The sequence below is a fragment of the Helianthus annuus genome, chromosome 9 (genome assembly GCF_002127325.2).
Source record: "Helianthus annuus cultivar XRQ/B chromosome 9, HanXRQr2.0-SUNRISE, whole genome shotgun sequence".
Classification (NCBI taxonomy): domain Eukaryota; kingdom Viridiplantae; phylum Streptophyta; class Magnoliopsida; order Asterales; family Asteraceae; genus Helianthus; species Helianthus annuus.
The window spans coordinates 33,565,555-33,637,643 of NC_035441.2; the positions used below are offsets into that span (position 1 = coordinate 33,565,555).

The 72,089-nt window shown below is 39.8% G+C and overlaps 1 protein-coding gene across 1 annotated transcript; it reads right to left on the minus strand.

The window, feature by feature from the left end:
* Positions 1-7,516: 7,516 nt before the first annotated feature.
* Positions 7,517-35,574, minus strand: LOC110875479 (disease resistance protein RUN1-like). Its single transcript, XM_035976901.1, has 9 exons — positions 35,367-35,574; positions 33,843-33,972; positions 32,227-33,334; positions 32,057-32,125; positions 9,177-9,483; positions 8,757-8,863; positions 8,091-8,664; positions 7,887-7,987; positions 7,517-7,687 (listed from the first exon to the last, which is right to left on the minus strand). The coding sequence occupies exons 1-9, from the start codon at positions 35,572-35,574 to the stop codon at positions 7,517-7,519; spliced, it is 2,775 nt and encodes a 924-aa protein (XP_035832794.1).
* Between the last annotated feature and the right edge of the window lie 36,515 nt (positions 35,575-72,089).

Sequence of the window (72,089 nt, forward strand, 5' to 3'; positions counted from 1 at the left end):
TGAAGGGAAATATAAAATAAGTGGTCGTCGTCATCATCATACTCAGTAAATCCCATAAATAGCAAAGCTGAGGTAGGGTCTGAGGAGTGTAAGATGTAGACAGCCTTACCTCTACCCCGTAGGAATAGAGAGAGACTGCTTCCAGTGAGACCCCCGACTCGATTTTAGTTTTTGTATGATTAAATATATTACGTATTAATATTTAATCTGTAGCCATCTTAATCATTTACATTATAGAGATCAAAATATATAATAACCTATTATTTAATTAGTTGGTAATTGTTGATGGACCATATTACCCTTAGTAACTAATTAGGTTTCCTCCTGGGTGCTTATATAAGGAGAGTTATGTGGAGGTTTAGGGGTTACTCAGTTACACAATTACACCACCCCATTAGCCATAAACATCATCACGAAACCTCCTCTCCTAACCGATACCCTTTTCGGTTTCTAAGTCCCCATCATCAGCTAGCACCCTAAGGAGGAACCAGATCACCTTGACAAAGATGTCGAACTCCATGTCGTCTTCTCTCACTGGATTCTCCTCTGCACTGTCTGCGGTGACAGGTATGTTTATATTGTTTTACTTCATGCACAAACAGAACTGAACCAACATGTGGTATCAGAGCATATGTTGATTAGTCAGTTCTGTTTTCGTATCCATAATTCTGGGATTGAAACTTGGAAAACGGAATTTTGAAACCTTATGAACATAACAGCCGATTTCGAGTCATGGAGATCGACTCGAGATCTCTGTTTTCGGGAAAAAGATTAATTATTTGTTCACCGAATTAACTGGATTATGTTTTTTAACCGAAATCTATTTAGAAAAACTAATAAAATTCAGGTTTCGGGTTCCAGAATTTATGTTTTATGTTTTAGGGTTCATCATGTTCTTGAGAAAATTCGAAGTATTCTGTTATGTTTTGGAATGATTTAGGATTAATGGGTGTTTTTTCCATGTTTGATCTAATTTTATCTTTTAATTTTTATTCGAAACAGTTATTAGATAAACAGTTATTATTTTCGAAATATGTTGATAAAATTAGATCACTTTAAAACAGGAAATAATATCCCATAATCCCTTAATTTCGAACTTTCGGTTATGATATCACAATTAACAGCTGTAACAGGAAGTTTCGAAGATCATCAGGTTGCGACTCGAGACCGTGGTTGCGACTCGCAACCATAGCGTCATTACTCGAGACCGTAGTTGCGACTCGCAACCATAACGTCATTACTCGAGACCGTAGTTGCGACTCGCAACCATAACGTCATTACTCGAGACCGTGGTTGCGACTCGCAACCATAACGTCATTACTCGAGACCGTGGTTGCGACTCGCAACCATAACGTCATTACTCGAGACCGTGGTTGCGACTCGCAACCATAACGTCATTACTCGAGATCGTCGTTGCGACTCGATCCGCGCTAACGGGTGGTTTGCTATTAAATAAATGGTTTTGTAATTTACTTAGTTAACAAATCAGAATCAGATAATGTTTTTGCAAAACCAGAATAGCTTAACTTGAATGAGCTTTTGATATATCATTTCTGGCCAAAGCTGACTTGATACATCTACTTATCATTCAAGTATTACGAAAGCTATGCTAAGTGTGCATCATAAGCATGAATGTTTTAATATCTGGCCAAAGCTGATTTAATTCTTTCATAGATGGCATACTTAGCAAGTGCATAACTAAAGTGATTGTTTCAATTTCTGGCCAAAGCTGATTTGTTACAACCACTTTGCACATATGCTTAAATGATTACACTTCTGGCCAAAGTTGTTTTGTCTTCGTTTAAGTAGAATTTTTAGTTAAGTCTATTATTTTGATGTTAGTAATAGACATTATCACAGCTTCATTATGTAAAATGGTCATTATTTTGCCTGCCTTAGTTTAACGTGCCCTTAGATCACATTAGGATTTCTTCCTTAGTATCATAATTTGCTCATCTTATTTCCACTAACAGCACCCAACTGCGGGATTCCACCTTTGACTGGTGATAACTTTGCTACTTGGAAGGATGCTCTCATGCTTACTCTCGGATTGCTTGATTTTGATTATGGTCTAAGAGAGAAAAAGCCAGCGGACCTTACCACTCAAAGTACTGCTGCTGAGCAGTTAACTCATGAAAAGTGGACTAGGTGTAACCGCATGTCTCTCATGTTTATGAAGCAATCCATAAGCAATGCAATCAGGGGAGCTATTCCTGATTCTGAAGATGCTAAAACCTACTTGGAACATGTGGAGGCGCAGTTCAAAGGGACGTCTAAGGCGCACGCTAATACTCTTATTCTCAAGTTGGTGACAACTAAGTATGATGGGAGGAGCGGCATTCGCGAGCACATCATGATGATGAATGACATGGCCAATAAGCTGAAGGGGCTGGAAATGGAAATCAGTGATGGTTTCCTTGTTCATTTCATCATTACTTCGCTTCCTTCATCCTTTGAAGCATTTAAGATCAACTACAACACTCAGAAGGAAAAATGGACGATGAGTGAGCTGGTCGCCATGTGCGTACAGGAGGAAGAGCGCATGAGGATGGATCGCACTACTGATGTTGCCAACTTCACCACCTCCAACTCTAAGAAAAGGAAGAACAATTATCATAGGAAGGATGCTTCAAAAGTCCAAAGGCCTAATCCTAACTCTAATACAAGTGCACCTTCCAGCTCTAAGAACTCCTTAGGCAGTATCCGCTGCAAGTTCTGTAAAAAGACAGGACATATGCAGAAGGAATGCCCTGACTTTAAGGAGTGGCTGGCTAAGAAAGGTAACGATTATTTTATGATACTTGAGTCCTATAATTTAAGTGTTCCTGCTAATTCTTGGTGGTTTGATTCTGGTTCTATGGTTCATGTTACCAATTCTACTCAGGGATTCCTTTCAATCCGGAAGCTGGAAAGAAACCAAAGAACGCTTAAGGTTGGGGATGATCGAGAATTAGAAGTGAAGGCCATTGGAACATTACAATTAGTTATGAAAACTGGTTTATGTATTAAACTTTATGATACCTTATATGTTCCTGAGGTAACTCGGAACCTTGTATCAGGACCAAAGTTAGACATGGACGGTTTTATTGTTTCCCATGGTCATCGCCAACTCTCAATCCATTATGATTCTGTTCTTTATGGTTCTGGTGTTCTGGATGGAGGTCTCTATAGATTAGAACTAGATGATGGCTTTTCCAAATCTTTGTTGTCATATAACATTAATGAATCACTCACAAAGATGGAAGAGAAACGAGACTTAGAGACTTCATCCATGTTGTGGCATCAGCGTTTAGGCCACATTTCAAAAGAGCGATTAAATCGTCTCGTAAAGGATGAAGTCTTACCTCCTCTCGATTTCTCTGACTTTGGAACATGTGTCAAATGTCTTAAAGGTAAAATGACATTAGCGAATAAGAAAGGTGCCACTAGGAGCTCTAATTTATTAGAACTCATTCACACTGACATTAGTGGTCCCTACCAAATCGCTGGCATAACAGGACATACTTCATTTATCACTTTTATTGATGATTATTCTCGTTACATGTACTTGTATCTTATTAAGGAGAAATCTGAATCTCTAACAACTTTTAAAGATTATAAGGCTGAAGTTGAAAAGCAATTAGATCGTCAGATTAAAGTTGTGAGATCAGATAGAGGCGGTGAGTATTATGGAAGACATACTGATGTGGGTCAAGCTCCTGGTCCATTTTATGAGTTTTGTAAGGGCCAGGGGATTGTGAACCAATACACCATGCCTGGTACACCTCAGCAGAACGGTGTCGCTGAAAGAAGAAACCGTACCCTTATGAACATGGTGCGCAGTATGTTAGCCAACACTAACTTACCATTATTCCTCTGGACTGAAGCGTTAAAAGCAGCTGTTCATATACTCAATAGAGTTCCTTCTAAGTCTGTCCCTAAAACTCCTTATGAACTTTGGACAGGAAGGAAACCGAGTCTTAAATATATGAAAGTATGGGGCTGCATTGCTGAAGCAAAACTTTACAATCCTTTCTTAAGGAAACTTGACCCTAAGACAGTTACCTGTTTCTTTATCGGGTACCCTGAGAACTCGAAGGGTTATCGTTTCTATTGTCCTTCCCATGTCACCCGTATTGTTGAAACCAAGCGTGCTGCGTTCCTGGAGGATTTCAAGGTCAGTGGGAGCAGTACCAACCCTTACGAAGAATTGCAAGAAGTACAAGACGCGGGGGGGAGAGACTCGTCGCTTACCATTACTCCGATTACTCCTCTTGTACCCAATGCAACTATTGTTCCTGAAGCTACTGCACCAACTCCAAATCACCTCTACAATCAGAACCCATTATACCTCATGACGAAGGCACATCAAACGCAAACCAAGACAACGCTGAACCCGATAATCCACTCAGGAGGTCATCCAGGCAAAGAAGGCCTCCTAACTGGGATGATTATGTTACCTACCTGACTGAAATGGATCCCGGAAAGCTCAATGATCCTATCTCTTACAATGAAGCCATTAGCAGTGATCAGTCTTCTGAATGGAATAAGGCAATGATTGATGAGCTTGATTCCATGAAGAAAAATGACGTTTGGGATTTGGTAGAGTTACCCAACGGAGTCAAACCCGTAGGATGCAAATGGGTGTTCAAAACAAAACTGGATCCGAATGGTAACGTTGAACACTACAAAGCGAGATTGGTTGCAAAGGGCTACACTCAGAAAGAGGGAATTGATTATCAAGAGACGTTTTCACCTGTTTCTCGTAAAGATTCATTAAGGATCGTCATGGCCCTAGTAGCTCATTTCGACTTAGAGTTGCATCAGATGGACGTTAAAACCGCTTTCCTTAACGGAGACTTGGACGAAGATGTTTACATGAAGCAACCTGAAGGCTTTAAGCCTGAAGGTCAGGAGCATCTAGTCTGTAAGCTGAAGAAATCCATTTACGGGTTAAAACAAGCATCACGTCAGTGGTACCTCAAGTTTGATGAAGTCATGAAGAAGCAAGGTTTTATGAAGAATCAAGTGGATCAATGCACCTACCTCAAGATGAGTGGGAGCGACTTTACTATACTTGTCCTTTACGTAGATGACATTCTATTGGCAAGTAATAGTTTTGACATGTTGCGTGAGTCGAAGCGTTTACTCTCGCATAACTTCGACATGAAGGATCTCGGAGATGCTTCTTACGTCATTGGCATCGAAATTCACCGAGATAGAAACAAAGGGATCTTAGGATTGTCCCAAAGGGCTTACATAGATCGTGTCCTCACACGGTATAACATGCAACACTGCAAACCCTCCGTCGCTCCAGTAGTTAAGGGAGATGTTTTCGGTTCATTCCAGTGTCCGACAACAGAGATTGAGAAGGAGCAAATGAGCCAGATACCTTACGCGTCAGTAGTCGGGAGCTTGTTGTATGCTCAAGTCTGTACTCGTCCAGATATCGCTTATATTGCTGGAATGCTAGGCCGTTATCAGACTAATCCTGGCTTAGATAATTGGAAAGCAGCTAAGAAGGTACTTCGATATCTGCAAGGGACGAAAGACAATAAACTGACTTATAGAAGAAGTGATCATTTAGAAGTGGTGGGCTATTCTGATTCTGACTTTGCCAAATGCAAAGATGACAAGAAATCCACTTCGGGCTATATCTTTATGTTAGCAGGCGGCCCTATCTCTTGGAAGAGTCATAAACAACAGTTGACCACAACTTCCACAATGATGGCAGAATACATTGCTGTCTATAACGCAACCTGTCATGGAATGTTGATTAGAAACCTGGTCACTGGACTCAAAATCGTTAATTCCATTTCTAGACCATTGAAGCTTTACTATGATAATTCAACTGCCGTTAGTTTCTCGAACAGTAACAGTTCGACTGGAGCTGGTTTATATCTCGATACGAAATATCTATTTGTACGTGAACGTGTTGAGGAAAATAATCTTTGTATCGAGTATATTAGTACTAAGGATATGCTTGCGGATCCGATGACTAAAGGTCTCCCTCCTAAGGTTTATGAAGAACATGTTCGAAATATGGGATTTAGTAAAGACCTTATTTGAGCATATTGTACTAGCTTATGTTTTATGTTTAATGAAATTTCCTCAAAGTTTGATTTTGTATGTCTGTTAGAATATGTTCAACCGGTATAATGGCATATAGACAAATAAAAGTTACAAATCAAACAAAGGGCTTACGCGTATTTTGATCATGATGATTAGGTTTTAAATTAAGGCTATAGTATGATTAATGGGGGTCCTGAGTCGCATAATGATTCAACGGCTGTATTTTTCTGCTATAGTACTTGTTTAAGGCTAAAATGAGTGTTAACTCCTGATCAGGCTTATCTAATACTCATAGTAAATGATTACTCGGCTAAGTGGGAGAATGTAAGATTAAATATATTACGTATTAATATTTAATCTGTAGCCATCTTAATCATTTACATTATAGAGATCAAAATATATAATAACCTATTATTTAATTAGTTGGTAATTGTTGATGGACCATATTACCCTTAGTAACTAATTAGGTTTCCTCCTGGGTGCTTATATAAGGAGAGTTATGTGGAGGTTTAGGGGTTACTCAGTTACACAATTACACCACCCCATTAGCCATAAACATCATCACGAAACCTCCTCTCCTAACCGATACCCTTTTCGGTTTCTAAGTCCCCATCATCAGTTAGCACCCTAAGGAGGAACCAGATCACCTTGACAAAGATGTCGAACTCCATGTCGTCTTCTCTCACTGGATTCTCCTCTGCACTGTCTGCGGTGACAGGTATGTTTAGATTGTTTTCCTTCATGCACAAACAGAACTGAACCAACAGTTTTGCATCAAGCCTTAGACATAAGACACATAACACTCAGCAATTGAGACAAATGCAGATTAGTGTATGTACCCTCTTGTCTTTCGGCTGTCAACGCCACCACATGATGCGTGATTAACCATCTGCCTCTTTTAACGTTATTTTCACGAAATTAATAAAATAATGTTAGAATTAGTGACTTTCACTTTTGCCCCCCAGCGCCCACACATATATACATTATATGCGCATACTGCAAGCGGGGCCGAAAATAAGTATAAAATAAGTATTTAAGTAAAAGTTTTTCCAACTTTCCATCATTTTCCGTTAAAGAAAAAAGAAACAATTGAGAAAGGGTATATATTAGACAAGTTTAATATTTGTCTAAAATTGACTAATTGAATCTCAATATCTTCTTGTTCAGTATAACGATAACAGGTATAGTTTGGTCACCAGGTTTAGCATTCTGCTTTATATCAAATTTTGGTGGATCTTCCCAAACGCTACCACACCACCACATAAGATTCACCTCGACTCCCCAAATTGGAGGGAATCCACCATAAACAACCAAAATTCACCAAATGCAAAGATACGTGTGCATGTGTGATTTTGAGAAACAATTGGGGAAACTATCCTGATTTTGGTGAAAATTGTCGGAGGAGCCATCGAAGACAGGGCGATGTTCCCTATCCGGGTCGCCCATCCCAAATCTTTCCCATGAACTATACCGTGTAGCCTGAGGCCTTTTTGTTGAAAAATATCAAACTTACATGTAAGTAAGGATCAGATTTAGTTCCTGATTTCATGCCGCCCTCAAGCAAGCTTGACGTCGACGCCACAGTTTTATACCCCAAGGATGACTTCGACATCTCTGCGATGTTGTAAATGTCCTCCTGTTTGTTTATCATAAACACCAAGCCCGGATTAGCAAAACTCAAACTTTTACTAAATGAAACAAGATTAACATCATGTACCAAAGGTTCAACCCCAACCTCTTGAGTTTGTAACGGTTATATCACAACCATTTGGCCCTTCATCTTATTCATTCAACAAGTTATGCAATACAAAATAAATATTGCACAGAAAACTTACTAATTGAGGACCACGGATGATACATCGAACGGTTTTTAACTCTGTAAATGACGGATGATTCACCTGTTTGGGTCGACCTGTCTTTCTCCATCCTCTTACCTCTATAACATATGAAAAGGAAAAGAAAAGAGAATGACCTCTATAATTGTAACTTAGATTTAATCCAAAAATAAAGAATTAGCTTGTTACAATCAAAGGACATACCAGTGGAGTTAATAGTATCACCAACTAAATTCCTAAACCAATCTGGAGTTAATCTACCAACCTCCATTTGCTCAAAGAAATCACGCCGACAAAGATAGTAAGCTCCTGTGCTTAGTTCAAATTCATACAAATATTTTCCCAGAACTTCTTCCCATTCCATGTTATTTTCCAAAGTTTCCTGATCAGAGTACACAAGGCTCACACCACATTCATGTACCTCCAATCCACTCAGCCCAACAATAGAGACATTAACTGTATCTCCATTGTTCAAAGCGTTTCCAATTGGCCAATAGCTTAACCATATGCATAATTCACCAGATTCAGGTTTTCCAAAGACTTTAGGGTTGTACATCAAATCAACTCCATTGGTCGTATTGATTTTACAAAACCATGCCCAATATTCACCTGATAATGCATACTTAAAAGTTACATTGATTCCTTTCAGCCTCTTATTTATGGGACACGAAGGTATATCAAAGGATAACGAAGTTGATTTTGATATATACTCAGGTGTCATGTTTGGATCCTTTATATCTGGTAGTGACGTGCTCGTAATATCAAATTCGTACAACATCTGTACCACACAAACTAAATGGATTAATCCTTCAATATGATGATTTTGCAGATGAAATATATATAAATGTATTTTAGAGAGAAACAATGTACCTGGATAAGCCTACTTCTGCCTATTGTGAGCTCATCATCACCAACAAGGCATACCTCATGGTATTGATATTCTTCTAGCCACTTCATGTGTCCCAAATAAGTTTCCCCTATTGGTACCAATTTAAAAAAAGCCTTGAACTTCATACAGATTCTTACAACCTTCATAACCTAACTCTTGCAAAGTGAATAGAGGTGATCGGAAAGTTATTCTCTCCAGTGACACACAGTAATATATATACAATTCTGAAAGTGTATTAGGGAGACACAGAAGGCATTTGAGTCTGGAGCATAAACTCAGGTGAAGAACCCGAAGCATTCTAAGATGAGTATAGCAAGGCAAGTACTCAAATAGACTATAGCCTAAGTTCAAGTATTGCAATGAATGTTGAGCATTGAAACTGAAAGGGAAAGAATGAGTACATTCAAGTTCGCAATCTTTGAGGAATAACTGATCTAACGAATGTGGGAAGGAAAAAGTAGGCTGTTTTGAAACTCCTGCGGAAGTAGAGGCTGCTGCTAACACACTTATACGCGTGAATAGCTTTTTACATCCTGTCATGTTTAATAATTGAAGATGTGAAAGGTCTCCAAGGTGTTCACAAACATTAACCAAACTGTAACAGTTCCAAACAATTAATGTCTCAAGACGAGGGATATTGAATGTGTTGCGGATTACAGATAAGTTGTGTGAGTCTTTAAGATTTAGAATCTTCAATGACCAAAGAACCTGTTGCATAAGTTATAGAATTATTTTAGTATTCTGTAGTTTCAAAAGGATTATTAAAAGACAATTAGCGATAAAAGTGAAGATACATATTGAATTCACTACCGTAGGGGGTTCAAAAGCTTCCAAGTTGCTGTTGCTCATATCTATAGCCACCAAGTTTCCCATGTATAACTCTGAGGGTATGGTTTTAAGAGAGAATCCAAGCCAACAGAGCCATCTTAGATCATCAGAAAAATTCTTGTAGGTCCCTCGGAGGATGAGGTCAAACCTTAACCTTGTTATTTGAAACACACTAGCAAGTGCGGAATCCAAGCTAGAGTGCAAACCGAGATGAAACAAGCACAAACACAAGACACACAATATTCACCGATTAACACCACTTGTATTAATACGAATGAAAGGTTCGGTTACAAGCTCAATGTCTACAAATCTGTTTTGCAAACTCTCTAAGTGTGTGTGTGTTCACTGTGAAGTGTCTCTCCAAGTCTATCTTATCTCTGTGTCTCATAAATGAAGTGAACACACTACATGGGTATATATACCCGTAACAGATTGTCTGTCCGAAGGATCATGTAGATTGATCGAAGGATCATCTATCGATGTTAAACCTGTCGAAGGATCTAAATATATCTCGAAGGATGATCTATCGAGGTCCATCATCATCCATCGAAGGTTTATCTTTCGAGCTCATCGAAGGATCCAAACTATCCTTCGATGAGTCATCCTTCGACACAGACATGTTATAATCATGTACCAACTGTTCGGCCAAGTCAAACCAGGAGGATGGTTGACTTGGTCAAACTTACAGGACTAACAAAGGACATCGTTTTATATACAGACAAAGTACAGACACAAGTGCACCAACAAACTCCCCCTTGGCTGTAGCTTTGTCTCGATTTTTGTGTCTTCAAGTCTTTGACGTCCTTTCAAGTCTTCAATGTCGGAGGATCTTCAAAGTCTTCACGTCTTGTAAGCAGAAAGTGTATCAACAAACTACCCGTATCATGTAGGAAGTGTGTTGACAAACTCCCCCTTAACATAAGCTCCCCCTTGAGTTATGCTCGTGAATGACTTGATCTTCAACGCTTAAGATCCTTGTGGTGTTGATGATGGTCAGCGGTAACTCGATCATCTTCATCATTTGAGTGCCTTCACGTCGTGCCTTCATTCCGAAGCTTGTCATCGACCATGTTCTCCTTGCCTTTAGAATCTGCACATGCAAGAAATCTAAACGCATAATGAGAACAACTGCTTGGAATATAGTTAGTATAAACAAATGACACACGAATGACCACGTTTCAATCAAACACCGTCCGACAGTTTGAAAGTTTAATAAATTTGTCAGTTTTAGTTTTAACTTTCAAAAACTTGCAAATTTCGACCGTTTATGAAGATTTAGTCAATTCGGTTTTCGTTCAGGTTTCAGGTAACGAAGACTCGAGCTCCAACATCGTACGATCGAAAATAAAGTAGAAATAAAATCTTTTTGGCTTTTATAAAGTTTATATTAAAACACATTTTAGGTGTGTTTTAATATTTGAAATGTAAGGACTGATAGCAGTAAATAAATATTTACAGACATTCTTTTTGCGAGTTTCGAGGGTAAGAGAATCATATCAGTGTACGGTCATGCCAAAACGCTCTTGTTGTTCAGTTAGTTAACATTAAGATAAGCATCCTATAACAATTATCGGTATTGTTGTCCACTTAAGCTCAACTTATCAGATGTAATCATGGCGAGGGGATACGTTAAGGTATGATTTATACTTACCGACCGGTGTTCATCCACATCACGACACATTCCCGTATCAAGGTATGCACGAGGGTTCATCTTACCGGTGAGTATACCGATTATCATCTGTTTGACCGTATATGATGTGAGATTTTCACTTATTTTGATTTGAAAACAAGCCCTATGTGATAGAATCACTTATTTATGAGGAACTTGATTTTCATATGCATGAGGGCACATGAGGAAGTCCGTGAACAGGTCAGTACTTTCGTACAGCAGAGAGACGAACTTGACTCCCGGAAAAATGTGATATATTATCACTTATTTGTTTGGACATGTGATTGTTTATCACTTATTGAGGTCGTATGCAGTATGTACACGTATGTATAGTATCACGGAAGATCTAGACTTGCGTCCCCGTTATTTTTCGGTAAAAGATACAACCATGATACCCAGATGATAAGCAGCATAAAGACCGAATATCTCAGAACCTCGGCAATCTATCAAACGAAATTTCGGTACTAAGACCATATGCCAATGAATGGTTCCCACCTGATCTTCAGTCGATTTAAGATTTATATCACCCTGCACACTTTAAAATGATTGTGAGCCTACCGATACATCTTATATAGAGCTGCTTATCGTTTTTCAGTTTAGGTTTAAAGAGGTTTGGATAGACCACTGATGTACTATCATTTTCTCTTTTGCTCGCCAGGAAACTCATTTTTGATTTTCTATTGTTTTTGTGTTTTTAAATTTTTCGATGTTTTTGGATTTTCAAATTTTGATTTACTCCCCCTAAAATCAACAAACTAAGACAACTTTAAAAACACAAAGATATCTACAAAAATGATTTTCCGATGTTGATGTTACTTTTGCTTGACCTTAATGCCGTTTACCAATAATAAAAAGTCAAATCTTGATTTGTCAAATGCTTTAGTAAAAAGGTCGGCACGTTGGTCATCGGTGTGGACCTTAACAACATCGATTAGCCTTTTCTCAAAGCAATCACGTATGAAGTGATATTTGATTTCGATGTGTTTGGTCTTTGAGTGCTGCACAGGATTTCTAGTGATCTGTAATGCAGCAGAATTATCAACGTAAATAGGAGTAGTTAGGAATTCAAAACCGTAGTCGCGTAATTGTTGTTGGATCCAGAGAACTTGGGAGCAACAACTTGAGGCAGCAATGTATTCAGCTTCACATGTTGATGTAGCGACGCACGTCTGCTTCTTGCACTGCCATGTGACTAGGCGATTTCCTAAAAACTGACATCCAGCCGTTGTGGATTTGCCGTCGATTTTGCATCCGCCAAAATCAGAATCACTGAAAGCGACCAATTCAAAGTTATTATCCCTAGGGTACCATAGACCGGTGTCAGGGTAACCCTTCAAATAACGAAAATCCTTTTGACAGCTGCAAGATGTGAGGCCTTCGGGTTGACTTGATATCTGGCAAGCAGGCACATTGGGTACATTATATCTGGCCTTGATGCTGTGAGATACATAAGAGATCCGATCATTGCGCGGTAGTATGAGGGACTAACAGCTTCACCCTTCAAGTCTGGAGTAATTCCGTGATTTAGTGGCAGTGGGGTACCAATGGGCGTTGCATCAGACATCTGGAACCGGCTCAAGATGTCACCAACATATTTAGTCTGATGGATGAATATCCCAGACTCAGTTTGTTGCACTTGTAGGCCCAAAAAGTAGGTCATTTCCCCCATAGCACTCATCTCGAATTTATCCTGCATAATGCGCTCGAAATTCCTACACAAGACATCATTAGTAGAACCAAAAATAATATCATCAACGTATACCTGTACCAGAAGAAGATCTCCATCTTGTTCTTTGATGAAAAGAGTACAGTCAATAAGACCTCTTCGAAAACCGTTCTCCAGCAGATAGTTAGATAAGGTTGCATACCAAGCTCATGGTGCTTGATGTAGACCATAGAGAGCTTTGTTGAGCAACCAAACCCGATCGGGATGGATAGGATCTTCAAAACCTGGAGGCTGTTCGACGTACACCTCTTCTTCAACCACACCATGTAAGAATGCACTTTTGACGTCCATCTGGTAAACCTTGAATCCGTTGAATGAGGCATAAGCCAGAAAGATCCGAATTGCTTCCAGACGTGCAACAGGTGCATAGACTTCGTGGTAGTCGATCCCTTCTATCTGACAAAAACCTTGAACGACTAAACGTGCTTTGTTCCGGATAACAACTCCGCGGTCATCCTTTTTGCATTTGAAAACCCAACGGGTACCAATCTTCTTGTAGCCAGCAGGTTTCTCTACGAGTTTCCAGACACCAAGCTTCTGGAATTGTTGCAGTTCTTCCTGCATTGCTTCAACCCAAGAGTTATCTTTCATGGCTTCTTTCCAAGTTCTTGGCTCTTCCTGTGAGACATAACACGCGAAAGACCAATCGTTTTGTTGCCCGGATTCTCGAATAGCTGCATACAGGCCTGCATTGTTGTTGTTTCGCAACATGTTTCTTGTTTGAATGCCACTTTGCACATTTCCGATGATGTTTTGTTGAGGATGGGTATTATGAATCCTTGTTTCTGGATTATCTGGAACTGGAATATTTATACCCAGATTGTTGAAATTGAGATCAACAACTAAATCAGTGCCCGGAATTGACGAAGAGGATGATGCAGTAGCTTCAGCTGTTCTAGGGGCATCCACTGGAGGAGTACCCTCTGAAGTGCCATGAACTGCTGTTGTTGGAGCTTCTTGATCTGCATCTAGAAATTCATCATCCTCTGAAGATTCGTTCAATTCGGTTGCATCATGAAAATCCTCATTGTCGAGAGCATTATTGTTCACCGAAGATGGTTCTTGATTGACAAGAATTGGACGAACCACCGGTGAAACTGCTGCGTTGTCACTCTCGAAAAACATCCTTGCCGCAACACTTTCTTCAACGGCTTCAACATTGATCGAATTGAAAAAGTCATCGTACTCAAACATCCAAGGCTGACCAGGACATTTGACTGGCAAAGTGTGCCTTGTCACACCCCGACCACGTAGAACATACAAAACGTGGCGGAAACGTCGGGGAGTGTTGTAACAGAATCAATTGTTTCAAATCCATGGCGAATGAAGTTTCGTTTTATAAATCAAACATGAAGGTTTACATTGTCTAAACAAGAATCAAAGTGTACATAACATAAATTAACTAGTTCTTGTCTCGTTTTAAGTCACTAAGGCACAGGTCCGCCTAAGTATGTCTTGATAAGTCCTATGCATCATCTCCTGAAAACACATGTGAAAATAGGTATGTCAGCATAAAAATGCCTGTGAGATACATTGGTTTTGTGAAAACGGAATTCATGACTTGAGTTTGAGAAAATGTTTAGTCATGAACCTCGTATTTTGCTTTGTCTTGTAAATCATTTGAAAACGGTAAGATCAAATGATATGTATAAATAAGAGAACAATGCATGGTTAACTGAATAACCATGTAAAAAGAGTTTGTATAAGATTTGTTGTTTGTAAATCAATGTCTTGTAAAAAGCGTGTTATTTGTATAAAATGTTCTATGTTTCAAATTGAAATGATTCAAATAACGCTACGATATGTAATACCATACAAACACTTATATATAGGAAGTACCAGCGGCGTATCCACCATGCTTGTATCATATTACACATGCCTCGTTACTTAAATCACTTACTCAAACCAAACCATCAAGATGAAATGTTTAACAACGGTAGAAATGTTCATGTATAGTCAAATGTCTATTGTCAAATGTAATCCATGTCAACGGATACAACTGGTTTACACGGTTCAATGGTTACAGACGGTTCATGAAATTGAAGGGTTAAGACGGTTCACATAGTCAAATGGTTACAACGGTTCAAAATGTAGTGTAATGTGTTCATATGCTGGATGAGCATATGCAACAGTAATGCAATGTGAAACAATGTACTACGTATGCACACAATGGGCGTACGTAGCATGAAATGTATTGTAGAGTACAACGGTTCAAAATGTAGTGTGATGTGTTCATATGCTGGATGAGCATATGCAACAGTAATGCAATGTGCAACAATGTACTAAGTATGCACACAATGGGCATACATAGCATGTAATGTAAAACAATGTACTAAGTACGCACACAATGGGCATACATAGCATGTGATGTAAAACGATGTACTAAGTACGCACAAAATGGGCATACATAGCATGAAAATGTAATGTAAAGTGTTGTGCTAAGTATGCACACGATGGACATACATAGCATAAACACAATGAAATCATGTACTATATATGTACTATTGAACATAGCAAGTATATGATGTGAAAAGAGGAAAGCATGAAAGTAACAGATAGGCACATGTGTTTCACCCCAAAACAGTTTAGAAAACAGTAAAAGAGGGGTTCAATGTACTCACCTGAGATTGCTTTGGAGTTCTTGTATAATAACCAGATAATGCTAAAGATCACGGGATATCAAACGACACCTAATAGGTAGCTATGTTAATATACCAGACCAAATCGGAAGGATCGGACAGTACGCGGGTTCGAAAACCAAACGAGTATGGAGACTCGTGTAATATGGTTTAACAAAGCCTACATACTAAAATGAAACTTAACCTAAGTGCTTACGGTCCATCACGACCCGTTTAGGTAGCTTATGCTACCTTACGCGTCGTTCGCGTAGAACGCGTCTGGAACGCCTAACATCGTGACCACAAGGTATAACCTCGGAAGGTTATAGCTATGGTCACCTAATGTGTTTGGTCAGGTCCTAATGACCGACCAAATGGGTCGGGTTCGAAAGTATAAGCGATGGTTTAGATCGCTTACCTTACGACCCTATATAAGCACTAAACTAAAAGTGACGAGCTAAGCATGTTAGAACATGCTTAACTAAGTTTGAAAACAGGTTTGACATCAAAACAAACGGCTTTGATGCTCACGAGTAGTTTGGTTACAAAATATGCAAGAATGCACATTCTGGCCGAAACTACGACTCGTCACTGAGCCTAGATAACGGGGTAATCAGTAGGTATGGTCACTACGGACCATAACCATCGTGATCACGCTCACGTTATGAAGTTCCATGAACTTCGCATCGACCATAAGCTGGTCAATGCAGAAAGTCAACAAAACGTTGACTTTCGAACTCGAAAAGCGAATAAAAGAGCGAAAGAAGACTTACGGAGGGTCCCCGAGTGCTAATCTAGATCAAATAGCTCAGGTATGAAACAATGGTTTCAACTTAGAGCTTCAAGATCAGATTGTTGTGATTTTTACACTAAGGGGGGGTATTTATAGGAAAAGTGGAACCGTTAGGATCGTTTTATCGAATATCGTACCTTGATCTCGTGCGTACATGTGTCCAGGGGTTAAATTCACTGAACTTGGCTCTTGGCCCTTCATTGGGTGAAAAAGGCATCGCCTCTTAATCGAACGAAAGGCCAGATTCTGCATTTAATGCAAAATCTTTCTGTCAGACATCCTCACGCGGCCCGCATCAGGATATGCAAAAACTCAGGCGGGCCGCCTGAGCCCGTCTGATCTGCACATACTTTGAAAAATGACAGTTTTGGTCCCTGTTGCGTGTTTAAGCCATTTCCGACACTTCTAAGGCCCGTAAAGCCAACTTTAAGGCCCTAAAATGATGCCTAAACATTGTGGACATGAAACATGCTCAAAAATGTGTCGGATGTTGGTCCTTTTGGCCGTACGATCGCGGTGTTCGCTTAATTACGACGGAATGCGCATAAGTGTGAAAGACGATCCAAATGACGCGACGAATGGATTTTTCTCATGCCAAACACTAAGGCATAATATAAGGATACTTACATAAATTTTTGGATGTCCGGATGTATTCAGAACGTAAGTTATGCGCGAAAGTGCAAACTTGTGCACTTTTTGACACTTTTAGTCCCTGAATGACCCAGAAGTTTATTTTAGCATACCAAACCCCTCAAAGCCTATTTCTAAGCCATGTAAAGGATATTTATGGTATGTTTAACTTATGGACATGTTCCGGAATGTTCGTTATAGTTCAGATTGGCATACTTTCACAGTTTGTCAAGTTTAGTCCCTGTAAGCGAATTAACTTGTTTTTGCTATACCAAAGCCTTCAAAACTTATTTCTAAGTTATGTAAAGGTTATTTAAGGTATGTTGAGTGTATGTTGATGTTCCGGAGTATTTGTCGCAATAAACTGAGTACGTTTACGCACCAGTTTGCGTATAATGCTCCAGAAAGCGATGTAGAGTTTGAATTTGAACAATAATTGATATGTGCAAAACATACACATATTTATACAAGATCCCAAGTATGAAATACAATATTTCATCGGCTTGGTATTTGTTTGATGGTCGCGGTGACACAGGTGTCACAGTCTCCCCTACTTTAGGAAATTTCGTTCCGAAATTTATTCGTAGGAGTCTATTTGTGAATTTGCCAAATAACCACCAATGATATGTAAGGCAATATCTTGTCATTTCCTTAACGGTCATTCTTCCGAAACGAAAATGAACATACGGGTCATTTTCAACGGTTGCTTCATCAGAATTGGAAATGAAGGATTACACAACGGATATTCATTTCCTCAACGGAAAATCTTCAGAAACGAAAATGAACAAACGGGGTCATCTTCAACGGTTGCTTCCTCAGAGTTGGAAATGAAGTATTACACAACGGATATTCATTTCCTCAACGGATAATCTTCATAAACGAAAATGAACAGACGGGTCATTTTCAACGGTTGCTTCATCAGAATTGGAAATGAAGGATTACACAACGGATATTCATTTCCTCAACGGAAAATCTTCAGAAACGAAAATGAACAAACGGGGTCATCTTCAACGGTTGCTTCCTCAGAGTTGGAAATGAAGTATTACACAACGGATATTCATTTCCTCAACGGATAATCTTCAGAAACGAAAATGAACAGACGGGGTCATCTTCAACGGTTGCTTCCTCAGAGTTGGAAATGAAGTATTACACAACGGATATTCATTTCCTCAACGGATAATCTTCAGAAACGAAAATGAACTAACGGAGTCATCTTCAACGGTTGCTTCCTCAGAGTTGGAAATGAAGGATTACACAACGGATATTCATTTCCTCAACGGATAAATCTTCAGAAACGAAAATGAGCTAACGGAGTCATCTTCAACGGTTGCTTCCTCAGAGTTGGAAATGAAGGATTACACAACGGATATTCATTTCCTCAACGGATAATCTTCAGAAACGAAAATGAGCTAACGGAGTCATCTTCAACGGTTGCTTCCTCAGAGTTGGAAATGAAGGATTACACAACGGATATTCATTTCCTCAACGGATAATCTTCAGAAACGAAAATGAACAAACGGGGTCATCTTCAACGGGTATTCTTCAGATTTGGAAATGAAGGATAAACGGATATTCATTTCCTCAACGGATAAATCTTCAGAACGAAAATGAACAAACGGGGTCATTTTCCTCGACGGGTATTCTTCAGATTTGGAAATGAAGGATAAACGGATATTCATTTCCTCAACGGATAAATCTTCAGAACGAAAATGAACAAACGGGGTCATTTTCCTCGACGGGTATTCTTCATATTTGGAAATGAAGGATAAACGGATATTCATTTCCTCAACGGATAAATCTTCAGAACGAAAATGAACAAACGGGGTCATTTTCCTCGACGGGTATTCTTCAGATTTGGAAATGAAGGATAAACGCATATTCATTTCCTCAACGGATATTCTTCAGAAGCGAAAAATGAATAGCTAGTTCATTTTTCCTCAACGGATGCTTCATCAGAATTGGAAATGAATAGGGTTATCTCTAGACACATGACAGAACTTGCTGTGATTTCTGTGCACTAAATTCCATAATTATGTATGCATCCATAATTACGTAATCCCTTGCACAGTCCGCACAGTTTGTTTTGTAATGTTTTGGGGAAGGATATCAAACTTGTGACGAGGGTGACTAGACTTCCATCGGTTCCTTTTAATTAGATCGACAGGGGATCCTCTTGGCTAGGCCACCAAGGAGTCCTTTCAGCTATATCATCACATGATATCCCTAACCAGATTTTTGGATGAATCTGTTTAGCTAGACCACTGAAGGGGTCTAATTATGAAGTAGTACTTTATAATCCGAGGGACTTAACTATAACATAGAAGTCCATTGAGGATTTTAAGTAATACCTTTGGGCATCCTACTATGAATCTCTTGTACACGGATATGTAAGATTCTACGAAGATTTGGATAACATAATTTGGATCACACAACAATACATAAGGAAACACATAAGCACATGGTCACATAATTGTTTAATTTGATCATAATTTGTTATTAACTTGTTATCGATTGAATACGGATATGGAAACCTGTCGACGGATCTCAAGGTTCACTGGAATCTATCTGAGAAGATAGAAAGATCTCCCAAAATTCGATTTTTGATTACAAGGAATCACCACATTCGAATGAAGGTATACAACAATTAAAGACTTACGGGAAATTCCTAGGTACCCTATTAAGGATTTATAGTGGTACCTTGGGTATTCGTCTTGTGTTGTAACCTGCGCCTTGTACTTCGTTTCCTTAGAATAAACGGGTACTTAGGAATTCCGTGGAAGACGCAAGCGATTATAGAATGGGAGAATTTTGGGGGTAGTTTGTTCTTCAAGGAATACGGTTCCTTGATTGTCGGTATTGCAAGGGATATGTCGTTTATACATGCAACCATAGAAATACATTGCAATGTAAATGAAAGATTTATTTATAAACAACGATATCAACTGTTCCTTGGATCTTGACAACAAAAGAAACTTAATACATAAGACATGATTATTTCTAAACAATGTTGTCTTCTAGTCAGTCGGGTGATCATCCTTGTGCTGGATTTGCATTAGCAAGCTTTGGGCAATTTCTTCGGAAATGACCCATCTCGCCACAGTTGAAACAAGAACCTGGTAGGAAACGACCTTGAGCGGGATTGTTGCCAGCTTGGTTTGGTGCAGCTGCAGCTGGGCAGATTCTTGTTGTATGGCCTATGAGTCCACAAGTTTGGCATTTGCGGCACTGTACATTAGCGTGATGATGGAGGCTACATTGGTGGCACAAGGGTGCAGCTCCATTGTATGGTTTTCTAGCAGGGGGTTGAGCTGGTTGGTTGGGGACGGCTTGACCATTGTGAGCGACCACGGCGAAGTTCTGAGAAGCCTTTCGCTTCCTTGACTTCTTAGGAGATTCAGTCTGTTCATCCATGGTCTTTGGTTCCTCGATTGGGTTCGATTCCCCGGCCGATTTCTTGTCACCTTTTCGAAAAAGTTTATGCTTTCTGATCTGCGATTCAGTCAAGGTTGCAGATAGCTCAATGGCCTGACGGAGTGTGGTAGGGTTGCTACCAGTGACAATGTCTTGTACCGAGTCAGGCAGGCCGTTGATGTACCTTTCGATAGCCTTGTCGAGTGGGGCGACCATAGTCGGGCAAAGTAGACTCAACTCCTCAAACCTATCAGTATATGCCCTGTGTTCGCCACTATCTTGTTTCAAATCATCAAACTCCTTCTCCAACGCTCGTTGTTCATGACGAGGACAAAACTCTCTCATCATAAGTGCTCTCAGTTCAGCCCATGTTTGTGCTAGAGCAACATCTGCACCACGGTCTCTCATTACCCCGTTCCACCATGTAAGAGCCCTCTTCTGAAACACACTCGAAGAAAACTCGACCTTGCGATTTTCCGGACACTGCACGTGGCGAAAGGTATTCTCGATGCTCTCGAACCATTGGCGAAGCCCAGTTGCTCCCTCAGAACCACTTAACTTGAGTGGTTTAGCCGAGTTAAAGTTCTTGAAATTGCATGTACCATTGTTGTTGTTGTTGGCTTGGTTCCATTGAGCAAAGAGATTTGGGAATTGAGCAGCCATCTGCTGCGCAATAATTTCTGCCAGCTCGGCAGTTGCTATCTGGTGTTCGCGTCGAGGAGGCATTCTAAAAGAGGAAAACATGAAAGGAAACAAATAAAATGGTATTGGGTAAGAATAGGATGTTACAATCACTGACCATAATCACGGTTGATGGTCACTTGTTTGAATCATGAAGCAAACAAACAACACCAGGGCTGAATCAAAGCAAATAGATCCTCATAGTGTATCGCGAAGACATGCTCGCCCATAAGTGGACACTCACCCCAAGAGTTCCCAGGTAAGAGTGACTGGTCCGATTATGCGGATTTGTACGAACACTCTAACCTTAGACAGAAAACCCAGGGTACAGGCATTCACCCTTCCAGTTCGCACGTGTTCACACTATTTAGGACCCAAAACTTTGACGGGAGTTTTGAAAATTCAAAGGGGTTCAAAACCTTATAACAAAGGGTTCAAAACCTTACAATAGAGGGTTCAAAACCTAGTAATCAATCATCCTAGAACAGATGATTAGCTTTCAAGGCGGTTTTGAAATTTATGTTCTTGTTGTGGTCGTCGCCTAAGGGTAGGTGACGGTATTGTTTTGTGACTAAACGCAAGTAAACTCGCGTTAGGTTCCTAGGAAGGTTATAGACTAGGTCAAAGCATTACTAATAACCTAATTCCCTATAACCATTGGCTCTGATACCATCTTTTCTGTCACACCCCGACCACGTAGAACATACAAAACGTGGCGGAAACGTCGGGGAGTGTTGTAACAGAATCAATTGTTTCAAATCCATGGCGAATGAAGTTTCGTTTTATAAATCAAACATGAAGGTTTACATTGTCTAAACAAGAATCAAAGTGTACATAACATAAATTAACTAGTTCTTGTCTCGTTTTAAGTCACTAAGGCACAGGTCCGCCTAAGTATGTCTTGATAAGTCCTATGCATCATCTCCTGAAAACACATGTGAAAATAGGTACGTCAGCATAAAAATGCCTGTGAGATACATTGGTTTTGTGAAAACGGAATTCATGACTTGAGTTTGAGAAAATGTTTAGTCATGAACCTCGTATTTTGCTTTGTCTTGTAAATCATTTGAAAAACGATAAGATCAAATGATATGTATAAATAAGAGAACAATGCATGGTTAACTGAATAACCATGTAAAAAGAGTTTGTATAAGATTTGTTGTTTGTAAATCAATGTCTTGTGAAAAGCGTGTTATTTGTATAAAATGTTCTATGTTTCAAATTGAAATGATTCAAATAACGCTACGATATGTAATACCATACAAACACTTATATATAGGAAGTACCATCGGCGTATCCACCATGCTTGTATCATATTACACATGCCTCGTTACTTAAATCACTTACTCAAACCAAACCATCAAGATGAAATGTTTAACAACGGTAGAAATGTTCATGTATAGTCAAATGTCTATTGTCAAATGTAATCCATGTCAACGGATACAACTGGTTTACACGATTCAATGGTTACAGACGGTTCATGAAATTGAAGGGTTAAGACGGTTCACATAGTCAAATGGTTACAACGGTTCAAAATGTAGTGTAATGTGTTCATATGCTGGATGAGCTTATGCAACAGTAATGCAATGTGAAACAATGTACTACGTATGCACACAATGGGCGTACGTAGCATGAAATGTATTGTAGAGTACAACGGTTCAAAATGTAGTGTGATGTGTTCATATGCTGGATGAGCATATGCAACAGTAATGCAATGTGCAACAATGTACTAAGTATGCACACAATGGGCATACATAGCATGTAATGTAAAACAATGTACTAAGTACGCACACAATGGGCATACATAGCATGTGATGTAAAACGATGTACTAAGTACGCACAAAATGGGCATACATAGCATGAAAATGTAATGTAAAGTGTTGTGCTAAGTATGCACACGATGGACATACATAGCATAAACACAATGAAATCATGTACTATATATGTACTATTGAACATAGCAAGTATATGATGTGAAAACAGGAAAGCATGAAAGTAACAGATAGGCACATGTGTTTCACCCCAAAACAGTTTAGAAAACAGTAAAAGAGGGGTTCAATGTACTCACCTGAGATTGCTTTGGAGTTCTTGTATAATAACCAGATAATGCTAAAGATCACGGGATATCAAACGGCACCTAATAGGTAGCTATGTTAATATACCGGACCAAATCGGAAGGATCGGACAGTACGCGGGTTCGAAAACCAAACGAGTATGGAGACTCGTGTAATATGGTTTAACAAAGCCTACATACTAAAATGAAACTTAACCTAAGTGCTTACGGTCCATCACGACCCGTTTAGGTATCTTATGCTACCTTACGCGTCGTTCGCGTAGAACGCGTCTGGAACGCCTAACATCGTGACCACAAGGTATAACCTCGGAAGGTTATAGCTATGGTCACCTAATGTGTTTGGTCAGGTCCTAATGACCGACCAAATGGGTCGGGTTCGAAAGTATAAGCGATGGTTTAGATCGCTTACCTTACGACCCTATATAAGCACTAAACTAAAAGTGACGAGCTAAGCATGTTAGAACATGCTTAACTAAGTTTGAAAACAGGTTTGACATCAAAACAAACGGCTTTGATGCTCACGAGTAGTTTGGTTACAAAATATGCAAGAATGCACATTCTTGCCGAAACTACGACTCGTCACTGAGCCTAGATAACGGGGTAATCAGTAGGTATGGTCACTACGGACCATAACCATCGTGATCACGCTCACGTTATGAAGTTCCATGAACTTCGCATCGACCATAAGCTGGTCAATGCAGAAAGTCAACAAAACGTTGACTTTCGGACTCGAAAAGCGAATAAAAGAGCGAAAGAAGACTTACGGAGGGTCCCCGAGTGCTAATCTAGATCAAATAGCTCAGGTATGAAACAATGGTTTCAACTTAGAGCTTCAAGATCAGATTGTTGTGATTTTTACACTAAGGGGGGGGGTATTTATAGGAAAAGTGGAACCGTTAGGATCGTTTTATCGAATATCGTGCCTTGATCTCGTGCGTACATGTGTCCAGGGGTTAAATTCACTGAACTTGGCTCTTGGCCCTTCATTGGGTGAAAAAGGCATCGCCTCTTGATCGAACGAAAGGCCAGATTCTGCATTTAATGCAAAATCTTTCTGTCAGACATCCTCACGCGGCCCGCATCAGGATATGCAAAAACTCAGGCGGGCCGCCTGAGCCCGTCTGATCTGCACATACTTTGAAAAATGACAGTTTTGGTCCCTGTTGCGTGTTTAAGCCATTTCCGACACTTCTAAGGCCCGTAAAGCCAACTTTATGGCCCTAAAATGATGCCTAAACATTGTGGACATGAAACATGCTCAAAAATGTGTCGGATGTTGGTTCTTTTGGCCGTACGATCGCGGTGTTCGCTTAATTACGACGGAATGCGCATAAGTGTGAAAGACGATCCAAATGACGCGACGAATGGATTTTTCTCATGCCAAACACTAAGGCATAATATAAGGATGCTTACATAAATTTTTGGATGTCCGGATGTATTCAGAACGTAAGTTATGCGCGAAAGTGCAAACTTGTGCACTTTTTGACACTTTTAGTCCCTGAATGACCCAGAAGTTTATTTTAGCATACCAAACCCCTCAAAGCCTATTTCTAAGCCATGTAAAGGATATTTATGGTATGTTTAACTTATGGACATGTTCCGGAATGTTCGTTATAGTTCAGATTGGCATACTTTCGCAGTTTGTCAAGTTTAGTCCCTGTAAGCGAATTAACTTGTTTTTGCTATACCAAAGCCTTCAAAACTTATTTCTAAGTTATGTAAAGGTTATTTAAGGTACGTTGAGTGTATGTTGATGTTCCGGAGTATTTGTCGCAATAAACTGAGTACGTTTACGCACCAGTTTGCGTATAATGCTCCAGAAAGCGATGTAGAGTTTGAATTTGAACAATAATTGATATGTGCAAAACATACACATATTTATACAAGATCCCAAGTATGAAATACAATATTTCATCGGCTTGGTATTTGTTTGATGGTCGCGGTGACACAGGTGTCACATGCCTTTGTACTCTGACCTCAGACCATTCCTCGACCCTTTTAGTCTCTAGATTCCAGACTCGTAAGTTAGGGGTGGCATGCCCAAGAAAGTATCCGTCAATTGCTTTAGCCCCAAACTTTCCATTAGGATCGATGATTGTACATGGAGCTCCAAACGGTTCAAGATAAGACAAATCTGGTTTCCGTTTTTGAAGAAGCTCAAAGCAGGTCTTATTGTGCCTTTTGACTGTAAGGACTCGGTTCAACGTATAACATGCAGAGGCCACAGCTTCAGTCCAGAATGGAATGGGCAGCTGCGACTCTACCAACATAGTCCTAGCAGTCTCGATCAATGTGCGGTTCTTACGTTCAGCGACGCCATTCTGTTGAGGAGTATAAGCTGCACTAAACTCATGAAGAATACCCTTTGAAGTGCAAAACTCCGCCATGGCATGATTTTTCAATTCAGTACCATTGTCGCTACGTATCCGCCTAACCTTCAACTTATACAAATTCTCAATCTGAATGATCAAGTTTTTGATAATGCCAAAGGTTTCACTCTTGTGTGCCATGAACGCCACCCAAGAAAATCTTGAATAATCATCAGTAATCACGAGACAGTATTGATCATTCCGAATACTCTTGTGCTTGACAGGACCGAACAAATCCATGTGCAAACGTTCAAGAGGAACTGCCACCATGTTGATCTTCTTAGTAGTGTGCTTCTTCTTTGTTTGCTTTCCTTTCTGGCATGAAACACAGACGTCTTGAAGATGAAAATTTTTAAGAGGAACACCATTCACCAATTCATTTGAAACCAAATGATTCATTTTGCGTAAGTGAATGTGACCCATTCGTCTGTGCCAAGAGATAGAGTCTTTTTCTGTGGCTTTGGAAACGAAACAAGTTGCTTGTGCAGACGTAGTAATAGCTTGGCTCATATCAAGGACGTACAAATCATTTATCCTTGGAGCTGACAAGAGAATCCATTCTTTTGGAATTTTGAAGCCGGGTTTCAGCACATAACATCCATTAGCATCAAAGTGTACTGAGAATTGCTTGTCACAAATTTGAGAAACACTAAGAAGATTGTGATCAAGTTGTTGCACAAAATTGATCTTGTCAAAGCTGACAATCCCGTTGGATATCATTCCTTCACCCGTAATATAACCACCCTTATCTCCAGCAAAAGCAACATAACCTCCTCTAATAGATTTGACGTTGTAGAGAAGCTTCATGTCGCCTGTCATGTGCCTGGATGCCCCACTATCAACAATCCAATGACTACTGATAGTTCCTCCTGGAACACCCTGCACATGAACTCAATCAATTAGTTGGAGATGGGGACCCAAGCCATTGTGGTCTTGGGTCTTCCATTTTCATCAATAACAATAACTTCTTGTCTTTGATGATTGGTAAATTGTGATGGTCCCCCTGATTCATTAACCATTTTTGGTTTCCAGGTCTGTTTTGTTTTACCAGTGTTATTCTTTAAAATTTTAACTTCATGATTGTCTGAAGTTTTTGAATTTTCTGGTTTGACAGAAACAGATGTTTTGTTAACCACATCAGTTTTAATTGCCTTTTCAATTTTCTTGACCTGTTGGCGTTTCTGTTTCTTTTCCCTTTCTTTTACAAGGCGGGGATCTTGTTTTACCGAAACAGTTTGCCTGCGGTCAGTTTGGTCACGGGGAACATCAACTTTTCCTTTTTGTTTATGAAGATATGGACAATTTCGAATTATATGTCCAATTGTTCCACACTCAAAACATGATCTTCGTTCAACAAACCCCGAAGTATCATGTGATTGTCGTGCCGATGATGATGAACTTTGTGATCCCGAGGTACTAGGTTTTGAACTACTTGGTTCATTTCTTTTCTGTACATTTGCTTTCTTAACAAAATCTAAGTTAGATTTGTTTTCAAACGTTTCAATTTTGTCCGTTCCCGTCGATTTCACAAAGTTTACATTTTTGTTCTTCTTTTGATTCAGCTTATTTTGTAATTGAGCCGGTGTTTTACCTTTTGGCTTGGTGTGATTTTGCTGTTTTTGCACTCTTGGTAGTTTCTTGTTGCCATATTGTTTTCAAATTTCGTCCTTTGGAATAGAAGGACACTGTGTAACTGTAACACGTGGTCCAGTCTTTCCCAAAAACTTACTTGTCGAATTTTCAAAGACTTTACTGATTAAGGATTGATTAACATTCTTAATAGGAAAATCTTTATCTGAATAAATTTTATCGTCACCAACAAGAGTGTACAGCAAATTCACACTCTCCGACTCTTTTGTAGACGAGGACTCGATTGCAACAGTCTTAGCGGGTTTTGCAGAAGGCTCACATAGAATGTGATTCTCGAGAGGTATGTCCTCATTTTTGACTACCGCATCAGACTTTGCTGGGACAGCATCATCAGATTCATCATCAGAAGAATCAGCATCCTCAGTAATGACTGGAGAATCCTGATTCAGTTCTGTAGAAGACACACATGTATCTGCTGATACATCTGAATCTGATGATACTTCTTTCTTGTATCCGAGCCCTGTAGCAAACTCTTTTACATCTAGAGGAACAGATGGTTCAAAGAACACTCTATCCTCCTCGTCAGGCATTGCATCATAATTGTGTCTCACTGGTGGTGGACATTTCTTGTATCCTATGCATGTGACATCCCGTTTCTCTTTCTGAACGTCAATGATGTGATCCAACACATAGCTAGAGCTCAAATAACTGTCTAACTTAATTTGGATCGCCTCACTTTCGGTTTTCACACAAGTCATCTCTTTTTGCATAATCTCAAGGCGAGATATATACAAATTAATGTCAGTTTGTTTTCTGGAAACCATTTTAGTTAGCTCGGTTTTATCTTTCTTTAACTTTTCAATTACCGATTTAAACTCCTTTTCATGGTTTTCATAAAACATATTGGCTTCAGTGCATTTTGAAAGATCCACGGTCAACTTTTGATTGTGGATGAATGTCACATCATACTTCTCTTGCAAAGCTTCGTGTTTGCTTTGCAATTCACACCGCTTGGCATTCAAAGAAACATGTTTGTCTTGCAAGTCAAACAAACTAGCTTGTAAAGCATCATGTTTGCCTTGCAACTCAGACATGTTTGCTTCCAACTCAGCACATTTAACACTTAAACTATCACAATTATCACAATTAATAGCAGTGGGTTCATTGACACATACCTGACTTGATGAACTGTCGACATTAGCCATAAAGGCTGAATGGAGAGAAGACGAAGAATAAGCAGCTTGATCCACCAAGATAGATCTTCTTTGAGTTTCTGCTGCAGCTTCCTCCAAAAGTTCATCAATATCAGCATCAACCGAAGCACTAGATGTCTCACCCACATGATCATCGCCTGAACTCGAGGATTCTTCATCTGAACTCCTGCTGTAACCCGAAGAGTCTTCATCCTCAGAAGATTCACCACCATTGGCGGAAGATTCTCCACCACTGGTGTGAACTAAATCCTTAACCACGTCAGCAAAACATGTTGTTCCATCTGGAGCATCACCACTCAACTGGATTGACCAGTCACAACCTTCATCCACTTGAACCACAAGTGCCCGGTTGGCATTTGATGTTCCAGCTTGGCTCTGGTTGTTGACAGGTATCAATGTACGCTCATTGTTCCTGTTCTGGTTCTGCTGGTTGCCTTGGTTTCTGAAGGGGTTCTGGTTCCCATGCTGTGCTGGCTTTGTACATTCCCTTTTAAAGTGACCCCGTTCACCACAGTTGAAGCACTTTACTGCCTGTTTATCGAACCCATACTTGGTGTCTTTCTTGCTTTCCAAGCTGGTTCTGCCAGTACTTTCCATGAAATCCTTTGCCCTTCTTACAGCACTAGCAAAGGCCCACTTGATATCCATCTCTTCCTTATCAATCTGCCGATAGTCTTCTTGTGTCAAATTAATGTTGCCAATCTGACCTTCCACTAACCCACAGTACGCGCTCACAATAGTGTTAAGCAGCTCCACGTGTTCCCTTGCTACTTCTACACTGACCTTAGAAAAACTTGAAGTGTCGAGCTGTACTGTATTTGGTTTTGATTGCTGACCAGCAGATGATGTTCCTCCATAACACGCTTGTTGTTGAGCAGGAGGAGGAGGAGGTGGTTGTATTGGATTTCCATACATGTATGTGGTGGGAGCTGGCTTAACAGGAACTTGTACTGGATTGCCATACATATCCGTGCTTGTGACAAACGCCGTTTGAAGTGGAGCATGTGGACCGGTTCTTGCAGACGAAGAACTGGAAGTTCCATAATACATTTCTGGATTTTGTGGCAATGGAACTCTTTTTGCCTTTAATGTTTCCTCCTGATCCTTGTTTTCTAAAAGCTGCACGAAGTCGTTGATGTTTGTAGTTCTCAAAACTCCGTTATACTTCAAGATTTCCAAGAAACTATTCCATTGTGGAGGCAATGCATCAGCAAACTTCTTCACCACCTCTGCTGTAGTTGTCGCTACTCCAAAATTGTTCAGCTCTGTAAGCAAGTGATAAAACCGGCTTGTCATGTCTCCCAAAGACTCCTTATCCATGCACGTGAAACAGTCAAATTCTTTCTTGAGAAGATCATGACGCAATTGGCGTGTTGCTTCATTCCCTACTCCTCTGGTTTTCAACCCGTCCCACAACTTCTTCGTCGTCTTGAAATTGACAAACTGGTGGTAGATATCTTTGCTTAACGCCTGAGTGAGAATGGCGTATGCTTTCTTTTCCAGATCATACGTTTTCTTTTGATCTTCAGGAAGATCGGCAAACGTAGCAGTATCTGAAGCAGCAACCTCTATAGCTTGATCGAAATCTGTAGTGAAACGTATCCACAGTTCGGTATTTTGACCAAGAACGTATGTACGAAATCTATCAACCCAGCCCGGATATTCGTTTAAGTGCATCAACTTTGGAGGTCGATTCAAACTTCCGGTTTCGCTTTCGCTCAATAAGATACTTTGAATGCTCGGAGTTTGATTCGATACTAATGCCCATTGACCTGTCGATATGGCATTTGCTTGCGAAGATGTCGACACCGGAGATTCGGCCCATGAAGGAGATAGACTTGTATTTGTGTACTTTCCACTATCTGGAGCCGGTGTACCCCACCATGAGGGAGTTGAACCCGTAATTGTATATTTTCCACTATCTGGAGCCGGAGTTCCCCACCAACTCGGATTCATGTTGGATAAGAAAAATGAAGTCTATATGAATATCTAGAAAGGTGACAGCCAGCCGAAGGATCCCTTGATCGAAAGACAAGACAACACAAACTTGTTACATTTAAACAGACAAGAATCGAAAGATAATGCTTGTTCGAAGGATCAACAGTGTTCGAAAGATCACTGTTGAATTTCGAACAATGACTTCGAAAGATTCTCCAAGACGAAGGATCCTGATCTTTCGAATAATAACTGTAGCTCGAACAATATATCCTTCGGAAAGATTCCTTGGCTCGAAAGATAAGTCACAGACTTCGAAGGATGTTCGAAGGATGATTATCTGTCGAACCTCCTCTGATCGAAAGATGATCTTTCGACTTCGAAGGATATCCTTCGATCTACTGACACAGCTGACACGAAAGATGACAGGTTGGTGAAAAGGTGATGGGTTGGTAGAGATCTTTCGGCAGAAAGGTATGGTCAGACCATACTTTTTCACCAAACCCGATTTGACCAATAAAATATGCTTAAAATAGAAGGTCCTTATCCAGAAACCGGTCACCGGAGTAAGCCGGAATTTGGCCGGAAATGACCAAAACTCTTAAAAACAAGTTTTTAAGTTACCCAACCCGTCCTTTAACACACCCGATTAGTTTAGAACACGTTTTTACGTCAAGAAATGCGAGAAAAACACTAAAAACGGGTGCTAAACCATGTGTCCAAACACTCCAAAGTCTTGTAAAAACTCGGTTTTAACAAGGAAAAGAGCCAAAGCTCTGATACCACTTGTAGGTCCCTCGGAGGATGAGGTCAAACCTTAACCTTGTTATGTGAAACACACTAGCAAGTGCGGAATCCAAGCTAGAGTGCAAACCGAGATGAAACAAGCACAAACACAAGACACACAATATTCACCGATTAACACCACTTGTATTAATACGAATGAAAGGTTCGGTTACAAGCTCAATGTCTACAAATCTGTTTTGCAAACTCTCTAAGTGTGTGTGTGTTCACTGTGAAGTGTCTCTCCAAGTCTATCTTATCTCTGTGTCTCATAAATGAAGTGAACACACTACATGGGTATATATACCCGTAACAGATTGTCTGTCCGAAGGATCATGTAGATTGATCGAAGGATCATCTATCGATGTTAAACCTGTCGAAGGATCTAAATATATCTCGAAGGATGATCTATCGAGGTCCATCATCATCCATCGAAGGTTTATCTTTCGAGCTCATCGAAGGATCCAAACTATCCTTCGATGAGTCATCCTTCGACACAGACATGTTATAATCATGTACCAACTGTTCGGCCAAGTCAAACCAGGAGGATGGTTGACTTGGTCAAACTTACAGGACTAACAAAGGACATCGTTTTATATACAGACAAAGTACAGACACAAGTGCACCAACAATTCTCATAGGATCCCATGAGTTTCACGAAATTTAGTTGAAGCAATTTTAGATGACCATCTTTTTAAGTGCCTTTGTTTTAAGGCCCACTGACTGCAAATTTAGCATGAAAAGACTTAGTAAGGTCTGATGCACGCCTGTCATGTGTCCTTGAGGACATATCCAAGAAACATATTTTGTAACTATGAAACACTAGATTTCTCATAACTGGAGCACATACATATCATTTGATGCTTATCTAACATTTTACTTGTTATAAAAAAATCCATAAACACAGAACTTGCGAAAAGTCAAAAGCTGAACTTAACATTTTTACTAATTCAATATTACCTTGAATGGAAACTTCTTTTTCATCAACATACGCATATCAAGTGCTAAACCTTCAACATTTTTCGAACCCTAAAAGAAAAAGATATGAAACCTTTGAAGTAAGATACCATAGGAGATATAAAAGTGAAACTAAAAAACGCTTAAACATAAATGTATGAAGCATCTTATACCTCTGCTTTGCTCAATATCATATAAGAGTCACTACTAAGCCAAACTCTACTACGCTCTTCAGGGCACTTTGTGGATTCTTGACGGACTATGTTTTTCCCCATCTCTTGAACCAATCTATGCATCAGGAGAACTTTGTTAGATGAAACATAAATAAGACATCTGCTAATAAGGGTTTTGATCCCAGATGTTGCTAAGTAATCAGGCTCCAATATCTTTACCACATAATCTATGTCTTTGCCAACAAAGAAACAAGCAATATGCAAAAATAACTCTTTGTCGGAGTTATATGGCAAAGATGTGTAGCTTCTTTGGAGTACACCTTGAATTCCAGAATGCATATCGTTTTTCAATAATTTCAATTGGCTTTCCCAATATTGGATGGTATTGTTCTGGGAGAAACAGGAGCCCAACACTTCTAGAGCTAGTGGATTTCCTTCACAATATTGTATTGCCTTTTCGACAAGCCCCTTAAATCCCGGCATAGGAATTCTGGATCCAAATGCATGACGACTTAAAAGCTTAGACGATTCATCATCATTTAATAATCTCATTTTATACTTCCAACACCTCCAATATGGAAAGTCAAACCATTTATCGGCATATACTTCCCTGGTTGTGATTATAATCTTGCTTTGGGCATTAATCTTCGAGGTTCCTAGTAAAGCAACTAACTGGCTACGTTCAGCAATGTCATCAAGAACAATGAGAGTCCTTTTCGTTTCCAAGGCTTCTTCAATCATACACGTACCACGAGAAACACCAGGTATTTTTCTCTTTTTACCCCCTAAAACAACTTTAAGGAGTTGGCTCTGTAGTTGAATTAAATCATTGGGTCCTTTACATCTTCTACCAATGTCTTCAACAAAACTCACATATTCAAAACTTTTCCAATTTGAATTGTATATGTATTTGGCCAGTGTTGTCTTGCCACTTCCACCAATACCGTAAATTAATAAAAACTGAAGATTAGAACCATGTAACCAGGAATTAATCTCCTTATAACGAGTGGTCATCCCTATTATATTCAGTGGAAGATGAACTTCTTTTTGCTCTAAATTATTGTAAATTGTATCAACAATTTCCTCCATAAAGCTTGTTTCAGGGTTGCTACAACACAAAAAAAAAAAAAAAAAGAAGCTCGAAAGGATGACATTTAGAGATTAGAATAAAGTTCCCGTACAAATAACTTTAACGTACTAAACGTACGAATAGCATGAAAAAGACAAAAACACGCGGTGACATTTTTGTAATTATCTGCTTGTAGGGTAATTATTAAAATTACTCTACAAATGATAGTGTACAGTAATTTTAATCTTGTAGAGTAATTTTGTAAGATGTTCTTGTAAAGTAATTTTGATTTTATTGAGTAATTTTATAAAACGTTCTTGTTGAGTAATTTTATAAAATGTTCTTGTAGATTCAGTTCGTACGTTATGTACGTTAAATTTATTTGTATTTGATCTTTTGTCTGAGAGATTAACATGCTTTTGATTACAATTAATGTTTTCCAAAAAAAATATAAAAAAATGTTCAGTACGTTAAAATATGTCAAAATATTACAAGGTACAATAATATAGAATATTATTACATAAGAAGAAGAGGGAAAAAACTTCACCCAGAGAGCTCCAAGCCTGCCAAATCAGCAACCTGCTTAAGAGCTGTCTTCCACTTGTTTACGTTCTCATCTGTCCACCTGTATGAACGTTTGACTTCTATGGCGAAACTTCCTTTTTGATTCCTAACATCTGTAGGCTCAACATGATAAAAAACAGGTAGAACAAAATGGTTGCACTCCCTCCTTTGCTTGAGGATGAGCAGAAGCTCATCAAGGCACCAAGTGGAAGTTGCATAGTTCTTTGACAATACAACTATTGAAGCCCTGGATCAGGGCCGGCTTTGGGCCTGTGCAGGAGGTGCCATCACACAGGGCCCAAAGCATCTAAGGGCCCAAAATTGTTTAAAAATATATATGTTTTTAATATATAAAGTTGATGCAGAAAAAAAAACACAAATCTCTCCTTTGGCTTACTGGATGCGGCAATCATGTAATGAGTTGGCCATTCGGGGTTCGAGTCCCACCATATCTTTTTTGTTTTCTAGTCTCTCCAAATTTTCTTTTCTTTTCTAAGAATCTAAGCTTGTTTTATCAACTGTTGAAACTCATACCAATTGCAACTTTGCAATCACTTTTCAGTTTTAGTTTTGATTTTTACATTTAAATTTTAGCCTTAAGTTCTTTGATTTTTTTTTCTTCTATTTAACCATTTACATAACAAACCTTACATGTTTACTTGTTTAAATTTGTAGGTATTTTATTTCTCATTTAACCATTTACAATATAAACTTAGAAAAACTCAATATCTAGTTCTATTTATTTTATTTGTATGATAAGGTTCGTGTTGCTAAACTAATTTTGATATGTTACACAACTAATTTTGATATGTTACACATATATTACAGTTCTTTTTAGTGTTAGTTATTTTTGCTTATCCGGAGGGGGTTGAAACTAATATTAGGTGTATCAATTTATTTGTAAGATAAAACTAGGATTTATTGTTTTTAATCAATGCTAATTTGAGTTCTTGGAACCGTTTCCCTCTCGACGATGAAGCTTATCCCCCATCGTGTTGGTTCATATTATCGTCTTTGATTATAAATAGTTTCTTGAGTCGTTTGATTGCGTGAGAAACTGCATCAGTTGGTATCAGAGGTTTGGTTTGTCAAATGGCTCAAGAAACTATTGATAATCAAAGACGATAATATGAACCAAAGGTTCCAATAACAATGTTCTTTTCAATAAAATTCAATAAAAAACTAACTAAATAATAAACCATAGATGCCCTACTTATTCTAAATAATTAAAAGATAAACATGATAAAGATAATTCAAATATTAAATAAAAGATAAACTTGATCTTCTCCATTTAAAAGATAATCTTGATCTTTTCCATTTAGATTCTCCTGCATCAGTTTGATCATTTTGCTACACTATTTTTGTTTTGTTTTGTTTATTTTATCAGAATTGGTGTCGTATTATAGTTTTTTGATATATAATTGATGAGTTTATAATATAGGGAGGGGGCCCAATTTTTTTGTCTCGCACGAGGCCCAAAAATTTTATATCATTTTCAGGGACGGGCCTGCCCTGGATAATTTGATTGCTGCCTCAATTTCAGGTTTCAGTTCTTTGCCTCTGTTGATATCGTTATCATCCCTAAAAGTACGAATCCCTGCTGATTGTAATCTATTGTATAGATGATCGGTAAAAGAATGCCGAGTGTCTTCGCCTCTAAAGCTTAGAAACACATCATAGGAGAAAGCATTACTACCAGCAGCAGAGGAAGCCATTAAAATTAGATTCAGAGATATAACTAAAATTGGGAGGTGAAGGGAGGAAGAGGGTTGATCTTCTTATATTGCCAGGAACGGTAAAAACGATAGGCATATCATTAACATTATCTCCGCCCTACAACCTGCATTTCAATTTTTAGCGATCGAGGTAAATTTCTAAGTATCATCGACATTTTCTTTTTATTATTCACTTTAGTTTTATATTACTCGGTTAGTATATATTAAAAAAAGCCCTTCTAGTGGGTATTATCCGATATGTGGTGTCTTAGTTAACAAAAGGGCATTATGGGGCTTGAAATTAAAAAGGGGTGTAGTAGTATAATGCCCCATAATGACCCAACAATGATTACTCAATTTGTATGTTTTTAAAGAATAAAACAAATAATATTATTGTAAATGAGTTGGAAAATTCTTTAATGGAAATCACAAAGTTCAGGATGCCATCCTATGGAAACGCCCAAACCCTTAAAACCCAAAAAAAGGCCCATGGGGGTGGTGTTTTCATGTGAATGGGGCTTTTTTTGCCACTCGACGCCCAATCCCCAAGTCACTACAGGTGGTCTTAGATCTAAAATAGATAGCTAAGATTAAAGAGTTGGAATTCAACGAAAAAAGGAGGCGTGTGGGTTTGCTTAAGGGTATTCAAATCTATCCAACCAAATAGCTAGTTTTTCTTTCCTCTAATTTCCCCCGTTATTAAACGTTAATAACTCCTTTATACGGCATCAATTTTTTTTATAAAAACTGTACCATAAAACAAGTGTTTTTTATCCTTAGAAAGACTATACTATTGCTATACTTTTGAAAAAAAATTCGAAAACACATATGCGTAAACGCAATGAACAAAAAACACACAAAATGATTTTTTTTTCCTAAACGCAATGAACTAAAGACACAAAATATTTTTTTTTCTAAAACGCAATGAATTAAAAACATAAAACAAAGTGTTCTTACTAAAACGTAAGGAACTAAAAACACAAAAGAAAATGTTATTTTTAAAATTCAATAGATTAAAAAACAAAAAAGAAAGTGTTATTCTAAAATCCAATGGACTAAAAACACAAAAGAAAATGTTTATTTCAAAATGCAATGGACAAAAAACAAAAAAAAAAAGTTTTTTTCCTAAAATGCAATTGATAAAAAAGCATAAAAAATTGTTTTTCTAAAAAGCAACGGAACAAAAACAAAAATAAAATTTGTTTTTCTAAAACGCAATGAACGAAAATTGAAAAAAAATACTTTTTCCTAAAACGCAATTAACTAAAAGCATAAAAAATGTGTTTTTCTAAAACACAATTGACTAAAAACACAAAAATATGTTTTTCTCTAAAACGCAATAGACCAAAAATAAAAAAAAATGTGTTTTTTTTTTCTAAAAAAATGGAACAAAAACACAAAAAATGTGTTTTTCTAAAACGCAATTCTAAAACCCAGATCTTAAAAATCAATAATTGATAAAATTATTTAGATTTCTTGCACAGATCAGTGCCGACTTTTTTGGATTTCTTCAACGATTGACGAAATCTGAATGACGGAAACACTGATCAACAATCAAATCTAACAAGTCGAGTGATTCACTTCAAAATCACTAGAAAAAGATGAGAAATTGTATAAAATTAAACTGGATTTCTTCAAAAAAGTTGAAGAAGACGTTGATTTAGTTTTTGAATCATTCATATTCATTGATGAAGAAAATTGCAATATGATGTAATGATTTTAGAGAGAGAAGTGAAGAAAATGTTTAAGATAATGGGTTTTGAAAATAATGGGTTTTGTTGATGTAGGGAGAGAGTAAGAAAGAAGATGATATGAGATTGACTAAAATGTCCCTACGTATGCTTTTTGTTATTTGTCACATGTCCTTCTATCATTGCTTCCTACACTTTCTATCAAAACAAACTTGCAAATTGATCCTCAATCTTGTATTACTATCAATTATAAATTCAAATGTCTTTTAGTTATAAATAATTCTTATATTATAATAAATGTATTTGATCTCAAAAAGAAAACATATATTAATTTTAAATTGATCTCCAAAGACAACATATTTTACACACTAAGCTATAAACGTTTGTGTTATACATCATTTTATAATAAACATGGTATAATTATATAATATGTAAAATACTTCATATAGCTGAATTATTTTTATTATAATATATGACACTTTACATAATAAACCTTGAATTTTCAAAAAGATCGGCTTATGTTAATTAGTAAAATTGAAATATCAAAATAGCCCTGGTATTACACGGGTTGAATACTTAACAAATATATTTATTATTGAAATTATTATTACATAATAATGTATATAAGGGAGAGGTTCCTCTACAAAGTGTCTCTTTCCTACAAAGTGTAGGAAGTGTTTTGGACCTCTGTATAAGTGTTTTTAATGGTTGAGATTATTTTGGTGACATTTTTGTCACACCCTCAAATTCCACATGTGGAGAACTACCGCGAGACGGGTGACTGAGCCGGATCTAGCCACCAATCGTATTGAACTATTATAATAATAGTAAAATAGTTTCAACAAACCAACACGATTAGTGACAATTAAAGTTTAAGTCCAAATGGTTCGAACATAAGTTCACAGTTCATATTTATTAAAAGAACCCAACACAGGTTAAGACGACCACTACACTTCCCCAAGATGCAAGCTTCTAAGTGACTGTGTACCTTCAAAGCATGTGGTAGGATATCAACATAAAGTTGGCGAGTTCACGAGTTGTCGAGTTTTAATTCCATAATACTTGTTGAAGTAGTTAAGTTACTCATTTATATCATGTCATGGGGAGCTACCCCATATGTAAGCTTGTGAACTGCGTAATACCGAACACTTAGCGTCCCACACACGGGGACAATGTACCCGTATCCTACACAAGGAGATAACGTTACCCGTATCCCACACAAGGAGAAAACGTAGTTTGTATCCCGCACAAGGAGATAGTGTTTTTCGTTCCGTTTCCCAACCACCGGGAACACATGCTTTTTAGAAAAAGTTGTGAACTCACCTCAGTTTGCTCGGCTGATAGTTTACTTGGTTTACTTTGTTGGTTAACCACGTTGTGACAACTTGGAATTTCAAGAGTCCTTTACTTGTTTACGTTGTAATTACATGTGTACATGAATGAATGAATGAATGAATGAATGAATGAATGAATGAATGAATGAATGAATGAATGAATGAATGAATGAATTTGATTAGATGTTTTAAATGTGTGATCCGGATGTGTGAATTATTAAAAATTAGAATGTTGTTTCGATTAATAAGAACTTGGTCGCACAAAGCTTTTGGGCCACACACCTCACTCGTGACCGCACACCCCTCTAAATGTTGTATTAACTTGTTCTCGGCCCAATCTACTCAAAGCCCAAAGCTGGTTCTGGCTCGTCTTCTTGTGCGCATACACACACAGTTTTGTGTATGGTTTTTCATAACTTATAAAACACACAAGATAATACCAAACCCTAATTCTCCTTTCTCCCTTACTCGAACCGACGACAGCCCCACTTCCTTCAAAGTCGACGGCAGCCCTCCCCACTCCCTTTCGAAGCTTTATCGTTCCCAAGCAACCCTTGTTCATCATTCAATCCGGTTAGTGTACTACCATTATTTAACTATATATGTCAATGACTTGATGATCCATACATGGTTATAATGTTTGAATGTGTTCTTGCATGATACGTGTATGATTATATGGTTGCATGAGGATATGTGAAACGTAATTATGATTTAGGAATTTTGATAATCAATATGTGATTGAATCAGATTGTATGTGAAGAATGTATTTAGTAGTTGATGAACTTGAATTTGCATATTGTGAGCATACTGAATTATGATATTAATACCGAGTTATGATAATAAAGTTATATGGTTATTCGATCTAGTTGGAACGATGATTGTGATGAAAGATAGGTTTATGTTTAAGCTATGATTAGGGTTACGCGATAAATGAAACAGGTATGTGTTTGACATGATTGAATGGTTTAATCCGATGTGAATGTTGATCAATGTTAATTGTTAATTGATGTGTAGTTGGTAATTAGGGATCATGTAATTATTTGATGATTGCTTGATTTGATCGAGTGGATGTAAAATAGGAAACTGTTTGAATTCATTGTGCACATGTAACTGATTCCCTGATTCATGGCAACGCACAACTGATCGCACACCAAGGTGACCGCACACTTCCTGATCGCACAATGGCACACCGTACACCTTGGACACTGCATGTTGTCCAAGCTTGTGATGTACCTCACACACCTACTTGATCGCACACCGTGTAGTTTATACGCTTGATCAGCATATTGTACAGACTAATAATGCATGACCGCACACTATCGTGTGGTCGCACACTCTCATGTGAGTCGCACACCATAGTGGGCCGCACACTTTGTTTGGATTATTGAGCTGGGTAAAGGACTTGGGCCACCTAAACATGGAACTGGGCCACTGGGTCGCACACTCTTAGGTCGCACAACCCAGTGGTGGTCGCACACTCTGGTTTGTGGGCCAGAGACTTGAGCCGCGCATCTTTTGGACTCACACACTTACATAAAGGTCGCACACTGGTTAACGGGCCCCTCTAGTGGGCCGCACACTCAAACTGAAAACAATTGGGCCTTTGATGTGGATGTATGTTGGACTATTATGTGATACGTGCTATGCCATGATCATTGCTTGTGTGCAACTTGTAGAATACGTGTAGAACAATATGTGTGTTAGTTGAACATGAACCTCACATGTATGATAACCATAATAGGACGTTGTTGACCACATTAGCACAAATGACCATTATCTGCCGAGCTAATCTAAGGCGAGTTCACACTTTTCTTAAAATCATGCAAATTCCTGGTGGTTTAGGAATGGAACATACAACAACTATCCCCCTTGGGTGGGATACAACCAATGTATTTTCCTTGAGTAGAATACGTACAACCTCGTCCCCCTGGTGAGGGACGGAAACCGATATTTATATTACATGTCTTAAGCATACTAGACGGAAAAACTCTCTGAAAGTCCTACACATTTTATACCGATTAATCTTCGGGCCAATGGCGAACGGGGTATTAGTTAAATAGCGCTATTAGATTTGACAACCCTCACACCATGCCGCAGAGGGCGGGAGTGGACTAATATGCATGGGCACATAGTCATTGATGATAAACATTGACTCGGGACACTCAACATAACTACAGTCAGTAGTCGGTATAGTAACGGGTCTAGTAGTTTAAAACAGTGGGGTAGCTCCCCATGACATGTTTTTATATAGAGTAAAGTAACTTAACAAACTTATGGTTTTTGGTATAACACTAAACAAAACAACTGTGAACTCGCCAACTTTATGCTGACATACTACTGCATGCTTTGCAGGTCGTTAGGTACATGGCTCGAGCTTGCACGAGGAGTGGACATTGTGGCATGGAAACAATTGTTGGGTTCCTAGTATTAAACATTATGCTTATGAACTGTTAATGGGTTTTTAACTTTATGCTTCCGCTGAAACTTAAACTTGGTTTTGAATATTTGTTTTCGTAAACACTAATCATATTGGTTGTGGGGGTTTTTTACTTTACTTTACTTATTGTTCAATATGATTGGTGGCATGATCCTGGTCAGTCGCACGCCTCCCGGTAATAATCCGCATGTGGTTTTTGATGGTGTGACAGATTGATATCAGAGCCATTGGTTATAGTGAACTTGGTTTTAAAAAGGGAAAGTCTTTTTGACAAAAACCAGACTATAACCTACTCAGTGCTCAACGATCCACAACGACACTTCGCTCCTCGTGCAAGGCTCAACACCTAAGGTGGTATGATTTATGTTTATATTGCCTACTTGATAGTTACTTTTGCATGATGTGTTGCTTGTGGTATGTTTAGTTAGGGTAGTAGTATGGTGCCTATTAGCCTTAATGTGCTCTTTTTGACACTCACTTGTTTATTTGGAACCTTGTGTGCTTTGGTCTACACTCTCCCCTGTCATTCTTTTTACTCTCCACGTCATCGTTCCCACTTGTGTTTTCTGGCTGTGAAGATCATGAGTGGATGCAACGGAGGACGGGGTGGTGGTATCAACTTGACTCAGGCTCAACTGACGGCTTTAATCAATGAGCAGATTGCTGAAGCTTTAGTAGCACAACCAGGAGGTAAAACCTACGATTTTGGACTATCCTATGATGTATAGATCCTACTCTCATGACATTCTGTCATTCCTAACCCACCCCTTCTTTTCCACGTGACAGGTCAACATGCTCAGCCTCGAGCATGTACGTTCAAGACCTTTATGGATTGCCGACCCAGTTCCTTCAGAAGCACCGAGGGAGCTGTGGGCCTACTTCACTGGTTTGAGAAGATTGAGTCGGTTTTTGAAATGTGTGAATGACCTGTCAATAATCGAGTGAAGTTTGCAACTAGAACACTCGAAGGAAGTGCGCTCTCCTGGTGGAACGCACAAGTGCAAATGCTAGGGTTGGCAGCTGCGAACGCCACCCCATGGAACGACTTCAAAGAGCTAATTAAAGAAGAGTATTGTCATCGGGATGATATCCACAAGCTGGAGATGGATTTCAATAACCTAAAGATGGTAGGGTCTAAGATTGAAGCCTAGACGAAAAGATCGAACGATTTGGCAGCGCTTTGCTCCAACATGGCGAATCCTGCTTACAAGAGCATTGAGCTCTACATCAAGGGTTTAGTACCTGAGATCCAGAGCATGGTAACTACAGCAAACCTCCCAACGATCTAGCAGATCATGCGACTAGCACACCGCCTCACTGACCAGGCAGTCGAGCAGAACAAGCTGCCTAAGAGGGTTAGTGCTGCTACTGAAGCACCCAACAACAACAAACGTAAACGGGATAGCAATTCAACCAAGGGTTCAAGCTCTACGCAGTCTCATTCTCAGCAGAGAAGGACGACAACAACAGAAGCCCCAATCAGTAGCCTGCGACTAATCAAAGTCAGGGTGGGTACAAGGGAAATCACCCTAAGTGCAACCATTGTAACTTGCACCACAGCAGGCCATGTAACAAGAACTACTGTCAAAGGTGCAACAAGCCAGGGCATGTAGAAAAGGATTGTAGGAGTCCGTATCCTGCAAGTCAGAACCGACAACAGCAACAAGCCCCACAGAACCAGAATCAGCAGTAACATCAGGGTAACAATAGGGGATATTACCAGTGTGGAGCAGAAGGCCACTTTAAAAGAAACTTCCCACAGTTGAACCAGAACCGCAACAATAACAACAACCTGGGCAATGGGAACAACAATCGAAACAACGACGACAATGGTGCCAAAGGGCGTGTTTTTGTGATTGGACAAGCAGAGGCAAGGAACGATCCCAATGTCGTGACAGGTAAGTTTCTTCTGGACGACTACTCTGTTTCTGTTTTATTTGATTCAGCAGCCGATACTAGTTATGTGTCCTTAAGGGTTAGTCAGATGCTTAGGCGTACTCCGTCTCCTCTGAATTTCAAGCATGTTGTGGAACTAGCAAATGGTAAAAACCTTGAGGCCACGCACATTGTCAAGGGCTGTAAACTCTCTCTAGCTGGTCAGACTTTTTCTATCGATCTCATCCCCATCGTTCTTTGTAGTTTCGACGTCGTTATCGGGATGGACTGGTTATCCCAACATCGAGCGGAAATACTCTGTAAGGAGAAGATTGTCCGCATCCCATGTCCTAGCAATGAACCTCTCACTATTCATGGTGACAAAAGTGGTGGTGTTGTGGGCATCATCTCATTCCTTAAGGTCCAGAAATGATTGCAAAAAAGCCACACTGCCATTTTAGCTCTTGTTACCGACACCCAAGTTAAAGAGAAAAAGATTGAAGTCATCCCGATTGTACGCGACTTTCCTGGGGTGGTTCCTGAGGAGTTACCTGGTCTACCGCCTCATCGCCAAGTCGAGTTTCAAATCGAGCTAACTCCTATAGCTCGTGCACCTTATCGTTTAGCCCCAACTGAATTGGAAGAATTGTCCTCGCAATTACAGGAACTATTGGACAAGGGCTTCATTCGTCTTAGCTTCTCACCCTGCGGAGCCCCTGTCTTGTTTGTCAAGAAGAAAGACTGTACCTTCCATAAGTGCATAGACTACCGTGAACCTAACAAGGTGACCGTGAAGAATCGTTATCCACTTCCACGCATCGACAACCTATTCGACCAATTGCAAGGGTCGAGCTTCTATTCCAAAATTGATCTGCGTTCGGGCTATCATCAATTGAGAGTCAGAGACGAAGACATCTCCAAAACAGCATTCAAGACTCGTTACGGACACTACGAGTTTTTGGTTATGCCTTTCAGTTGACGAACGCACCTGCGGTTTTCATGGACCTCATGAACCGAGTGTGCAAACCTTACTTGGATAAATTCGTTATTGTTTTCATCGACGACATCCTGATTTATCCTAAGGGTCAGGAGGAACACGAGCAACATCTATGGCTTATTCTTGAACTTCTTCGAACAGAGCAACTCTATGCTAAGTTTTCGAAATGAGATTTTGGCTTCGTGAAGTCCATTTCTTAGACCACGTAGTCAATGAAGATAGGATTCACGATGATCCATCCAAGATTGACTCGATCAAGAACTGGTCTGCACCTCGAACTCCAACTGAAATCCGTCAATTCTTGGGTTTGGCGGGTTACTATCGAAGGTTTATCAAGGATTTCTCAAAGATAGCGCAGCCCTTACTACTCTAACTCAGAAGGGTGTCACGTACTGGTGGGGTGATGCTTAGGAATCCGCGTTTCAACAGTTGAAGGTGAAACTCTGTAGTGCACCTATTCTTTCGCTACTAGAAGGCACAGACGGTTTTGTTGTTTATTGTGACGTGTCTATCCAAGGACTTGGTTGTGTGTTGATGCAACGTGAGAAAGTCATTGCTTACGCATCACGCCAACTCAAGGTTCACGAAAAGAACTACACTACCCATGATTTAGAGATGGGAGCACTAGTGTTCACACTTAAGATATGGAGACATTACTTGTACGGTACCAAGTACACCATCTACACCGATCACAAAAGTCTCCAGCATATCTTTGATCACAAGTACACCATTTACACCGATCACAATGGTCTCCACGATTTAGAGTTGGGAGCAGTAGTCTTTTCCTAAACGCAATTGACGAAAAAAAACATAAAAAATTTGTTTGTCTAAAACGCAACGGAACAAAAACATAGAAAATGTGTTTTTTTCCAAAACGCAATGGACAAAAAACGAAAAAAAATGTTTTTTCTAAAACGCAATTAACTAAGAACACAAAAAATGTGTTTTTCTAAAACACAATGGACTAAAAACACAAAAATGTCTTTTTTTCTAAAACGCAATGAACCAAAAATAAAAAAAAATGTGTTTTACCTAAAACACAATGGTCCAAAAACAAAACAAATAGTGTTTTTTCCGTAAAAATGGAACAAAAACACAAAAAATGTGTTTTTCTAAAACGCAATTCTAAAACCCAGATCTTAAAAAGTAATAATTGATAAAGTTATTCAGATTTCTTACATAGATCAGTGCCGATTTCTTTGGATTTCTTCGACGATTGACGAAATTTGAATGATGGTAACACTGATCAACAATCAAATCTAACGAATCGAGTGATTGCTTCAAAATCACAAGGAAAAGATGACAAATTGTATAAAATTAAACTGGTTTCTTCAAAAAAAGTTGAAGAACACGTTGATTTAGTGTTCGAATCATTGATTGATGAAGAAAATTGCAATATGATTTAATGATTTTAAAGAGAGAGTGAAGAAAACGTTTAAGATGATTTGTTTTGAAAATAATGGGTGTTGAAGATGTAGGGAAAGAGCAAGAAAGAAGATGATATGAGATTGACTAAAATGTCCCTATATATACTTTTTGTTATTTGTCACATGTGCTCCTATTATTGCTTTCTACGGTTCCTATCAAAAGATACTTACTATTTCATCATCATTCTTGTATTACTATCAATTATAAATTCAAATTTCTTTTAGTTATAAATAATTCTTATATTATAATAAATGTATTTGATCTCAAAAAGAAAACATATATTAATTTTAAACTGATCTCGAAAGCAAACATGTTTTAATATTTTATAATGAAAGCATTAAGTTGTCAATGTATTACACACTATGTTATAAACGTGTGTATTTTACATCATTATATAATAAACATGGTATAATTATATAATATGTAAAATACTTCATATAGCTGAATTATTTTTATTATAATATCTGACACTTCACATAATTAACTTGAATTTTCAAAAAGACCCTCTTATGTTAATTAGTAAAAATGAAATCTCAAATTAACCCTCCACCAGTGGCGAACCCAGGAATTATATGTTAGGGGTGCGGATGAATGGTTCAAGCATATTTTCAGGGGGTGTGATCGAGTTTTTTTGGCTAAAACATACACTAATTTTCTTTCCAAGGGGTGCGCCCGCCCACCCTGGGCTTCACCTAGGTCCGCCCTTGCCCTGCACTACACGGATTGAATACTTAACAAAGATAGAAGCTTTACCAACATTATTTCTGCATATGACAATGATAATATTCTCAATCATTCTTTCTTCTTTTCTTTGACAACTTTGCCTTTGTATGGAGCAGCACTATATGCATACATTTGAAATATAGAGAAAAATATCATCTCCACAACCACCAGTAATATTTGAAGTGCTTGCTGAACATGTGTTGCATCTAACCAATAATGTTCAGGCATGAGTATATCCATTGCCGCCAAAATACTTGACAACACTTCCTGCAAAATCCAAACAATTGCTCGCTATGATTTATGACTTTTTACGAATCGTTTGTAACTCAAATGAGAACTGTACCTGCCATGCCAATAACATAAGAAGACAATCCCTTTGACACAAAAACTTTGCAAGAGGGTTATGTGGGGCTAATTCTTTAGCGAATACATGGTAGAAAGCCCCAAGGGCATACAACACCAATGAAACCAATATGTTTAATATTATAGTGATTGTCCAGCTCAGCCAATCAGGGAAGAACGATCATTAAGATAGAGCACACGGGCCGGATCACTACAAATTGCCATGTCCAATACTTGAGTAGTTTGGGTTTGTGAGGGTTCAGATAGACTTTATGAGGCTCCACTTCATATCATCTGTAAGTAATTTCTCTAGTAATATTCCAAAAAACATATTTTCTTGGTTTCTTGTATTAGTTAAAAATATGAACTTCATACACGACAGGAACCTAACACAAAATTCACGGGTTTGAGTCTGATCTAAACAGGTGCGGATCAACTTCGGGTCAAACTCACATACACTTTCAGACAAAAAGGTCGTGTTTATCTCAACCCAATGGGTTCGCGGATTGACCAGTTTAATAACTTACACTATTTGCCTATTTGGGTTTTTTTTTTTGCCAGAACTTAAAATTTTAAATATAACTTTACATACTTCAAACATAATTACTTAATAAAAACAAAAAAAATAATATATGTAAATTTAGAAATTTAATGTATTAATATGCCAAAAAAATAACTAAACAAACTTTTTAAGGCTAAAAGGGTCGTGTTTGTGCCGACCTGCGAATACTTGTGTGGTGTTCAGGTTCATGTGTGTGACACGAGTTTCGGGTTATTGCATATTACTACAACCGTGGGGTTGCCATTTCGATTTCCACCCTTTGCTCATCATTTATATGTGTTCTAAGTCGGTTTTTATGCATTTTTAGTGCCCCTCCAAAGACCACTTTTTCTGTATTTTTTTCGCTATAAAATGCTGACAAAAGGGTGGTTTATTAAAATTTTTTGTTGTAAAAAAGTGCAGTTCTGGTGCATCTTTTGCTGTATTTTATTTCCATAAAATGGTAGCTTTTATTGATGTAAAAAGAGTGGCTTATTAAATGTTTTTGTATAAAAAGGTGCAGTTTTGGTGCACTACATGAAGCTTTCATATGGTTCCCTAAAGAACTTTATAGTTGTTCCATTAAAAAGTGATACCATCCCACAACACCACTTCAACTTTGCATCATATTTTGGCAATGGTCTGTATGTGCACTAACGTAACAAACACGATGTCGAGGTTTTTTTGGTTTTTACGTCAACTGGAATTTGTATTAGATATACATATTTAAAAAAGAAGATACCATTTTAATGAACCAATTCTGATAGAATTCGCCTCGCGTCCGTGCGGCAACACGTGGGTTGCATCTCGCTAGTCACACATTTAAAGGTAACTTTTATAATAACATTGCACCATAGGGGCGACCCATGATAGTTGCACTCATAGTCTCAAATGCCAACCCAAGATACGAAATGTATCATCTTCAAAGAAAAGAGGATAAATCCGCCATGGATGCAATCTGACAAGTAACCAAGCAAAAGCGAAGTGAATCACATGAAACCTACACATAATAATATGACATATATATAAGTGAGAAATAGGACACACCCAAACAACATGGCTAAAGAAAACAGAAGATCACATATGAAGTAAATGACACAATGAAACATGGACATGTAAGATGGACACACCCAATCCACTCTATAATTCTATCTTATTGCATCCTAACAAAAATTGTATGTGGATCCCATTCTAGGATGCATGAGTACAAACTACAAACTGATGTCTAACAAAATTCATATCATATTTGTATGTTAAAAGTAGCTTGATTGACCTTTAAAGTCAAAGTCTACACAATTGCTAACATGTGAATCTATTTAGTGACAAAAATCTCTAGTATGGCAATCAGTATTAATGACATCATAGAGAACATTGTAAAACAAAAAACTAACCTTCACCAGGAAACATCTTAGCAAGATATGAAAGTACAAACTGTAAAAGCTGTTGAAATTGAAGAAAACAAAATCATGACAAAGGCACGAAAATAGGCAAGCAAAGAGGAGGAACATTAGGGACAAAGGGGAAAATCAGAACGGTAAAAGGACATCAGCCTGTAAAACATACCTCCCAAAAGATGACCAGCAACATGAGGTGCAATCACAGTAACCTCCCCTTTTCCTTACATAAGTTCATTAAATATATATTAAAAAATGTGATTTGAACTTAAAAAAAAAAACTGAATCGAACGATATTAAAAAGGACAATGCTCACCCTACCAGTGACAATTCTGAGAGTAGGTTAACCTTGTCACATTTTGAAAGCCAGAATCAATATCATAAAGTGTGAACAAATTAAAACCTGATACTTGCTGCAGGTAAATGGATTTAGCTAGATCTGTTGTGGTTAGGGTTCATCTAGAGTTCTTCTACATTAGAATACATACAAAAAAAATCAATATATATTTTTAAAACTGATAAATACCAAAATTATTATAGCAAATTGTAAAGTTATTTTTAACCTGGATTGGTAGTTGATTCTTCTCCGAATTGCAACCACAACAGCCATTATCAATAGCTTGAAGAAACCCTAAGACCGTGGGGTATGGTGGGGCTTGGATTGGGGCATGAGTTGACACGTGGCTTGGGGGGCAGACATGGGCTGACCCACATTCAACACGGTATGGTGGGGCGGGGGTTTGGGGCGTGGGTTTAGTGGGCTTCGTTGGGCTGACCCGCTGGGCTATTTTATTATTTTTTAAAACAACAAATTTATTTTTTCTTAATAGTTTTAAATAAAGAAATTTACATAAAAAAATTTCTAACGTTTATATTTGTTTTTTATCTCTTCTCTCATCTCCAAGACTAGTTGCAACTCGTCACCCTCTAGGTGATCAATGGTATAGAAATTTCAAATCATTCCGTCTTTGTTTCAAGGCATCTCTAGCGGCATCTCTAGCTTCTTTGCTCTTTCGTTGTTCGGCCCTTTGTTGTTGGAAGACGTTGAATGTATCTAACTTGCATGCAATGTCATCCAACTGATCGTTGTATATTCCCCTACGCGAGCCCGAACTCCCAGCTGAAGGCGATGCCGTACCAGATCTTGATTTTTGAGCACGCCTTTTTGCGGCATCTCTTCCATACTCAGGCCGGTTTGGGCTTGGCGAATCGTCCAAAAGGTCCTCAAACCTCAAACTCTTGATCTCGTGCATCAGATTGGGCTTGGGACGAGGCCCTTGACCTTTTGGAAGATGTGTTACTTTCGCTACTACTGGGGATATTCGCCCACTTTGGATGGAACTTACAAATCTCCCAACAATGCATGAAACGGAAGTCGGTCCCCACATTTGATTTGAATGCAACCAATGCATTTGTCACAATGTCGGCTTTGGTTTCACCACTTTTTGGGTTTTGCTTTGCTTTATTTAAAAAACCACTATATTTTGTAAGTTGGTGTAGGTCCTGATTCTCGGAGGATCGATACAAAACCAAATCACTTGTTTATCACATAGACGGTCACGAGTGCGGAATCCCCGTGATGATGCCAAACCAAACACAGATACTGATAACAAACAAAAGATAACCAATGAATCACACTCAATTGATTAGATGAGAACAAGGTTCAAACAGACACAAACGATGTTTGAAATAAACTTTCACAGTGGGTTATGTTCTCATGGTTTCAGTGTGAAATTATGAGGTGTTTATATAGGCAGTTGAACACAAGATATGACGAAACTTGAAAGGGGGCTGGCGAAACTTCAAAGGTTGACGAAACTCCTAGAGTTTCGTCACTTAGGATGGTGAAACTCCTTAGAGTTTCATCAAAAAGGGAGTTTCGTCACTTATGGAATTTCATCACACAGGGGGTTTAATCATGAGGGAATTTCATCATGGTGAAACTTAGAGTTTCAACATGGTGAAACTTGGAGTTTCATCATGGGAGTTTCCCCATGTATGTCTTTGATGAAACTTGGGATTTTCGTCATATATGAGCTCGACAAAACTTGGAGTTTCGTCGAGGGCTGCTAAACAGGATATGCTGCAAACTGTTAACAGTTTGCTGCAGACCGATATAAACACATAAACAGACACAAACCAAGTATGCAACATGCATTGTTCATTTATACATTACATAACAACTGAGACAAACTTGTCGAACCCAAGTAGGATAGGAGGATATCCGACTTGGTCTTCATTACGTAATAGTGTCGAACCGAACGTGCCGCGTCCACACAAAATGTATCAACAAACTCCCCCTTGGACGCTGCTGTGATGGTTCGTCTTCCATGTCTTTTATGTCGGAGGATCTTCAAAGTCTTCACGCGTCGTAAGTAGAAAGTGTATCAACAAAGTCCCCATTTCATTTAGGAAGTGCGTTAATAAACTCCCCCTTAGAATGAACTCTCCATTGAGTTATGCTCGTGAATCTTTCGATCGTTAATTCTTCAGATCCTTGTGGTGTTGATGAAGGGTCATCGGCAACTCGATCATGTTTATCCTTTGAGTGCCTTCACATCGTGTCTTCATTCCGAAGCTAGTCATCGAACATGTTCTCTTCGCCTTTAGCATCTACACATGCAAGAAATCTAAACGCATAATGAGAACAACCGCTTGGAATATAGTTAACATCAACAAACGACACACATGTGACCATTTTTCAATCAACTACCGTCCGACAACAGTTTGAAAGTTTAGAAAATGTTCAGTTTTAATCCTTTAACTTTCAAAATCTGTCAACTTCGACCGTTTATGAAGATGCAATTGTTTTCCAGCTTACGATCAGGATTTTGGGTAGGATAGACTCAAGTTCCAACATCGATCAATCTAAAATAAACCAGAAGCAAAATCTTTTTGGCTTTTATAAAGTTTATATTAAAACACACCTAAAATCTTTTTGGAATTTTTCATTTTTCAAAAGTAAAGAAGTAAAGCAATAAGTAAATATATACAATGATGCAGAAACTGAAAGCAGTGAATAAATATTTACAGACAATCTTTGTGCGTGTTTCGAGGGTAAGAGAATCATATCAGTGTACGGTCATGTCAAAGCGCTCTTGTTGTTCAGTTAGTTAACATTTAGATAAGCATCCTATAACAATTATCGGTATTGTTGTCCACTTAAGCTCAACTTATCAGATGTAATCATGGCGAGGGGGTACGATTAGTGTATGATTTATACTTACCAACCGGTGTTCATCCACACACGACACATTCCCGTATCAAGGTATGCACGAGAGTTCATCTTACCGGTGAGTATACCCATTAACATTTGTTTGACCGTATAAAAGAATGTGAGATACTCACTTATTTGATTTGAAAACAAGCTCTTTGTGATAGAATCACTTATTGATGAGGAACTTGATTTTCATATGCATGAGGGCACAAGAGCAAGTCCGTGAACAGGTCAGTACATCGTACAGCAAAGAGACGAACTTGACTCTCGGATAAATGTGATATTTTATCACTTATTGATTGGACATCTGATTGTTGATCACTTATTGAGGTCGTATGCAGTATGTACACTTATGTATAGTATCATGGAAGATCTAGACTTCGTCTTCCTTATTTTTCGGTAAAAGATACAACCATGATACCCAGATGATAAGACATCATAAACACCGAATATCTCAGAACCTCGGCAATCTCTCAAACGAAATTTCGGTACCAAGACCATATGCCAAAGAGTGATTCCCACCTGGTCTTCAGTCGATTAAGGTTTATATCACCCTACACAGTTTAAAATGATTGTGAGTCTACCGATACATCTTATATAGAGTTGCTTATCGTTTTTCATTTAAGGTTTAAAGAGTTTTGAACAGACCGCTGATGTACTATCATTTTCTCTTTTGCTCGCGAGGAAACTCATTTTTGTTTTTCTATTGTTTTTGTGTTTTTGAAATTTTTCGATGTTTTGAATTTTCAAATTTTTGGATTTACTCCCCCTAAAATCAACAAATTATGATAAATTAAGAAAAAACAAACAAATATTTATAAAAATGATTTTCCGATGTCGGTTAACTCACGTTTTACGTCAGTGCCGTTTACCAAAATTAAATTTAATCAGAATTGATTTATCGAATTTCGGAAAAATCAGTTGGCACATCGGTAAGCAGTGCGGACCATGAAAACATTAACGAGTTTCATAGAGAAAAAATCACGTGTGAGGTGATATTCGAGTTCAACGTGTCAGGCCAAAGAGTGCTGTACGAGATAATAATTCAAAAAGCAGCTTAAATATCGACAAGTATAGGAGAGATTAGAAATTCAAAACCATATTCTGCAAATGCTTCGTGCATTGACAGGAAGCTAAGCGCTCTCCTAAACTGGATATCCACCCGGTGTGGACTGCAAAGTCGATTTTTGTAGCTACGTCACTTAATCCGAGAAAAACTCTTCACAACAACAAGACCAGAAACCTCCAGGTCCGGATGGTCTTCCACAATGCACCAGCGAAGGTCTTTGTCTTTCTCTTTAAGAAGTAGTGTGCGGTTGTTCAATCCACGCCAAGGCATCCACACACCTGGTTGGTTTGTTCAACAACCACATTTTCTTCAATCACACCGCGAAGAAATGTACACTGCACGTTCATTTTGTTGATTTTAAACTTCAGACGTACTGCAGTTGCGTACATTTTGATTGAATCTATCCTGGGGACTTGATTAAAGCCTTTTACAATCGAACTTTGTAGTGATTTCCATTTTGCCGAAGCTTTCAACTTCTCTCATCAGACATTCTTTCACTTTTTTTCTTTTTCTCTCTCCATCACAGGCAACAACTCCTAGATATGATGATGTTTCGGAGCCGCATGTCGCCAATCTTGTGCATGGACGCCCCACTATCAACAATCCTAAGACTATCAATAGTTCCTCCTGGAACATTCTGCACACTCATTCAGAGATTAGTTGGAGAGGGGGACCCAAGCCTTAGTGGTCTTGTTCAACGCGTGGTCATCAAACATGAGGACCATGGATACCGGTTCCACCTGATCCGTCTAATATTTTTACCAGAAAACATTGCAGCCGCTGCCGGAATTTGGGAGAGAAAACATAAAGAACTTTGAAATCGAAATTGAGAGTGAGAGTGAGAGTGAGAGAGAGAGAGAGAGAGAACGTATGCCAAAGAATTTAAGTGTATTTGAACTTTGCAATGAAATTAGGGTACAATATGCTTAAAACTTTCTCCTAATTTTGAAATGGAACATCAATAGACTTTTTTTAAATTTGTGATCAATACAATAGAGAAAGCAAAGGATAGAGTGAGAGGAGAGAGGCGTGAAAGATGAAATAAGACTATGGGGTATGGGGCTTGGGTTGGGGCGTGGCCTTTGGGGCTTGGGTTTGAAGCCGGGCGTGGGGCAGGGGAAGCAAGGTGACATGGCAGACTGTTAATGGCCAAGCAAAATAACCGTTAGGCTAGCCGTTGGCCAACGGCTATGTTAAAAAAATTGTTTTTTTCACTATAAATATCACACTTCAATTCCTATTTTTACCATATTCAACCGCAATACACTCCACATCTTCTATAATCATCTTCAATTATCATTTTACAAAACCGAAAATGCATCCTCATAATCGTGCTTACATCCCGAACAACCCGTATGGGTTCCAAGAAAATAATCCTAGCCCACCACCCAATCGTCCAATGCCTCGTCCATTTTTCATACACTCCCTTTGCTCCTTGAAGCGAGTTATGGATCGTATCTTGGGAATCGTGTGTTTACTGACTTCCCACACACCGAGGATTCGATACCTACCCCGTTTACACAAACGCCTATCAAACTTTCACCAACCTCCATTGACCTTTCACAAACTGAAAACGTCCCCGAAACTCAACTACCCAAAGATGGTCCTTCCGCCTCAATAGTTCCCAAAAAGAGAAGTAATAAGAAAAAAAACCAAGGCGGAGAAAACACTTGAAACCGTCAAATGAAAACAACTTAAATGGGTCGTTAATGAAGAACTTGCATTGGCGAAGGCTTGGTGTCAACAATCTCAACATCCAACTTTAGGTATTCTTAAATATTTTGTAGCCCTTATTTTATTTAATATTTATGGTTATTTTTATATAAATTTATAATATATTAAATTATGTTTTTATTAAAATAGGAAATTCTCAACATCGAACCCATTTGTGGGAAGCGGTTAGTAGATCATTCCATCAAGAATTGGGAGGGAGGCTTATCGTGAAAACGATAGCTTATCCTCGAAGTGGAGCGAGATAAGCAGCCAAATTAAAAAATTTAGTGGTTTTTTTAAAGGGAAAATGCCATAGAAATGTAACCAAGTTTGTTAGGTGTTTCAACTAAGTCATCCAAACTTTTTTTGTTTTTCTAAAGTAACTCAAGTTTGATTTATTGTTTCAATCTTGCGTAATTATCAGGTTTCCAGGTTGCTTGATGATGTGTCAGGTCACAATTTTTTTTAAATCTCCTTAAGGCTTACATGAATTTTTGGATTTTTTTTCAAAATTACAACCTAGCTCCATCAACAGAAACGATTAATATAGAATCCAATCAGAACCAAAACTCTCCGATCAAAGAATCAATTAACATCAATCCCAAAACCTTCTGCGAACTCAAATCACATACGGACTTTCTTGGTGATTCTCACAGAAGAGAATTTCTAGGATATATAATTACATATATCTCAGCTTTTTAGTGATTGGATTTTGTTCTTCGATAAATTTCAACATTCCGTTCATACTTCAATCCATTCCGGGGAACAAGAATTGTTTGGACGGACCACGATTCAACATTTTCTCCATTTAGGTTTAAAACAAGGAATCACGTTTTATTTGGTTTATCATATCACCATGACAATGAACAAAAAAATGCTTGATGAGGCAATAGTGAGATACACACATACAACAATGGAGGAATAGTTTCTTGTTAAGAAATAAAATATGAATATTTGTAAATTTTAAATAAAAAATAAAAGTATTCTTGAATTTTTTTATTAACAATGCCATGTCATTATCTACATAATCCGTATAACCACTAGGAATTAAGAAAAAAAAAGTTATTTAACACATCATCAAGCGCGGCAACTGGTAACCTAGTAATTATTCATCATTTGAACAAAAAATAAAAGTTGAGTAACTTTAAGGAGAAAATATAAGTTTGAGAGACTTTGACGAAACAAAAATGAAACTTGATTACTGTTCTATAAAGTTACCCCTTTTTAAATAAAGTAAAGCAAAACCCAAAAAGTGGTGAAACCGAAGCCGAGATCAAGAGTTTGAGGAACTTTTGGATGATTCCCCAAACCGGCCTGAATATGGAAGAGATGCCGCAAAAAGGCGCGCTCAAAAATCAAGATCGAGTATGGCATCGCCTTCAGCTAGGAGTTCGGGCTCGCGTAGGGGACTATACAACGATCAGTTAAATGACATTGCATTCAAGTTAGATACATTCAACGTATTCCAACAACAAAGGGCCGAACTTCGAAAGAGCAAAGATGCTGGAGATGCCCAGAAACAAAAACGGGATGATTTGAAATTTCTATCCCAGCCCATTGATCACCTAGAGGGTGATGAGTTGCATCTAGTCTTGGAGATGAGATAAGAGATAAAGAAAAAAATATAAGCGTTAGGAATTGTTTTATGTAATTTTCTTTATTTAAAAATATTAAAAAAAATAAATTTCTTGTTTTAAAAAATATTCAAATAGTCCAGCGGCGGTTTGGGTCAGCCCAGCAAAGCCCACCAAACCCACGCCCCAAACCCCCGCCCCACCATACCGTCTACAATGTGGGTCAGCCTAGCGAAGCCCCCCTAGCCACGTGTCAACCCATCCCCCAAACCTCCGCCCCACCATACCCCACGGTCTAATATGGAATTGAGAGAGAGAGAGAGGCTTTGAAATTTAAAACCTCTATTTCCAAATTCAAAAGCAGGAAAGGAGAGCATGACCAGAAGGAGCAGAGGGAAAGAAGGGAAGAGAAAGATGGTACGGGGTGTGTAGGGTTTTTGACTCTCTAAGTACTGCAGAGAGGGAAAGAGGCATTACTGAGACAGACATATGTGGGTTACCAAAGCTTTGACATTTCCTTCTTTATAGAAGTGAGTTTGTGGTTTAAATAAACATAAAAAATAAAAAACCCATAAAATTACACATAAGATGTGGAAGGCTAGAATTTTGAAAAGTGGGATAAAAATAAGAGGGGGGTTTAGAATTGTGTCACGTAGGATAGAAACCCTTTGCTTTATTATATATGAACATTAGAGACTTTGTAGTCAACTCACACCCATGTATATAAACAGTATTATATTTATTATTATGTATATTTTGAATATATCTTTTATTTGAAGTACACGAAATTAATCTTATTCATAGGTCATAGATTAGATTTGTTACTTTTACTAACAATTGTTATGCGGATTTAATTAATAATTAGTTACTATAAAATATTATGATTTAAGTTAAAGGTTTATCTATAACGAATAAAATGTTGTAAAATTGTAATGTCAGAAATGGGTAGAAAACCAAATTAATCTTTTTCCTACTTTACAAAATATTTAATCATTTGGATCATTTGTGTAATTGTACATATAGGAGAAAATTATTGAGGCTAAATAAGGTGGTGATACATGTCCAACTTTGTATTAATAATTAGGTATTATCTTTAATCTTTTGGATCATTTGTGTAATTGTACATTAGGAGTAATTTTATACCATTCATTTCTAAATATCGCATCATCTTTGTTCTAAAATCTTAGAGAAATCCTCCTTGTTTAACCATGACGCCGATACGTACACTATATGCTCTCTCAAAATAACCTTTTTCTTTTTGCATTAAATCAGTTTCTAGTACATAGTTTCATTCTGGTACAAAATATTCGTAGATTAAAGTGAAAAGCACGTCCATGTAGTTTAGGGGTGGCATCAGCCTACGTCCCCAAGTGAAATCATTGTGAAGTGGTATGGTCCCAAGTGAAATCATTGTGAAGTGGTATGGTCCCAAAAAGCCGCGCAGACCTTCTTCCAGGTCAGGCGTAGGACCATACTCCTTAATCAGCAATATGTTCAATCCCAACCTCGCGCGGGTTACTTTAGTAAGGACTGACATCGCGCGAGGTCTAAACAAGAAAGAGCATTGTTTTCAACACTTAGCATTCTGGATGAGTCTCCAACACCTATAATCCTGCGCGGGCTAGTAACGTGCTTAGCAAAGGTCGCGCAGGATCTATAGCGCATGAACACTTCAGAAGGTACGAAGGTACAGGTGGCAGATGAAAAGAGCCAATCCGCATCCTCCAAGCGCTGCTCAATCGTGCTCCACGATCGTCTGACGTGCAGGAGGCACAAAGTACGTAAGGACGCATACGTGGCACCAATCACAGGGCAGAGACACCTGCCCCACGATCTCCACTTATCTGCTGATGGCAGAGGGACAACAAGGCTGACAACAGTGACACATGGCTCCATTCACGATGCGCTAGCACCAGAGAACTTCTAGAAGCTACTCACGGTCGACACCAGTGAGACAAAGATCATATCCGCTATGTTGTCGCCTTCCGGCACAAGGCCTATCAGCCCACATCCTCTTACACCTCTCCGGTTATAAATAAAGACCTTAGTTCACAGGTTAAACATTCGATTCCCTCTACTCTCACTCTTAATACTTAATTATTTCGTCAAAGCAGTCGCTTATTCTCACGTCGGAGTCTGGTTAAGAGGGAAACCCCTATATTCCCCTCTTAACGAGCTAACGGTGTTCTGTTTTGCAGGATTAGCCAATCATTAAGGAGCTCAGAAAGCCTAAGAAGATTACCCTTATGGTAGAAACATAAACCAAACTAATTAACCATAAAATTAGTTACGTGTTTCTTCATTGGCGCCCATCGGTTTTATACAAATCATTTTCATCTTCTTTTTCTGAGTTCTTGTAAGTTTTTTCCTTCGATCATGGCTGGTTAAGGAATCATTCCCGAGTTTGGCTTTGGTGCAAACTCTAACGCAGTGTTGGGGGAGGACAACCAAAACGTCCAAGCCCAAGATATCGAACAAATAGGTGAAATCGAAGTAACCAACACTGGGGGACCCCACGCGAGCATCACTCGCATCACCCAAACGGTAACCCCAGGAAATAATGGTGCTGGACCTTCAAATCTAGCACCACCTCAGAACATTTCAGCGCTATTAGGGCCACCTGAAGGCGAAACTCTAGCCTCTTGGTACGCCAAGCAAATTGCTACCATCAATGTTGTGTATCAGTCTTTGAGCGCACAACAAGCGGTTTTGCAAGCAGAACCATCTTTAGTTACACCCACAGGTCCGAGTCAGGGGGCGCGACAGATACCCCAGCAGCAAATCCTTCAAGGAAGAATGACCAGGCCCCATCCCCTACGAAGGCCAAGCGTGCACGATACACGCGATACACGGGGAGAGACAAAAAGCTATTATGACTACCTGTCAAACGTCCAAAAAGGACCAGTTTACACCAGACTTGGGGCGCGCAACCTGAACAATGAATGGGATGACACAGACCCAAACGACTCAACATGGCAACACGACGAAAGTTCTTCACTCTTCAATCGCTTGCAAAGGAACCATGAGTACTAAAAGCCAAGACAACGCATTGCATACAGCGAAGAGGCAGAGCGTGACTTCAGCCTCGCCTACAGGCTGGCTGAAGCTGCAGAACACTCAAAGTTCATTCCAAAGAATGCTCTAGCCCCATTGACAAAAGAAAAGTTGCCTCTAACAGTAGGGAAATTCAACAGCCTAACTGATCCAGACGATCACGTTAGAGTATTCACAAGTGTTGGCGTTATGGGAGGTTGGAATATGCCAATGTGGTGTCACTTGTTTATCCAGACGTTTACTGGGGCTGTCGCGCTTGGTTCGACAGGCTTCTGCCTGGAAAAATCAGCTCATGGGTTGATTTCAGAACACAGATTGTAAACCATTTCAGCCAACAAAGACGTTACCAGTGCGACACAGCCGAGGTAACAGACATTTGGCGCAGATAGAACGAAGGACTTGAAGACTTCATCACTCGCTTTAACAAAGAATGTTTGGAAATTGGTGGTGTAAGCGAGCAACTTATGCGCGCTCAGTTCAAGAAAGCCATTCACTGTGATAGTCTCATCAGAACTATCACCGGAAAAGATGGAACGCCAAAAGAGTGGGACAAGCTCATGGAGGCTGCGAAAATAGTTGCGCAAACTGAAGAGTCGTTGGCCGGTAATAAGAACTCTTATACTGAGGATCGCTTCTCCAAAGGAACTCGCGAGACAACAACAAGCGTAACAAAAACAAAGGTCAAGATTGGAAATCCGGAAAAGCAAGGGGTTATGACGATAGACTGCGCTACAGAGAAGATGCGCGAGAAACAATTGACAGAATTGGGTATCGAAAGGCAGTCAGGGATGATAATCGAGAAGAACACTGGACTTCGCTCATAAAAACACCAAAAGAGGCGCTAATAACGGAGAACCATGACTTCAAGGCTCCAAGGCCTATGACAAACAAGAAGGGTCAAGACCCGAACTTGTACTGCGATTTCTATAAGGATACACGCCATCTTACTGATGACTGTATTAGCTTACGCCAAGAGATTGAAAAAGCGCTAAAGAGTGGAAAGTTAAGCCACCTGGTGAAAACCATGCGCAAAGAAACGCGGCAGATTCAGCGCTATGACGATGGGAATCACATGAAAGTCCGGCGCCTCGAAATTCATATGGTCAATGGACCAAGATACAGCGTAAAAGAAAAAGGCAAGCGCCCGTACGAGCCATCTTGGCAAGAGCAGCAAGTCATTTTCCCGGTAGTATGCGGGGGCCTCGCGCAACACGCCCTGTTGTTATTACCGGTATTGTTGGTCATTATGAAACAGAGTACATCTTTATTGACCCAGGAAGTACATCAGACATCATCTAGGAGCAATGATTCAATCAGTTTGACAATGAAGATAAAGCGAGACTCGAGCCAGTTGTTTACCCTTTGTCAGGATTTTGCAACGAGATGGTCTTCCCGTTAGGCCAAATCAGCTTTCCCGTCACGTTCTCTGAGTGAAAGCACTCAAGAACAACAAATGTGAATTTCATGGTAATGCCTGTCAAATTAAGGCATGATGTGTTGATTGGGAGAGAAACCCAAGGTGAATTAAACATGGTAACTTCCACACCCCACTCAGCCATCGTGTTTCCAACTGAGACGGTGGTGGCAATTATCTATGCAAAGAAGGAAGTAATGTCGGCAGAAGAGATGCGCCCAACCAAAGCGGTGAAGGTTTCAACAACTGAACCAGAAAAATGGGTTTTCAACCGAAAGTACCCAGAGCAAACGGTGACGATAGGCCACACAATCTCACCAAACATCAGAACGCACCTCAAACAACTCCTGTTCATGAACATGGACATTTTCTCCTGGACTCCGGCAGACATGACTGGTGTCCCGCGCGACATCACTGAACACTGTCTGAACACATATCCCTCCGTCAAACCAAAAGTGCAAAGAAGACGCAGCTTAGGGGCGGATAAAACTAAAGCGATGAATGAGCAAGTGTGTGCGCTATCAGAGCTGGGTCGCGAACCCTGTCATGGTCGAGAAGTCGAATGGAGGATGGAGTATGTGTGTCGATTATACCGATCTCAACAAGGCATGCCCTAATGACTGCTACTCATTGCCTGAGATCGATAAAAAGATAGACTCTTTCGCACCATACAGGTGGAAATGTTTTTTGGATTGTTATAAAGGTTACCACCAAGTCCAGATGAAGCTGGAAGATGAAGACAAGACAGCTTTCAGAACTGATCTTGGAATTTTCTGCTACACAAAGATGCCGTTCAGCCTCAAGAACGCTGGCGCAACATACCAGCGCTTAATGGATAAAATCTTGGCTGACGATATCGGTAAACATATTGAGGTGTACATCGATGATCTGGTGATTAAAAGTCCCGAAGAGGACCAAATGTTAAAAGATATCGAGAAAACATTCAACTCATTGAGAAGCGTGAATATGAAACTAAATCCAGCCAAATGTTCCTTTGGTACGGAGGAAGGAAAATTCTTGGGCTTCGTAGTTACAAATGGCGGAATTAAGGTAAATCCAGAGAAAGTTCAAGCCATAGAGCGCATGCCATCACCACGAACAATCAAAGAAATGCAACGACTAGCCGGCCGTCTGACCGCGCTCAATCGATTTCTGTCAAACAACGCCGCTAAAATCATATCCTTTTATCAGCACTTTGCGCAACTGCGTAAAGAAGCAAGTGTTTAAGTGGACGTCGGAAGCAGAAGCCGCGTTCCAACAAATGAAAGAGTGCCTGATAAAGCTCCCTACACTGACTGCGCCGTTCGAAAAAGAGCCGCTCATCTTGTACTTGTCTTCGTCAGACAAGGCAGTTGGGTCGGTATTACTGGTGGAGAGGGATGGAGTCCAGACTCCAATTTATTACGTCAGTAGGGTGCTCCTGACCCAGAAACGAGATATTCAACAATGGAAAAGTTGGTACTTGCATTACTTCACGCCTCTAGAAGGCTGCGTAGATACTTTACAGGGCACGTGATCATGGTGCTCACCAACTTTCACATCGGCATGATATTGCAAAAACCAGAGACGTCTGGGCGGTTAGCAAAGTGGGCGATCGAGCTGGGGGGCCATAACATCTTGTACAGGCCGCGCCCAGCCATCAAGGGTCAAGTTCTGGCGGACTTCGTCACAGACGTCCCAGTGGAAAAAATCAAGGATTGTGAGATTGTTGAGACTCCCGTAAAAGACACGTCAAACGAGTTATGGTTGCTGTACACTGATGGGGCACCAAACAAAGATGGCGCAGGAGCCGGGTTGCGCCTTGTGAGTCCCGAGAAGCATGAATTTACATACGCCATCAAGTTGGATTTCAAGAATACCAACAACGAGGCGGAATAGGAGGCATTCTTAGCAGGCTTGCGCCTCGCCGTAAAATTGGGAGCTCAAAATCTGCGAGCGCATGTTGATTCACTCTTGATCGCCAGCCAAATCAACGGACTATATGATGCAAAAGGCGGTCATGGCTCTATATCTAGATCAAGCAAAACAGTTGCTTCAACCATTCAAGTCCTACAAGGTAGTTCACATCAACCGCTCTGAAAACAAACCAGCAAACGCCTTGAGCAAGCTCGCTTCAACCTCCTTTCAACATCTAGCCAAAGATGTGAGGATTGAAGTACTTAAAAACCCGTCAGTTCTGTTGTGACAAGTGAATGTGATCGAAGTAGGGCATCCATCTTGGATGACCCCTATAATCCAATATCTGCAAGAAGGAATACTCCCTGAGAGCAAAGCAGAGGCAAGGAAGATTCAAAACAAGGCCCTGCATTATGAGATGAATGGCGGTATCTTATACCCAAAGTCCTTCTTGGGACCACTACTGCGCTGCGTGGACCCCTAAGATGCGAATTACTTGATCAGGGAGATTCACGAAGGAATCTGTGGCATCCATGCAGGACCACGCATGGTTGTCGTGAAGATCATTAACGCTGGATATTACTGGCCAGGGATGCACGTCGACGCCCTGAAAGAGTTGCACAAATGCGACTCTTGTCAGCGACATTCTCCAAAAACCCTGCACCCAAAAAACGATCTTATCCTAGTATCCACTGTCTGGCCTTTTCAGCAGTGGGGGATTGATATGGTGGGACCCTTCCCAGACGCTCCGGGTGCTGTTAAGTTCATAATCGTGGTCGTCGATTATTTTACCAAATGGGTGGTGGCTAAAGCTCTCGCTTCAACTACTGCACTGATGGTGCGCAAGTTTATCTGGGAACACATCATCTGCAGATTTGGTCTCCCACTCAAGATAGTCACCGACAACGACACCAGCTTTGCATCAGATGACCTCCAGAAGTGGATGAAAGAGATGAAAATCGAACACACTTTTTCCTCCGTTGGGCACCCTCGAGGCAACGGATAGGTTGAAAGTGTAAACAATAGTATTGTTGAGGGGATAAAAGCCCGACTGGGCACAAAGAGAAGAGGATGGGTAGATGTGCTCCCAAGCATCCTATGGGCTCATTGAACTATGCCGAAAACAAGTACTGGTGAAACTCCCTTCAGTCTAGTCTTTGGCTCAGAGGCAGTTATCCCAGCTGAAGTGGGACTCCCCTCACCACGCTTGACAGCAGTCAACACGGTCAACAATGAGGCAGAATGCCGTCTCGACTTGGACTTATTGGAATAAAGACGCGAAATTACGCGAATTAAAGAAGCCAAGTACAAGACACAACTGGAAAGGTACTATAATGCGAGAGTGCGCATTTGCACCTTCACTCCGGGAGAGTATGTCTTCAGAGACAATGAAGCTTCAAATGCAGAACGCCCAGGAAAACTAGCACCCAAATGGGAAGGCCCATAATTGGTGCATTAAGTGCTAGGAAAAGGGGCTTACAAGTTACGCACTCTGGATGGATACATATTCCCCCGCACGTGGAACGCGCAACAACTGCGCAAGTGCTATATGTAACTACTATCGGCCTTGCGCCTCTATCCACTCATGTTGGCCACGCGCCTTGTTAATGTCTTATGTTGGCTAAACGCCCCTTATGTTATTTGCATATGATGTATGTTGGCCTAAGCGCCTGTTTCGTAATCAATGAAAGCAGATACCTTATGTTTTCTCCTATCATGATTTTTACGTTACAAATACATGTGAAACTTCTGATTAGCATGAAAACACTTCAGTAAATTACGAGCTCTTGAGTTATGCCTCCAAGGTCCTCCGCGAGCATAGCGCGAGACCAGGCAGTTACACTCACACAAGAGCTACACTTACATTTATTCGTGCTAACTTAACCAAAGTTTCTAGCAACAGTGCAATAATTGTAACGAGACAAAAAGAAAGCAAACTTAAGGATCATATTAAACAAGTGCAACAGCGCAATAGTTACACAAACAAACCACCATCGGTTCAATACAAAATAAGCGCAAACGTGCAACAGATTACATCTAACATCTACAAAAAAAAAAAAAAAAAAAACAAGGCAAAAGCCTGTAAAACCTATTCTCTCATAACCATCACCATCATCATCATCGTCATGCCTATCGCCGTCATCGTCATCATCATGTTTGCCTCCATCGCCATCACCATCACCATCATCGCCCGCCGGTTCATCCTCATCAGCTAGTTCAACAGTCTCGGGTGGGTCGAGAATGGCTTTAAAACGTTGACACCAGTCGTCATTCTCTAAGGATTTTGCAACCAAGTCTATCACAGGTAGGGATAGATGGTTATATGCACTCTCAGCGCGAGTCAGCTCGGCATCAGCTTCATTGGTTACTGAGCAATGACTAGTGTCAAACTCCTGCCCAAAGACCTCTTCCACAAGCTGCGCACATTCTAGACAACCTCCACAGTGACCAACCGCGCGAGAAGCATCTATAGAAGCAGCACCAGCTCCATCTAGCTCTCCAGCATTTAAGATGGAGTTTAGCAAATAAAACCTAAGTTAAAAAGAGAACAATACCAGAACTAATCCTTTACCACGCATCCATTCAGCTTCGGAGACCAGCGTGTCAACAATGCCCTGGGCCTCAGCATAGTTATTCTGCGCCATATTGTGGGCAGATGAACTTATGGCGCGTGCCTCCTCAGCCTTTTGCCTGGCCTCCTCAGCAGAGGCAGCTTTTCCTTTCTCGGCCTCAAGGTCGATCTCTAAGAACTCACTTTTGTCGACCTGCTCTCGTAGGCGACGTTTTAACTCGGCAATCTCGACGTCCTTGGCAATCAGATCCTTTTCTTTACCAGACAACTGCGCCTTCACCTCAGCCAGCTCAACCAACAAAGGGTAAAAGACTTAGACAATTATACAAACAAAAAGCACAAAGAAAGAAAGGGAAAACGCTTTCCAAACCTCAGCATTCTCCTTAGCAGCCTGCGCATCTTCAACCTTCCCAGTTAGCTCAGAAACATTGCCCTCGAGCTCAGTAATCTTGGATCGAGCCGCATACATACGCTCGTTGTGTTTCGCACAGATTTTCTTCCATTCGGCACACTCCTTCGCTAGGAGATCTTTGGTAGTGCGAAGCTTGCCTCTAAGACCCTCGCGACCCCATTCCTCTGACTTCTTATCAGCCTCAAACTTCGCGTTCTCCTCAACAAACGCAGCCTTATGCTTCTCAAAATCTTTGGCTTCCCTCAACATACGATCGTGGTCTTTTCCCAATCACTTCGCTCTTTAACCATCGTGCGCCATTCGCGCACAATCTGATGGTTAGCGGCGCGAGTATTGGCTTCGCCGACAACACAAGCCTGGTATAACCCGTCATGGGTTCGAGCCCTCTGCCGAATAACTTCGCCGGGAGTGAAAGAATTTAAGAACCAATCACGGCAAGCAGCAAACTCCTTAAACATATCCCTCTGCTTTAAACTCCAGGGAGCTTGGTGTGGAGCGTTGTCGCGCGACTCCTCGGTATAGGTCTTGTAGTAAAGATCACCCACAGTATCTTTAGGACCGATAAGAGATTGCGGCACAAACCCTCCAGCACCACCGGAACTCGCGCCACCAGCAGCAACAGTTCTCTCCTTGTGCGTAGCAGAGCCGGATCCCCCAGTGGAAGTTACTTGAGCAGTCTGAACGGGGGCATCAGCTGGCACAGTTTTAGTTAGTTTTTCAACCTTAGGCTCTTTTCTCTTCTCATGATGGGGCTGGTCAAGCCCCGTGATACGAACAACCTCCGGACCCTGCGCCTTGTCGCTGGCAGTTGTAGCAACGGTCCCGGTATCCTTTCGATCACCTCCGATAGGCTTTTCAACAGTTTTTTCCCTTGTTTTTATCCGTCTCTCTCTCCTTCTCAACAGCCCTTTCAAAAGGTTCTTCAGCAGCTTTCTTTTCCTTCTCAGACGCTACCCCAACAGTCTTGAAGGGTTTGATGGTAACCTTGGGCCTCTTCTGTGCCGGTTCCTTAGGATCTATGATGACAACACCCTTCTTTTCAGGGGTCTTCTTTTTGGCCTCTGAAGAAAAAAGTGTTAAAAAGAGATGGTAAAAGAACGCAAAATGAAATCAAGAGACTAACCAGGAGAAAATCTATAAAGAGAGCGCAAGTCGCTTTGTTTTCCAATAAGAGGGACTCCACTAGGTTTTGGCATTACCGAAGCACCAGCTGTGGTCTCCCCTCTCCTTTTCCTGCTGATCAACTTTGCAGCAGGCTCCTCCTCTTCTTCCTCCTCTTCTTCTTCATGCGCGAGAGAAGACGGAGTGGCTCCAGCCTCTGGGTTGTGGGAACCCGCGCTCCCTGAGCTTCTTGAGCCAGCAGCTCCAGTCTTCTTCTCGCCTATACGCGATAAATCTTCAAATGAATCACTGATAATAACGTAATCTTCTAAGTTACTTTGACGAAGACGGAGGGTACCTTTGTCAGCAACACCAGCGGTTGCGCGGCTACTTCCACCCTTCTTGCTGGTCACCTCAGGGTCTAAGGTGATAACCTTCTTCCGTTTCGTAGGTTTCTTCTTCTTATCCTCAGGGTCAATTCCCAAGTCGCGCAACACACCTCCAAAGATGTTAGACCAGGAAATTAGCTCTCCATCTGATGATCCCACAGACTCCTCGCTGGAAAGATAGACAATCTTTTTCCCAGCAAAAGTCAAAGCGTGCAGGGGACGAGGGTTAGGTATATGCGCACCTTCAATAGCAGAAGGTGGATCGGCAAAAGCTCCAGCAATTGGATACATGAAGTTTCCCTTAATCTCGTCATACCAGTACTTCTCCCCTGCTTCCAGAGGGCGCACACCCATGGACCCACCAAATGTGGGGAAAGCAGCTTGATATAGGCGCACCTCTACATTCAAAATTCAGCCAGTTGAGTGATACGAAGGCAGAAATAAAAATATATAAGGTAATAGCTAACCTCTGTCCTGGAACTTCAAAATTAGAACTTCCTTGCTATCAGCCGGCCATTGATCACTCATCCGCGCTACAATAAGGACATTTTCTCCGAATACCCGGTTAGAGGTTGCAGTAAGCTTCACGTACCAGTCATCCTTCTTAGGAATCACCAACTCCTCCTTCTCGATCACCTGAGTCCATGGACGGAAAGTCATAGCGATAGGTATCACCTCCTCCCGAATGAAGAAGAACTTTTGTTTCCAATCTGGAAACTCTTCGGTGGGTTTAGCAAGATCTTCTTAGCACCACCTCGGTTGCCAAAAGAATAAAAGCCCATATTCCGGATCAGCTGGTAGAATGCCCAAAACCTCTCAACCGTAGGCTCGACATCATGAGACCGACATAGAAATTCGAAGTGCCGAACTCTGACCATCCCTGGTGGACTAATCTGAGAAATATGAAACCCATAATACTGAAGTATATGGGCCATGAAGTTCGTCGCCGGAAATCGAAAGTTACCCTGCAAGAAAAAGTCTTCGAAAAGTGTAATATATCCCGACGGTGCGTCAGCAGCGGTCTGATTTTGAACGGGGTATCTGGCATCCCATTCTGATGGAAATCGGAAACCTCTGGTGATCTGCTCGAACAAACCCAGATCCCACTTCAGTACACGAAGTGGACACTCCTCACCAGGATTTTCTTCTCGATGTTCTTCAGCCATGAATTCTCTTCAAAAATCTTGAAGATCTGCTGCTACGTTCTTGAAAGATTTGAAGGTTCAAAGGAATTTCGAGAGCAAGAAGGAAAGAAGATGATAACAGAAGTAGAAAGATGATCTGCTCTCGTCTCTCTTCGGATATATATATACCCATCACATTTAATGCGTTGGGTAAACGTGCCGAGATCACCGCGCACGTAATCAATCAGAGAACGCCACGTAAGGCGGGATTCTTGGACGGTTACCACGCGCGTGTGGGCCTCACTCGCCTGACGAAAAGCCGAACCGTCAGGGACTAAGGGGCATAAGAGGGGTGATGCCCCATTCCAACGACGCATGAGCTGGCCATTTTGGTAAGTCAAACATTTTCTTGGCTATTTTCGTAAATTCCTCCAGAAATAAAGGGGTCATTGGGTTAACCCTTCCGTCAGCAGTCAACTCAAACGTCGCCATCAACGACATTTGCACCAACCCGTCAGAATTCAAATTTCGAGGGTTTTCCCTCCTAAAGTTACTGCAAACTTCATGCAGAAGCTACTAACACCGCGCATCATTAGCAATTAATCAATAACCCTACGCGCTTCAACCTAAAGGCAGTGAATAACCAAGAGCCAAACCCGGTTGTCACGCCGTAGTAACTGACAAGCAACTACACGTGCGCCATTAACCAAGATCAAGCAAGCATTTTCAAGCATTAACACTTCCTTTTTCTAAGTCCAGAGCTCCAACCACTTACTTCGCGCATGGTGCAGCACTGGACTGGGGGGACTTGAAGGGGTATGGTCCCAAAAAGCCACGCAGACCTTCTTCCAGGTCAAGCGCAAGACCATACTCCTTAATCAGCAAGATGTTCAATCCCAACCTCGCGCGGGTTACTTTAGTAAGGACTGACCTCGCGCGAGGTTTAAACATGAAAGAGCATTGTTTTCAACACTTAGCATTCTGGATGAGTCACCAACACCTATAATCCTGTGTGGGCTAGTAACATGCTTAGCAAAGGTCGCGCAGGATCTATAGCGCATGAGCACTTCAGAAGGTACGAAGGTACCAGTGGAAGATGAAAAGAACCAATCCGCATCCTCCAGGCTCTGCTCAATCGTGCTCCACGATCGTCTGACGTTCAGGAGGCAAAAAGTACGTAAGGACGCCTACGTAGCACCAATCACAGGGCATAGACAACTACACCACGATCTCCACTTATCTGCTGATGGCAGAAGGACAACAAGGCTAACAACAGTGACACGTGGCTCCATTCACGATGCGCCAGCACCAGAGAACTTCTAGAAGCCACTAACAGTCGACACCAGTGAGACAAAGAGCATATCTGCTATGTTGTCGCCTTCCGGCCCAAGGCCCATCAACGCACATCCTTTTACACCTCTCCAGCTATAAATAGAGACCTTAGTTCACAGGTTAAACATTCCATTCCCTCTACTCTCACTCTTAATACTTAATTATCTCCTCAAAGCAGTCGCTTATTCTCACGCCGGAGTCTGGTTAAGAGGGAAACCCCCATATTCCCCTCTTAACGAGCTAACGGTGTTCTGTTTTGCAGGATTAGCCAATCATTAAGGAGCTCAGAAAGCCTAAGAAGATTAACCCTTATGGTAGAAACATAAACCAAACTAATTAACCATAAAATTAGTTACGTGTTTCTTCACATTGGAAGCTTGAATCCCTATGGTTTGAAAATAGTTACATCCTGAGTCCTTAGAGTTAACGAGGTTAGGTTTTGACTTTAGATACTTTATACGCTGTGTACAACGATCTTTTCACAACACCAAAAACCCTATCTTCATCTAAAAACCCCAACTTGTTATGAAACGTTGGGGGGTAAAATGGTCTTTTGCCATTAGTTTTTTGAAGTAGTTAGTTTTTGATGTTTAAGTCCCCAAGCTACCTACCCACCCTCCCTTTTTCCCATACATCCGACCAACACCACCATCACACCTCCCAATCATCGTCGCACAACACCCAAACCCCCACACTATCGCACAAACCCAAACCCGATCGCAATTGTCACTCCATCAACAACACCCGAACCCGATCATCGTCACAACACCTATACCTGATCATGGTTAGAGCAACCATGTAGGAATGGTTTGGATGTGCAAATAGACATTAAATGTGCACAATTAATGTCTACGTCATCATTGTAAGCGCAAAATTCAAATAACAATGATGTGTAATGTGTAGTTTCCAAATATCTATCTCTTTATAAATTTTAGTGGCATTTCATGAATAGTAGTTCCAAATTTACAAAGCTCTCCAAAACGTGAATTATTAGCTCATGCGCACGAAGGGCGTATATATAAGCTTGGGTCCTATTTGCGCAGGACTCCTGCGCTGTGATGTACTCATACATGTGTAGGACTCCTACACACCTATGAGTCCTATTCCATTTCAATTTCAATCTAACTTATACGAACGTGCTACCTATACATACAGAAACGAACAAAAAACGTATGCATTAGACATTTAGTGTACTAACATACTCCCCCTTGGATATTATTGCAACCTTGTCCTTTGTAGGTCTTCAATCATCCATTCCAAAAACTCTTTTCTGATACTCTCCTCGGTGCTCTTCAAAACTCGCTTTTACTCTTGGATCTGTCTTAGGAGGTCTTTTGTCTCGAAACATTGAAATAGATGCTCCTTTCATCCTTTCCTTGATTTTCTCTTCCTTCTTCTATACTTTCTCGAGTTACTCGCCTACATTCTCCCCGAATGTATTTCAAAAGTAAAGCATACTATCACAACTCTTTGATATTGTAATGCTTGCTCTCGGTCTTGCTTCGCATAATATTCAAACCACATCAGTTAAGATATATTCAAATATAATTCTGTTAAGAATTGAACTTCAATGTCTTTCGCTGACATTTGACCAACCACATCAGATCATAAACTCCTATAGTTCTCCGGTTCTTCTCTCCTTCACAAAGTACTATTACTACCTCCTAGTCCTTTCATCGTAATACCACCACTTGAAATATTCATGAATATCGTGTTCCATTTCGTGGAATGGTATACCCTTTAACACTTTCGGCTTACTGTACTTCAAAGTAACAACGTACTTTCAAGTTTCCGGATCCACTTTAGTTTTTGATACGATGCATCTTGGTTGTTGAGGATTCTAGTACTTGAACCCTGTTCTAGCTTCTCCTTTAATAAACCTCAAAACGTGATGATTATAAGAATTCAACTAATAGTTTATCAACCTTAATCTGCATAATTCTTAAACATCCCACCAAGATAAACTCTTTATATTGTTGATAAATTGGAAATATTGAACTTCGTAGCCTTCAACACTTTCGGCTTTCTATACTTCAAAGTAACAAAGTACTTTCAAGTTGCTAGATCCACTTCAGTTTTTGATACGATGCATCTTGGTTGTTTAGGATTCCGGTACTTGAACCCTGTTCTAGCTTCTCATTTAATAAACCTCAAAACGTGATGATTATACGAATTCAACTAATAGTTGATCAACCTTAATTTGCATAATTCTTAAACATCCCACCAAGATAAACTCTCTATATTGTTGATAAATCTGAAATATTGAACTTCGTAGTCTCTTCTTATAACAATCTTCTTCAATCTTGGAATGCAACTCCAGCTAATAATATCACCCATCCTCTAGAAAACAAATTTTGACTAGCTTCTCATCTAAAGTATAAGGATCTTCTTGTAAGTCTTTGAATTCAATACTTCCTGAAAATAACAACTGGTTGTTTTTGCACCGTAGAATGAATTCTGGAGGTGTTAACTGGCATTCCACCATAGCATTATTCCAAAATTCTCTGATAATTGACTCATAGGGAACTCGGACTTCTGTTATCGCCATGAAGATTCTTGAACGTTTCAAGAAAGGCATAATCGGCTTAAACGACTTGGATTTCTTATTCAATGATGTGAACGCATTGTAGGACCGTAAACGACTCCTGAACGATTGCGAACCGACACGTGCGACGTGCGGAATCCATGCACGTGTGTGGACCGAACACGAGAATGTAATATAATCGTGATTCTATTGAAGATATGACAAAGTACAAGCACCGTGAATCACCTTTGCTATTTTCTCTCTCTAGTTTCTCTTTCTAACCTTCAAAGCTCCAAATAGCAAATGTGGCAAAAGTCCTAAAACTCTCACCTAACCCTTTTATTTTTAGGCAAAGGCATAAG

Coding starts and splice junctions, on each gene's coding strand:
- LOC110875479 (XM_035976901.1), bottom strand. CDS start 35,574: ATGGCTTCCTCTGCTGCTGGTAGTAATGCTTTCTCCTATGATGTGTTT. Junction 9,484..32,056: donor AAAAGAAGTTTCCATTCAAG/GTAATATTGAAT, acceptor CTTATGCAACAG/GTTCTTTGGTCATTGAAGAT. Junction 7,688..7,886: donor TCATCCGTGGTCCTCAATTA/GTAAGTTTTCTG, acceptor ATAAACAAACAG/GAGGACATTTACAACATCGC.